General features: G+C 31.7%; 5 protein-coding genes and 1 long non-coding RNA gene across 9 annotated transcripts in view; 3 read left to right on the top strand and 3 right to left on the bottom strand.

The window, feature by feature from the left end:
• LOC111699532 (kinesin-like protein KIF19) overlaps positions 1-5,900 on the bottom strand; it is a 25,955-nt gene extending 20,055 nt beyond the window's left edge. The window contains exon 1 of the mRNA XM_023470225.1: positions 5,853-5,900. The gene's annotated coding sequence lies outside the window, so the exon portion shown is untranslated. The remainder of the gene's footprint in view (positions 1-5,852) is intronic.
• Positions 495-17,864, top strand: LOC111699531 (uncharacterized). 2 transcript variants are annotated; one of them, XM_023470223.1, is made up of 6 exons: positions 495-580; positions 10,358-10,526; positions 11,551-11,652; positions 13,967-14,039; positions 15,196-15,318; positions 17,357-17,864. In XM_023470223.1, the coding sequence occupies exons 1-6, from the start codon at positions 508-510 to the stop codon at positions 17,759-17,761; spliced, it is 945 nt and encodes a 314-aa protein (XP_023325991.1). In that variant the 5' UTR covers positions 495-507; the 3' UTR covers positions 17,762-17,864. The 2 variants fall into 2 exon arrangements, with proteins under 2 accessions (XP_023325991.1, XP_023325992.1); XM_023470224.1 differs by lacking the exon at positions 15,196-15,318 and adding an exon at positions 15,131-15,180 and having other exon boundaries at positions 17,357-17,386.
• A 6,954-nt stretch (positions 17,865-24,818) lies between these two features.
• LOC111699555 (astacin-like metalloendopeptidase) lies at positions 24,819-36,241 on the bottom strand. Of its 2 annotated transcripts, XM_023470254.1 has the most exons (24): positions 36,179-36,241; positions 35,217-35,283; positions 34,451-34,610; positions 34,278-34,391; positions 33,501-33,575; positions 32,427-32,484; positions 32,289-32,359; positions 31,599-31,635; positions 31,079-31,172; positions 30,778-30,880; positions 30,462-30,582; positions 30,301-30,357; positions 29,970-30,050; positions 29,814-29,892; positions 29,069-29,170; positions 28,775-28,900; positions 28,535-28,587; positions 28,379-28,474; positions 27,884-27,935; positions 27,682-27,777; positions 27,150-27,442; positions 26,945-27,016; positions 25,762-25,823; positions 24,819-25,067 (listed from the first exon to the last, which is right to left on the bottom strand). In XM_023470254.1, exons 2-24 carry the CDS (start codon positions 35,281-35,283, stop codon positions 24,986-24,988), a joined length of 2,151 nt encoding a protein of 716 aa, XP_023326022.1. In that variant the 5' UTR covers positions 36,179-36,241; the 3' UTR covers positions 24,819-24,985. The 2 variants fall into 2 exon arrangements, with proteins under 2 accessions (XP_023326022.1, XP_023326023.1); XM_023470255.1 differs by lacking the exons at positions 24,819-25,067; positions 25,762-25,823 and adding an exon at positions 25,915-25,965.
• A 2,505-nt stretch (positions 36,242-38,746) lies between these two features.
• Positions 38,747-43,078, top strand: LOC111699558 (uncharacterized). 2 transcript variants are annotated; one of them, XM_023470257.1, is made up of 4 exons: positions 38,748-38,898; positions 40,284-40,334; positions 41,484-41,705; positions 42,872-43,078. In XM_023470257.1, exons 2-4 carry the CDS (start codon positions 40,289-40,291, stop codon positions 43,060-43,062), a joined length of 459 nt encoding a protein of 152 aa, XP_023326025.1. In that variant the 5' UTR covers positions 38,748-38,898; positions 40,284-40,288; the 3' UTR covers positions 43,063-43,078. The 2 variants fall into 2 exon arrangements, with proteins under 2 accessions (XP_023326026.1, XP_023326025.1); XM_023470258.1 differs by lacking the exon at positions 40,284-40,334 and having other exon boundaries at positions 38,747-38,898.
• Positions 43,079-44,859: 1,781 nt separating this feature from the next.
• Positions 44,860-48,888, top strand: LOC111699557 (uncharacterized). The gene is made up of 3 exons (XR_002764775.1): positions 44,860-44,917; positions 46,282-46,379; positions 48,510-48,888. It is a non-coding gene; the product is annotated as an uncharacterized LOC111699557 (long non-coding RNA).
• Positions 48,889-56,889: 8,001 nt separating this feature from the next.
• On the bottom strand, positions 56,890-70,154 carry LOC111699539 (glutathione hydrolase 1 proenzyme). The gene is made up of 15 exons (XM_023470239.1): positions 70,035-70,154; positions 69,785-69,822; positions 67,365-67,498; positions 66,881-66,946; positions 65,697-65,813; positions 65,207-65,279; positions 65,030-65,124; positions 64,346-64,386; positions 63,216-63,319; positions 62,598-62,698; positions 60,807-60,880; positions 59,582-59,672; positions 58,799-58,870; positions 57,964-58,035; positions 56,890-57,085 (listed from the first exon to the last, which is right to left on the bottom strand). The coding sequence occupies exons 1-15, from the start codon at positions 70,114-70,116 to the stop codon at positions 56,905-56,907; spliced, it is 1,341 nt and encodes a 446-aa protein (XP_023326007.1). The 5' UTR covers positions 70,117-70,154; the 3' UTR covers positions 56,890-56,904.
• Between the last annotated feature and the right edge of the window lie 1,935 nt (positions 70,155-72,089).

Raw genomic sequence — 72,089 nt, 5'->3', positions numbered from 1 at the left:
TCTGTTAGATCAAAGAGTCAAAGTTTAAAATATGAAAGGATTACACCCTTACTCAATAGGTTGTAAAGATATAGGAACTAAAAAATTAGAGTTTGTTGCAAAGACTTAATTCCTTTTTTCTTTTTAGTGACAATTTGAAATGATTATGACTGATCGGTGACCATATTAAACATCCCTGACACTGAAACCTAGACAGAGAAGGTTGAACTTATGATACATCACTGGTACTACTTTGTGACCTCGTAGCACCTCTAGTTTTGATTTTCCGCAGAAGTATATGAGAATAACTTATTTATCTTGTTATATAACAGAAATTCAATATGTTTATGTTCATCTCAAAAGCTCTTCAATAAAAGAAGTAATGATTTAAAACATAGAAGATATCAATCTTACATGCAGTTTACTGTTGTTTGACGTGGAGATTCCGCGAGAAATTGTGTAAAATAAAATTATCAGACAACTTTTTTTTATTAAAATATACTTTTTATAGATATTTAGATAGAAAATATGGAATCTACTGGGGGAGAGGCGAGAAGGAAACAGTTAGTGAGACAGCTTGCTACATCTATAGATATTGAAGGTAATACAGAGCTTGAATTGTGGATACCGAGATCAATTCTTGATCTCGGTCTTTTTTTAATCTGCAGATTAATTTAATCCAGAGATAAGAGAGTTACAGAGATCGATGAACACCTATAATATGCGATATTTTCCACAGCATGTTCTATTGTGTACAAGGACTGTACACGACCAATCAGGAGACATCTGTATTCAGGGATATTTAGCATCCTTTGAATAGGAAATGCAAAAGCTTTAAAAATGGACAATATTCATAAACGTTATTTTTATTGGAGTATTTCTTTAAAAGTTGTAAAACTTAACCCCTCAATGCAACAAATGGCCATGAGATGTAAGTTAAAAAAAACATTACATGGAACTGTAGCATGGCGTGCTGGTACAATAAAGGCCTGCTCAGCCTATCCAGGTATAGTGTATGAGCAGTCTGTGTAGTCCAAAATGAGAATAAAAAATTTTAACTTTTATTTTCAAACTGTGGTATTGGCGGTAGTGAGATTTCAAAATCCAAAATGAGAATATAAAATTTCTAAATTTTATATTCTCATTTTGGAATTTCAAATCTCACTACTGCAAAAACCTCTAGTTTGAAAGTATTTACATTTTCTAATTTCGAAAAAAAGGCATTTAATTATCTGAAAAGTGTAAAGAAAATGTACAAAAACTAGCTTTTAAAACCTTCAATACCATTTTCTTTTTTAAAAAAAACATACAATTTTCGCTCAAAAAGAAGGCATTTCATACAAACACGGTTTGGCATGAGGAAGCCAGTCGCACTGCTTTGCAGAAGAGTTCGTTATCACACACACACACTCTTTTGGTACAGACACACAACATGACTACAGTCAAGGAAATTCCAGAACAATGTTGTCAATTATAATTAATCTTGGATAACGAGTATTTTATTGTAAACTTAAATTATATTCTTTGCATGAAAACTTAGCTTAAAGTGTTGACTTAAATATATAAATGATATTATACATGTATATTAAACTTATTTTAAGTAAACAATTAACAAAAACAAATGTACTTTCCTAGACTGTACAAATACCGAGATTTTCATGTACTGTATATACCTACAGTACACGCCTTCGGTTCGTTATTACTTACACTGTTACAAACACTCTTTAGGTATAGGCACACGTACAAGACGTTTCCACCCCCTGATTTCCACTAGACTAAACAAAACTTTCTCGTAGGAGTTTCTGATGTATAATGCAGTTTAACTTCATTGTGGGATGATTTATTTTTCAGTTCAGTTCTGCGTTTGTTTACTTGTAATAAACTATATACTACTTGAAGTACGGTGTTCGTTCAGCATTCTTATATGAGGAAGGAAAAGTTTCGGTCAAGGGTTATTTGACCGTAGGTTCACGATATACTTATTTTTCTGTTTACGCTTTTTTGAGTTTTGACGCGAATTCTGTAAAGTGTATACAGTTCTCGTTCTGAAACGGCACTGTAAACTGAATTTTATATTTGCATATTTGATTTAAATGTTAAATGAATTTAGATTTGCATCTTCTTTGAATTCAAAGAAATTCTTCTACACAGAGCACATTGTTTGGAAATTGTTTATTTGTTCAAATCTTTTGAAATTTGAAAGCTAATGTTGTTTCTATGAAAGAAAATCGTATAAAACTAATATATGTGTTTTGTAATTTTCAAACTATTGAAACCAATTTTTAAAGTTGATTGAAACTAGTTTTTGTGTTGCGGTTGAGATACTTTTAAAACTAATGTTAGTGTTGCTATTGTGAAACTATCAAAACTAATGAAACTATAATGTAAGTTTTGCTTTTGTGAAACTATTGAAAATAATGATTGTGTTGCTAAAGTTAAATTATTAAAACTAATAATTTTAGTACTATTGTGAAACTATAGAAACTAAAGTTCGTGCATGCTAAATTGAGAAATTAATAAAACTAATATATGTGTTGGTTTTGTGAAACTATTGAAACTAAAGTTCGTGCTGCTATTGTGGAACTATTGAAACTAATGTTTGTGCTGCTATTGTGAAACTATTGAAACTAATGTTCATGCTGTTATTGTGAAACTATTGAAACTAATGTTTGTGCTGTCATTGTGAAACTATTAAAACTAATGTGTTGCTAATATCAAATTATTGAAACTAATGTCTGCTCTAATTGTGAAACTTTTGAAACTAAAGTAACAGTGATTCGGTTATAAAAACTATGGAAACAAAATTTTGTGTTGAATGAAACTAACAAAACTAATATTTGTGTAAGTATTGTGAAAATATTGAAACTAAAGTTTGTGAAACTATTGTAACTCAAGTCTGTGAAACTATTGAAACTCAAGTTTGTGAAACTATTGAAACTGAAGTTTTTAAAACTATTGTAACTCAAGTTTGTGAAAATATTAAAACTCAAGTTTGTAAAACTTTATGAAACTACTGAAACTAAAATTTGTGACATTATTAAAACTAAAGTTTGTGAAACATTGAAACTAAAGTTTGTGAAACTAAAGTTTGTGAAACTATTGAACCTAAAGTTTGTGTAACTATTGAAACTAAAGTTTGTCAAAATATTGAAACCAAAGTATTTGAAACTGTTAAAAATAAATTTTATGAAACTATTGAAACTAAAGTTGTGAAATCTATTTAAATGTGAACATAATAATGTTATGGTTTAATTAGAGGCTGACAGGACACTAAACTATAAGTATGTGATACTGTTGAAAGTAAAATTTGTGAAACTATTGAAACTAAATTTTATGAACCTATTGAAACTAAAGTTGTGAAATCTATTTAAATGTGAACATAATAATGTTATGGTTTAATTAGAGGCTGACAGGACACTAAACTATAAGTATGTGATACTGTTGAAAGTAAATTTTATGAAACTATTGAAACTATAGTGGTTAAACTATTCAAATGTAAATATAATAATGTTATGGTTTAATTAAGAGGCGGAAGACACTAAACAATTCTAACAGTAAACAGAGTATTCATTAAACTTATATTCCTGGCAAGGTTCTTTAATAAGGTTTGTTACTCTGGATGCGCTCCAATGTACGGAAAATGGTGTCTCTTTAGCATAGATAGAAAGATCCGTATATGACGTCACTGATTGTAGAGGCGAGCGTGACGTCATACAATTATAAAACTGTGACGACGTTATATTTATTTAAAGGGATTCAAATGGATTTAAATGGATCTAAAGGGATTTCAAGGGATTTCAAGGGATTTAAAGGGATTTAAAGGGATTTGAAGGGATTTAAAGGAATTTAAAGGGATGTAAAGGGATTTGAAGGGATTTAAGGGTATTATCGACGTGGTTTCAAATGATATCAGAGCTGAAAACTTTAGAATGGAATTCCTTAATCCTGATCGGATAATTAATCTGGAGATTAAAAATGAGAGGAGAACAAGCAATATTTAATCTCGAGATTAAGAAAAAGAGTGGATTAAGCATTAATCCCGATATCCACTATTCTAAAGTTTTCAGCTCTGATTAATTAGTGACATTTCCCATTCACATCAGTACCCCTATCTATATGTGTACTATGCTTGTCTGTCTGTCTGTTTGTATCCAATAAACGTCAAAACGGCAGAATATATCGGGCCCAAATTTTGTGTGGGACCTCACGTAACCCCAGGAAGGTGTATGAATGATCAAAATTTCCAAAATTTGTGTTTGAAAGTTTTATATTTTTTGTAAAATTTTGAAGAGCGCGAAAAAATTCAATAAAATTCGCAATTTTTTGTTTTGTTTTATACTGTACAAAGAGAAGATGCTCTCAGATAAAGCCACAATTAAAGGTTGAAAGGTGGGCGCGAAGCGCCCTAAAAGCCTGGTAACATACATATGAGTAACAATAAAAGAAACAGTCAAATTTGTAAACGGGTGGCACTGTCAATATAAGCTGATTGTTGTTTTTTAAACTAACAATTAATTGTAAGGCCTGGTGAAGATGAATTGGCTCATGTGTTAATAATATATGTGACTGGTTTCATGGATATGTTTTTATTTGTTTTTAAAAAGAAATTGTATACATTTTCATAGAATAGTCCGGTCCATTGTTTTTTAACTTAAAAGACTCAAAATTAATGTCTAAAAACTAAAAAACTAGATTTTTAACTTTTCACACATTATAGTTTATTAAGACAGATATTTTTTCTTGCTTTGCACTAGGGTTTCTTTCCCTTAAGCATGCTTTTGAGAAGCTATTCTGAAAATAGGAACAAAAAATTCGAAATATCAGGGGGGGCGAATGTCCCCCGCCCCCCCTGTATCCGCCCCTGTTTCATTTGGATTTTAAACAACATTCTTGATACATATACGTAAGCAGAGGTTTAGCGAAAAGGGAGACGGGTAAACTAAGTAAATTCAGGTGTTTAAATTTCCTCTAAAGGAACTGCGTTTTCGCCACAAACTACAATATTTTAATCTCTATATCTTTGCGACCTGATGGCGAAGACCTTTGAAATTTCGAACTTAAATCATTTGATGTACCAAAAATTAAAGATGGAATTATATCTAAAGTCTATTACATTGGATTGTAAAAATATAGAGATTGGAAAATCAGAATTTGCGAAAAATAATCAATTCCATATCATTGAACTTTAATTTTTACAACCTGAAAGATGAGACCCAAGGGGTTATAGGCCAGAGTGCATATATATTATATTAATTATTTTTATTTTAACATTAAAAAAAAAATTAAAAATAAAACAATCTTAAACTGGGTTTAGACGCAGCTGGTGCCTATGCTGGACTGTAAAATGAATTAAAGAAAATAACATAAAATAAATGAATTTTCTGGAAAACAAGATTAAGATAATCCTGTTTCATCCTTTAGATTTTAGCTCTTTCTGCGTAGTTTTAGTTTTTACCAAAACATTACAATAAAAATATCTGCAGGTAGTCACATATTAAATTTAAATTAAAAACTTGCCTTTATTTAACATTTGAAATAATTTTTATATTCTAATTCCATGAAACCCATTTTCTTGTGTTGTCTTAAAAAATGGGTCTTGATAAAGAGAAAGCAGGATAAAACGTAATCGAATTAATTTTGAGTATAAAAATAAGAAAAATCTTCATTTAAAAAAAGCTTTTGCAAAATTTTCGTCACGAAAGAAAATTGTCTAATTTACGCTTTTTCTAAAAAATATTATTCAATACATACATGGATATTCGACAACGCTAAACCAGCTCTAATACGTACGTGAACTACCTCTTTAATTTGTTAACTATCGTTCTTCAAGTTAAGTACTGTTTACTGTATGAATTGTACAAAAATTTAATAACCTGCAAATAGTGGAGACTGTCCGGAAATTTTATGAGATTGCTTTTTATCTAAAATACGTTTTTATATTTTTATACCTTTTGAAATTTATGTCACTTGCAAAGAAGATTTATTTTCTTTTTGTATTCAAACATTTATTTCTTAGGTATTTATGACTTTTTTTCAAAGCGCTTTTTGGAAGTTTAAAATTTTTCAAACAAATCAGTCATTTTGAATTTTGATTAAATCAACTATTTTAAGTCTGCAGCCTCATCCTTTGTGATTAACCCTGAACATAGATTTTTCATTAATCTCATAATTCAAACACTAATTTTTAAATATTGCTTATGTGATTTCAAGATTTTATAAAATACGAAATTTGAGAAAAAATTAAAAACCCTTTAAAGACGATACTTTCTTAGAAAACTACCTTTTCTTGGTGCCTGCAATTCCTCCGGATCTAAGGGTTTAATGTCGGTTAAACCTTTTTAGAGGACTTCCCCGAATACATCATTAAACATTTCTGAAATATGTTTTAACAATGTTATTTACAATGTCAGTTTCAATCCATTTATTTGGTCCAGGGGACATAAAATGAAAAAATAGAAAATAGAGAACACATAAAATTGCACTGATATCAATAAAAGACCAGCACTTTAGGAGTTGACATTCTGCGGGGCTGCAATCAGGGTTTCCATTTTTCCGGAACAAAATTTCCATTTTGGAAATGGAATGATCCGGAAATTTGATGCTAAAACCGGAATTCCGGGATAATTTCGGATTATTTGGAAACCGGAATGTTTACGGTTTACGTAACATAATTCGGAAATTTTCCGGTTTACGGAATGAAAGCCATTAAATTTACAGTTTCCATTTCTTAACTCAAAAATTTTTCCGGTTTACGTTATGTAAACCCAGGGCATATTAGTTCCAAAACTAACACTTGGCCCATTTCTAACACTCAGTCTGCAATGTTATCTTTTTCAAGAGTATATATCTTTAAATCCAAGTCGAGTAGAACAATGGATTATGGTTAAAAATATATATTGAAACAATAAATGTCAATTTTTAACTAACAATAAGGCGTGAGAATTAGTTTTTGATGATTCTTGATTTCATTTTTGAACATATCCCTATTTTGAAACAAGTACCGGATTTCAGCTCATGTCGCGTTTTTGGAACATATCCTGGTTTTGAGACAATTACCGGAATTTATAGCAATGTCAATTTTCAAGTATTTACGCACTTATGAAACAAAAAAAGATTTTTTGATAAGGTAAAATATAAACAAAATAGAAAATAGAAACAAACTGTTCTTTTATAATTTAAACATCATTACAGCATTTAGAAATCAAAATATTAATATTATTTATTCTTACAATATAGATTTAACTAGAAATGCGGGAAACTGTTGAAAATAAATCATCCAAATTCTTTAATTTAACAGATAAAATGTAGAAACTTGGATTCTAGAAATAATTCAAAAGTTAATTTAGTCTTCATAAGTTAATTTTGGTTTTCAGTGATTTATTTTGTAAGTTATGAAAGTGAGTTTTGTTTTGAATTGTGGATTATACTCAAAACCGGGAGAGTGTTTTTGTCTCGAAAACGCGACAATGTTTCAAATTTAGGATATGTTCGAAAATGAAAACCTAACATTGTCTTGAAAACGGTCAAGAGATTTAATATAAAAAGAACTCCTATTATAATTTTGATCTAAAAAAAGTTTTAAATAGAGAATTGTTATTCTCGTCATGTTTAATAAAATGTTGGTTATAGTATTTATTATAAACTTTTACTCTGGATATTGGCCGGGATCCCAAAAACCCAGTCTTTCACTTGGTGCCCATTTCTAACACTCAGTGTTAGAAATGGGCCAAGTGTTAGTTTTGGAACTTATGTCCTCTGAAACCGTAAAACTTCCAGTTTCCACCGGAAATTTTAACACAATGTTAAACATTGAAAGCAATGTTAAAACATTAAAAGTGGAAACCCTAGTTGCAATTTATTGGAACCACAGATATATCTGGAAGGTATAGACGCAGGGTTGACGCAACCCAGGCATCTGAAAGTGGCGCAACGTTCATGTAAAATATCACAATGTGCTTAAAGGACTAACATATTTGTATTTCCATAACTACCGAGAATATGCTAAAGCCACGGTACCACTTAGCATATTGTGGAAATATAGACAACCCAAATTCTACACCTGGATTGAATGATTAACTCAAAATATACAGCTATATTCATGCAGCAGCGGGCTATTTAGCAAATATCATTCAGACCAGATAGGCAGGGCGGTCCGCGTCAATAATCCATCTATGACTTCCTGATCTGTGATTAGAACACACTGATTAACCTATTTTAGTCGATCGGCACTTTTGTTAGCTAATTTTTATTCATTTCCTTGAAGTTACAAAATTCAAATCCAAATCTGAAATAACATTTTGCAACTTAGCTAGAAATATACTGAGGTCGTGGAGAGCTTTCAAACAGCTAAATTATTCATCCAATAAAACGTTTCCGTCAAAAATTCAGATCATCCTGCCACAACTAAATTAACAAACAATTCAGATTCGTTAAGGATATATATTTTTTAAATGATGAAAAGAAAGTAAAAACCGGAAAGTGTATTCTATATTATTACTCCCTTTTTCAATTTTATATACAGGGTTACCCACAAAGCATGAGACTGTAAAGAATACCGGATTCTCATCAAATATGACGATTACAGGTTAAATTAAGTCTTCTACTTTGAATATTGTCTCTTGATGGCTTATTTATTGACATGGCAACTCTATAAACTAGTTTATATTTGCAGAGAATTTTAGATATAGGGTAATAGACAGTGTAAATTCTGTACAGTCGTCTCTGAAGTCTCATCCTTTGTGGGTAACCCTTTGTATAAAGTATACATCTTTTAACTTAAAAATGAATTAACAATAAAAGTAAATAATAAAATTAAAAAAGTGACTTTTAGACCCTTAAGTTCAACTTGAAGAAAGTGCAATTAAAATGAGGCAAGTGACGACGTGACGTCATGTCATGCAGTTGGCACAGAAAATTTCACTTAGTAAAAATTAGTAGCGATCGAACTCGTATTCAATTCAGGATCAGTCTATACCCCCTTTAATTTTTCGGGAACACTGCCTTTAAGTTTTTGAGCACCACAAAAGGAAGGGCAACAAAAACTTTATGCCTAGTCTTTTTATGAAGTTCGAGCGCAAATTTCTCCATGCAATTATTCTATAATCATTGAATAATCTCTTGGAATAAGATGAGAAAACCATTAAAATTTTTTCTTTTACTGATCACAATGACAATATCAATATTCCATAAAGCCAAATTTTCAAATACTTAATTTAATTTATATCGATCAAAAATATTCTTTAGATTCGAAAATTGATAATTCCTACAATGTTTAAAAGAGCGTATTCAAGGAACACTATCAATGTTTTCAAAGTTCTTAAATTTTCTTAACAAATACAAATCATCTTAAAAAACTTCAAAATCAAGAATGATAAAAAAGGGATTTTAATCTTAAAAACGATTTAAAAAGTAATGTAAATTAATATAGATTAGCTATTTCTTATTAACGGTGTGCATGGTCTGCAGTGATGGACTGTAGATTGACAGAAAGATGGCCAGATAGATTAGATGATTGATAAATTGCTAAAATAAAATGAAAAGTGGAAATATTATTTCTTTGAGCGGGAGAATGTGAAGTGGTTGATGGAATTTTGGAAACTAGAAACCAAGGGATATTATAAACTAACGCGTCGGTATTGCAACTAATTCTGTATTCGGATATCAAGAGGATTTATATTAATACGTATATCTGGTATAAAATAGTATAGATCAATTCTGACCTCTAAATAAATTTGATGATCGTTTATTTTTTAAATGTTTTTTTTTCATGTAATAAATGCTGTTTGAACATACCTATATATACCTGTATATATATGTATATGCGTTGTACAATGTTTCAGGATCAAACTTAACTAAGTAAAATTTGTGACGCAATTCTATTAGCTACGTATTGTGATTAGATTATATACCTGTGTAATATTGTGAATACATATTGGAACTTACATATAATACAGATTTTATAAAAGCAGGATAGCCATTGCTATAGTATATACTCGTTTTTCTGCAGCATTTGATCTTAAATAGGTTAAGAATACGACATTATGAAAAACTCTTGAATCTACCCCGAATTTTGGGTTGTTGCCCAAGGAAGTTACGTGCACTTGGCGCGTTAAATAAAAAGGAGAGAGATATAAGTTTATATTTTGGGGTTAGGTTAGATTAAAACACTTTCTGGGCCGAGCGCTGCGACTTGGACAGGTTAGGGGGCTTAGCGCCGCGGCTGGAACAGGCTCTCTCTGTTTCTTGTAATACAACACGGCATGCACACGTACCTTCCTTAGGCTTCTGCCAGAATTCTAGGGATTTAATCTTCCCCCAGCCAGGAACCAGTCTACAGGAGAAATTTACGTTTGATAACACAAGTACATTTTTGTTATAGATGACCCCGAACCAGATTTTAGTGATTCAATCATCCCTCTGCCTGGAATCAGTCTACAGGAGAAACGACATCTGATTCAACAACAACAATCTAGTTTACCAACAAAACCTGCAGTACACAGGGTTGTACCAAGACAAGCTTCAGTAGCGTCATACCCATTTCATTCCAGGTACTTTATCTACCGACATGTAAGTAAATAAGGATTTTGCCAAATACACATTGACAACTTCTGATTTAAAATATATTTTTTGTCCAAAAAAACTTTATTTTCTTTAGATGTTTTCTGTTTAGTTGGCACATCATATAAAAAATGCAAATTTTTCCAAATACTTCTTTAATACAAAACATGAAGAAAAAAAACACTTTTTAGCTAACAACCTGTCTGGCAAACCTTCAAAGTTGGCCCTGTCTTATTAGTTGATGCATAAGATTCATAATCACGCTTTAAATTAGTCATTAATAATATATATTGCTCAAATCATCAAATCATATTATTTATTTGGCCACATTTTTAGAACTTATACATTGAAATAAAGTGCAGAACCCTATATTTCTTATTGTGGACGGGAAGCTACAATGTCGTTTATTTTCTATGAGTCAGGTGTTTTTAGAATATTTTGTATTTATAAATATGACCCTGCCTTTCTCACTTTGATATTCAATTTTTTTATAGAATATCAAATCAACATAAAAATAAATATGGGATGAAAACTTTTGTATATAAAGAAATTATAAATAACTAAATTTTTGGGTTTTGTTTATTTTAATTATTAACTAGGCGCCCCTTTTCTAGTGATATTTTAGCTGTTAAAGGTGTTGTTGCCCTTCAAGCTGCCATCACAGACAAACAAGCAAAGTACATATATAGATAGTTTTAATCTGGCTTACAGTGATAACCAGAAGACTCTGAAATAGGAAGACGACTTTTAGATTCAAGTTATACATATAAAAACTCCAATGAGCTGGAAACATTATAGCATTTGTGCAGTTTAAAAAGACCCATTTCACTAAATTAGTGATTAAATAACTATAAACATGGTTAAAAAGTTTTTATTAACTGAAGGGGAGCAATCAGAAAAAAAGTTTTTTAATAAATATGAAAACTGAGAAGCTGCTCTGATTACTGCTTTATAGTTATATATATAAAAAAGAAATGTTTTTTCTTCTTTTTTTTCTTGTATTTATGTTTTTAGAGTTACCTTGATGCGAGAGAACTCCGGTTCCATGCTAGATATCCCTGGTTTTCTAGGAACATCCCTAGATATTGCAACTGTTCCATTTTCTTCAGCCCAGAGGTAATATATTCCGACTTGTCGCACTTATACCACCTTCAGCTTTAATTCTTATGTTGAAAGGGACTGTCATCAAAATAGCAACAAAAAAGGAATGCCCGATTCACAAAGCTACCTATCCTTCGTCTGATGAAAGAATCTAAATGTTGAAAAAGAATAAAATTGATCATTTCAAACTGTTGTATTGTTGGTGGTAACAATTGCGGAATTAAGCAACAGAAGAATATGAAGGTTTGTGTCTGAATAATTTTCTTTTCCAGGTCGAAAAAGGACCAAATTTTCTTTTGGTTGTTCAATGCTCATTATTTCTAAATTAAATGTGTATAGAGTACTGTTGAATATCAGACACGTCTTGCTTCAATTTATGGTTCAATTTCAGTTTTTAATTCAAAAGTAGGATTCTAAAGAGTAATCGACCGGTAATAGCACAGGAGGGAGTAATGTATTTATAAGGGTCTCATGAGTTGTACTGCCTCCACTTTTTTGGGGTTTTCATTTTAAGGGACAAAAATTCAGGTGGTCCTCTATTTAATAATACATTTTTATATTTTTTTCCAAATAGAAAAACGGCAACATCTTCCTTATTGTTGCTCAAATAATTATGTGAAGGGTTCCGTTGTGTTTCAGACATGCCTTGCTTCAAATTGAGGTTTTCTTGAAATTACGTGCACTGTCCCATTAATATAACAGTTTTTAATTTAACAGTAGAATTCCAAATTGTAATGGTAATAAAACACGAAAAAATGAATTGGCTTCACCTGGGGTTTCCAGCGAAAAGGGTAAATCAATTCGCGAAAATTTCGCATTTTTCGCAAAAACAGATTTTCGCCGAAAATTTCGCATTGTTTCGCATTTCGTTCGCTCACAAAAAATGCGAAAATTTTCGCTTTTTTCGCAAAATTTCGCTTAAGTGTGTTTCTCGAAACATGCGAAATTTTAATATAATCAATAAGGTTTTATCTATAGAGAGACTTATTAAACAACCTTGCTTGAAACTTAATGTAATGTTATTTTAAAGTTTTTTTTTTCTTTAATGTTTAATAATAGGGTATACACTCCAATAGCCAAGATTGAGATGTTTTGTGATAAACTAGTCTTAGATATTTCAGGAAAAGGTAGTTCCAAAACATTATCTTTTTCAATCGTATATATCCAAAAATATACCTTTTTCAATCGTATATATCCGAAAATATACTTTTTTCAATCGTATTTATCCTAAAATATACCTTTTTTAATCGTATATATCTTTAAATCCAAGAGTTGAACAAAACTACACCAGAAAAATGCCTCTCAATAAAAGGATCAATTAATCAAATATAATGTTAAAATATATAAATGTAAAAAGGTGATAAAAATATTAATGCTTTAAGTCAGAACTTAAGTTTTTGGAAAAAAGGTTTTAGTAATTTTTATTAGAAACTGAAATAAATGTTCTCAATTGTTATCTTTTTTTCTCTTTATGTATTGTTTATCACAAAAGATTGTATTTTCTCGCATACAAAAGTAATAAATAAAAAAGGCTTTCACCCCCTGGGTAGCGGATTTATATTTCTTGGGATATTATATATACAATTTACATGAAACTTACATTATACAGAAGTAACCCAAAGGATAGATCTTGAAATAGATTTTGTAAGAAAATTTATGTAGAAGTAATCTCTGTTTGTTTGTTTGAATTTCCGATCATAACTCAGGAACCCCTTAACTGCATGATTTGCATCAAATTTTGATTGGGGAACTCGGAAGAACCAGAGGAATGATCTTACCTGTGTTTAAAGATTCTAAGTTCAGTAGGTTCACTTTTTAAGGGAAAGAACAGTTTCCAGTAAAAGCTGGGTTTCAGAATAAAGAACAAAAATGAATTAACTTAAATATTAATTGCTATTTTTTTAGATATATGGAAATCATTTGAGTATACCTTAATGATTAGAAAAAAAATTAAGAAAAACATGAAATACTGCATTAGGGCGCAATAACCTGTACAAAAATTCAAAAAATTTAAAATTGGCAATTGAAAAACGATAAAATTGCCTGAAGTTACATGTTCTGTGGAAAAAGTTCAAAATATTCTTCCAATCTTGAGCTTGGTTGATGCAAAACAAATGAAACATTTTTGTGAAAATTTTGTCGAGAAGTGTTACAAATACTAAGAAACTTGGCAAAATTATATACAGAGTGAGTAACCCTGCTATTATTTTTTCAACCTGTAAGAATATTGAGGAAATTGGGTTTGAAACTAACCTTCAACCGTTGTCGAGTCAAACATTCCTGGATTGGAAAACAATGATTATTTTTAAAAATTCTTGTTTTTGATTAGGTTTGTAGCAACATCTACTCCTGTATCTGCTAATGCAGCTGGACGTCAAAGATTAAGGATTGATTTAACAAAGGTAATAAAAAAATAACGCCCCCACCTACCACTGAGGTAACTGAAGAACATCCCCTTCCATTCTTATCGCAAAACTAAGTGATTAGGTTTTTTTATTAATCTTATTTATTATGTTCTATTACTAATTCTTCTAAATTCTCCTCTTTGCGGCTCAAATTTGCAACTTTCTTCTAAAATATTCTTCAAACATAAGCTTGGAAAAGATTAATGGATTTTGTTTCAATTTTGAATATGCGACATGGTTCACTTTTTTTACTTTACCCAATAAAGTAAGGAATAGTGAGAAGGAGCTCAACTAAATAGTACTAGTTTAACTACTTCCATAATTTTACTCTCAGCTACAGTGGTCGGCGATTATATCAATATAATGAAGACGACTTTTGATAAATCTTTCATCACTAATTAGCCTTTTTTATTTTCTAATTACAAGTTTACAAGTAAATAAAGAAAAGTTGATTATTGATAATTTCTCTTTGCTAAAATGTTTTAGAATTTCTGTTGTTTGAAAGCGTGGTGGAAATAAAAATTGAAATTGAAACTCGTCTTTATTTTATTGATATTTACGACGACGACTGAATAATAATTTACTAAAGTACACAAAGTGTACAAACCAGCAGACAAGAGTACTTTTTAAACTTTTATTAAGAAGTTTTATTTTCTTTACGTTTTAAATACTATTTTATCTAACGTTTACCCTCTGCACAAAAAGACGGGTTGGAACTATGTCAAGTTGAAAACAAAGATGATCTCCATCAAGAATGTAATGCAAGGAAAGTTAATTGCGGTCGTGTATACTCTGCGTACATATTGAAACCAGTTCTCTTTGAGTGGAATTTGTAAACTAGAATTTAGTATCCGAGGAGGTTAAAAGCATTTAGTTTTGAAAATTTTGATAATTCACATAATAGTTTCCTATGACCAGAATATTTCATTGATTTTTTATGGATCCCATGTCAGGCTTTGACATCCGTCTTGTGTTTACATTACCGCCCAGAGACAGTACACTGCAGTACAAAAGATGTGTACACTTCTGAAATAACTTTTTTTGCATTACATTCTTGATCTCCAAAATTTCTTCAATTCCCAGTTTAGGGCTGGACATCGTTTCTGGAGAACGATTTTACAACGAAGGATTAAAAAAGGTATTTGATATTTAGAAGCAGGTGGTAAAGCAGAAAAGTACAGATGACGGGCGGAAGGGAACAATGGTCTGTGTTCTACTTTGCCTCCTTATACTTATCATACTAATCATTGGGATCTTCATATCAATAGACTTTCAGGGAACCTATAGACAGTTTTATTAAACAATTCATAAAGTAAAAAATAGACTATATGCATGGTTGTCTTCAAAGAATGATACTTTAAGTGATCCTCAATATATAGAGTGGCATCAACGATTCAAAGTAGTGTCCGTAAAAGCTTTGCTTGAAAAATAATGAGGGAGATATCCATCATTTACTTTAAAGAAATTGGTTATAAAAGAAACTTTTCGATCTAGAGAATCTAGAAAATCTAGAAAATCTAGAAAATCTAGGAAGTCTAGAAAATTCAGAAAATCTAGGAAATCTAGGAAATCTAGAAAATCTAGAAAATCTAGAAAATCTAGATATCTAGAAAAACAACAATGTTTTCCATATGATCTATGGTATATAAAGGGTACCGTTGTGAATCAGCCATTACCCTCTTTATAAGGAGGGTCACTAACTACAGAACTACAGAGACAGTCCCTTTAAAAGGTTTATCCAGTGTAGACTACTAGACAGACCCCTGTACAATAAATTTCCTTGAATTTAACTTTGAATTTTCTAAATCAAAGATATTCCAAAGATATTCCATTTTAAATTTAAGTTCTTAAACCTTTTTTCAAGAAAAATTAAAAGACTAGAATTAATTTAAAATTTGTATGCCTCCAATATGAGAGTCACTTTCCCAGCTGCAATTTAAGTAAAAAGTAATATTTAAGAAAAGATGTGATCTGTATATTTTGATGAACTGGAAGAAATGAAGGAGGCTATCAAGATAATATGCTTCCAAGATGGGGGAAATAGATAAAAATGGTTCTCTCGCATAAAGAATATAAATAGAGGGACATATTTTATATTAAAGAAAATTTGAAAGAAAACTATAAAACTCAGTTAGGCTTTGAACTATTTCTCTGTTTGCCTAACGGGGATTAAAGCAGAAATAAACTTCACTTCAGACTTATGATTTAGAAAATTAGATTATCTTGAGAACTGAGATTGGAACTTTTGGATCGAATTAATCCCATTGTATAGTTTTTGGCCCAACGGATTAAATTTGCTTCTTTCTGTAAAGATGTTAATGAGAAGATTAAAAAATACGAGTCGGCTGTTTTGTAACCGATTAAGAATATAATCGTTTTAATGGTTTTAGGACATTTCACAGAAAACATTTTTTAGATAGGACATTTCATAGACAGGGCATTTCATAGACAGGGCATTTCATAGACAGGGCATTTCATAGACAGGACATTGCATAGACAGGGCATTTCATAGACAGGACATTTCATAGACAGGGCATTTCATAGACAGGACATTTCATAGACAGGTCATTTCATAGACAGGGCATTTCATAGACAGGGCATTTCATAGACAGGGCATTTCATAGACAGGACATTTCATAGACAGGACATTTCATAGACAGGGCATTTCATAGACAGGGCATTTCATAGACATGGCACTTCATAGACAGGGCATTTCATAGACAGGGCATTTCATAGACAGGGCATTTCATAGACAGGGCATTTCATAGACAGGACATTTCATAGACAGGGCATTTCATAGACAGGACATTTCATAGACAGGGCATTTCATAGACAGGACATTTCATAGATAGGAATTTTCATAGAGATAAATTCTTTTTCATAGAATTTTTCGAATTAATCTTAACTAATAAATCTTACCCTTCTATTTCTACGATATCTTTGATTTTTATTCCACATATTAGTCATGTTTTCGCTTTATACTGATAACATACATCTTGTTGATATCTTTTTAAACAAACGCATTGCATGTGTATTTCAAACTGAGTAATTTTCTAAAATTGTGACACATTGATTGACCAAAAACCTTAAATTGTTCTGAAAAAAAAGTTTACCTATCAATGACAATTATTCTGAAATTACCTGTCTATGTCTATATTCTGCCTGTAAAATGTCCTATCTAAGAATGTCATACATTTTACAAAAGTTCCAACATTTTATTTATATATCGCAACTTTCAAACAAAAGTTTTTCCCGAAACCTTAAAAAGAAAATCTTAAAAAAAATTTATTAAGTTCTAGAGGTTTCTCTTTCAGGACTCAGAGACCCACCAAGATCTAAACAAATCTCCCGTCAACAGATCTTCAATCAATTCTGAAACATTAAAAAAATCCTTGATAAATCATCTGAATTCTGTATCATTCCACCCCTCTTCCACATACTCCAGGCCAGGGTCAGATATCTCATCGCCTTCTTTGGTTCCTTCAACCTCAGAAAGTTCTTCAACACTTGATTCTTCTGATTTGTTTGTTACTAAATCCTTTCCATCAATGTCTCCTTTAATATCTACTACTTCATCCCTTTCCAGTTCTTTGCTTCCCCTCTCCTCCTCCTCTAATCGGTCTCCTTCCACAGTCTCTGCTTCCTCTCCCTCTTATCCAGCAGTCTTTACTACATTTTCAAATATGGCCTCTTCAGTTCAAACAAAGGAACTACACTAAAAACTCCCAGCTCAAATGTACGCAAATTGTGTATAGTACTCTCTGGGAGGAATGTAAACATCAAACCCAGTGCTCCCAAAACCTGTGAAACGAAGCTTTAAAGGGAGTGCTCGGCAATGGTGTTTGAACTGAAAATGTAGTATTGTGGAAATTTGTTTTTAGGAATTATTAAAACCTATAAAACTTTCAACGGCTTAAAAATAGTGAGTTTGAGCGCAAAGTCGACGTTAAAAATCATCAATTTGGGTGGTTAAGTTTTTAGAATCGGTTTTTACAACCATTAAATAAAGTCTACAAAAAAAGTTACACAAATTTTACAGTAAACGAATTAGTTGTCTAGGAACAGGTTAAGAAAATAAAAATTAACTCTTATCATCGAAAATAAGTAATCTTATTCAAGTATTAGTTTCTGTAATCTCCCATTCTTCACAAACATTTTCTGTAGATTTTCCGGAATTTTTATTGAAAAGATGAAATTGGAAGAATTTGTAGAAATCTGCGAACAAATTTGTAAAGAATAAGAAATTTAATATAATAATGAAAACAAAATAATTGATTCTAACATTGATTTATTGACAAATTTCTTTTGATAAATATGTTCCAAAATATCTAAACTAGTGTGCTGTAGAAATTTTGTTTTCATTTAATAATAATAAAAAAATCGATTCTCAAAACGTACCCACATAAATTGATGATTTTGAAATTCGACTTTGCTCTCAAACTCATCGTGGAAACGTTTTATATGTCTTAAATGATTCCTAAAATTTGTTTCAGCAAAACTACATTTTGAGTTCTACTACCATATATTGCTGGTCACTCCCTTTAAGAAACGTACGTAATTTTCTTAAACTTGTGTTGTGACGGTAAATATCGAAGAAATTTTAAATTTTATTTCTTTATTATCATTCCCCTTTACTACCTTCAGAACATAGTTACATGGTTTTACGCCGCAGATATTCATATCCTTTAAACTAACTATTTGCCCATTGATTTTTAGCTTTGACCATTTCACAGATTTTACACAGATATAGCAGTCACCAGTATATATATATTTATGAGTTGAAACATATTTTTAGTCCCTTCATACTGAATAGTCCTTTATTAACCCCACTTCTACTGAATAACCTTTTAGTAGTCCTTTTCCACTGAATAGCTTTTTAGTAGTCCCCTTTCTACTGAAAAGTCCTTTAGTAGTCCCCTTTCTACTGAATAGCTCTTTAGTAGTCTCCCTTCTACTGAATGGAGTAATCTCAAGCTGTCAACATACACCTAAATCTTCTAAAAATACTTTTAAACTGTCATAATTCAACCATATACTCCCCTTTCCCATCATATTTAGATCTGAAATCCAACCATATACTCCCCTTCCCCATAATATTTAGATCTGAAATATCCAACCATATACTCCCCTTCCCCATCATATTTAGATCTGAAATCCAACCATATAATCCCTTCCCCATCATATTTATATATAGATGGTTATCTGTATAATAATACTTTCATTTTGTATAACAAAAACAGTTCTCAATGAGACTATACACGAATTTTTAAGATTTTCATATTTAGATCTGAAATACAACCATATACTTCCCTTCCCCATCATACTTAGATCTAAAATCCAACCATATACTCCCTTCCCCATCATATTTAGATCTAAAATCCAACCATATACTCCCTTCCCCATCATATTTAGATCTGATATCCAACCATATACTCCCTTCCCATCATATTTAGATCTGAAATATCCAACCATATACTCCCCTTCCCCATCATATTTAGATCTGAAATATCCAACCATATACTCCCAATTCCCCATCATATTTAGATCGGATATCCAACCATATACTCCCTTCCCCATCATATTTAGATCTGAAATATCCAACCATATACTCCCTTCCCCATCATATTTAGATCTGAAATATCCAACCATATACTCCCCTTCCCATCATATTTAGATCTGAAATATCCAACCATATACTCCCTTCCCCATCATATTTAGATCTGAAATATCCAACCATATACTCCCTTCCCCATCACATTTAGATCTGAAATATCCAACCATATACTCCCCTTCCCATCATATTTAGATCTGATATCCAACCATATACTCCCTTCCCCATCATATTTAGATCTGATATCCAACCATATACTCCTCTTCCCCATCATATTTAGATCTGAAATATCCAACCATATACTCCCCTTCCCCATCATATTTAGATCTGAAATATCCAACCATATACTCCCAATTCCCCATCATATTTAGATCGGATATCCAACCATATACTCCCTTCCCCATCATATTTAGATCTGAAATATCCAACCATATACTCCCTTCCCCATCATATTTAGATCTGAAATATCCAACCATATACTCCCCAATTCCCATCATATTTAGATCTGATATCCAACCATATACTCCCCAATTCCCATTAATAAAACAACCACATTTATAATCCTACTTTTATTAAGTTAACAACTTTTACATTAAAGGGACTGTTAACGTAATTTAAACTGACTCTGAATCTGCAGAGGGACAGGCAAATAAAGATTCCTTGTTCTTTTATCTAGAAATTAAAATTATTTAATTGTTGTTTATTTATAAAATGGTATTGTGGATGCATACAGCAGAGATAAATAGCTATTAAATACGACAGAGATCTTTCTCAATGAGGCTCAGATAAAGGATTCCTTTGTGATTTAAGCATGTAAGGTCACTTAAAAATTTGTGTATAGTCTCATTGAGAACTGTTTTTGTCATACGAAATGAAAGTATTATTATACAGATAACCATTTATACAAATAATATCAGAATAAAAAAAGATAATAACCTCAAGATATTTAACTATTTAAGCATAGCATTATAAATACTGTATCATTGTAACCTGAATTTTAACCAAAAAACAATCCACTGTATAAATGTTGATAAACCTCTAATTGTGATTTTGTAAATATTACTTGGTACGAGATATAATCAATATATCATATTATACATTTTACAGAATTTATATTAATTCTTTTTATCTTGTCCGCAAAATCTTGGCAATTTAGAACATTTTATCAATACCTCTCACAGAAAATGAGCCTTTGCCACGGACTCAATTTGTCTCATTACGATATTTTGGCAACCTGATGATGTAAACTTTTAATATTTCAATCTCAGATTATTTTATCTTACAAAATTCATAGTTTGAAGTATCTAAGGTCTCTGACATAAGGTTGCAACGATATAGGGATAAGAAAATCAAAGTTTGTGGATAAGAATCAATTTCTTTATATGTTCACATTGTTTGAAATATGCTGCAGACATGTTACTGTTTTTTTGTAATCATTTTTGTAATTCTTGATAGACATGAGTTATGAAATATTTTTCTGTATTCAATTAATAAAATAAACTATGTACCACAATGTAAATGTAGAAATTATACATTTATATCTGTGTGAGCTATGGCTGTATGCTGGAATAGAATTTCTGGTTCGGACAGCTAGATACATTTATATCAGATTAAATATGTTATCTCTTTAGCTCTCCTGCTACCAGGGGAATTATATCTCACATTAAAATCAAACTTGGAATCTAACTTTTAATAAACATTAGCAGCCCTGTAAAAGCACAATATATAGTAGTACCCGATTTAAAATTCGGTGATGGTGATGGACCAAACCTCTGTAAAGTAAAAAAGTAGATATTAGTTCCACATTTATTGAAAATATATTTCTTCTGGGTTAACCCTCGTCAGTTCTAACGATATAAATGAGTGTAAAATGATAAATTGTAAAGATATATTTTTAAATGCAGAAATACAATAAGGCTCGAATGCAGCCATTCCTCTATTTGTCCTGCTTTTCTCCGGGATCCTCCTGGGCATGCGTGACTGCGGGCTAGGTATTTCAGATCGGGTTCCATCAACTAAAAGGTGTTAAAAAAAAACGCTTTACACTTTTTTCTCTCAAAGAATTAATCATTACCTGATCATAATGAAATTGATATTACAAGGACTGGAGAATGTCAGGACTTATTAGTTAAAAAAATTATTGTATTTTGTCAATCCTCCTCGGAATGACGGATCTTTATTTTTTATTTATCCTTGTGTCTAATTAAAAACCAGCCTTTAGACTTAATTATTTTTTGATCGGGTTTTACTAAAAAAAAGTGATCAGAGAGTGTACCAGAAAATTCAAAATATATTTTACAAAGCTGTCAATCTCAGCTGTCAAGAAGAAATTTTCTACTGTGAATTAAGGAGCGTCAAAAGACCATTATGTACCGGCCAATTCAAATTTTCTACTGTGCGTACAGGAGCGTCAAGAGACCATGATGTAGCGGCAAATTCAAATTTTCTACCGTGAGTACAGGAGCGTCAAGATACCATGATGTATAGGCCAATTTAAATTTTCTACTGTGAGTACAGGAGCGTCAATAGACCATCATGTACCGGTCAATTCATATTTTCTACTGTGAGTACAGGAGCGTCAAAAGACCATCATGTACCGCCCAATTCAAATTTTCTACTGTGAGTAGCGGCAGCTAACACATTTAATTTTCTTGCTTGTATCACTGATGTATGTAACATTTTATAATTTTATTGTAAAATTTTGATTTATCTAAACAAAAAGTCTGCATCAAAGAAGTTAATCTTATTTGAATGAAGTATTTACAATTTAAAAATAAAAACTTAACAAAATAGATACAACTGAACTGTATTTAACGTTTTCTATTTAAGCATACAAAAAAAACAATTGTTTTTCAACAAATTATAAAAGGAAATTGTATAAAATATACTATCAACTGCCCTTGGCTTAAAAAAATATTTCGAATTTTTGGTCCAGCCGTTTTGCCAGCTATAGCTATCATATACATAAGCAAAGAGCTTTATTATATGATTTGTTTTGTTTTGTTTCAACGATTTAATGAAAAATTAAATCTGATACAAATTCGTCTAGATGCTATCACATCTGAAATGAATACAGTATTTAAAGATATTAAAATAATGTATTATTTCATTACCACGTGGATTTATCAGTTCGCCCAGTGACTTTTAATCACAGTTTTGTCAAATTAAACATTTATTCTTGGCCCCCTTTCTGGTAAGTTCGGGGTGTTAAAGAATATGGTAAAAGGTAGTGTAGAGTTACGAACATATTTATTAAAAATAGAAGTCTATTTTAAATCAAAATTGGGACTTTCAGCGTAATTCCAAGTTACCCAAACCAAATTAAAAAATTGAGCACAAAACTTTAATTAAATTCGGTGAATTTGATGGACCAGACCTCTGTAGAGTAAAAAAGTAGATGTTAGTTCCACATTTATTGAAAACATATTTCGGTCTGGGTTGACCCTCGTCAGTTCTAACGATATCACCTTTTTTTGAGAAAAAGAAGGAAGATATCATCGTTTTTATCTATGTGAATTATTCTAATTTCCTGTTTCATCTCCTTGGTATAAATTACAAGTCATATAAAGAGATACCAAAATTGATGATAAAAACTTTTCAAAAAAAATCTCTTCAAGGTTTTTGGTCAAACGAAAGTTTTGTTGTGAATCTTACAAACAATTCTTTAAGTTGAGGATCACTTGAAAAATACATTGCCAGTAACCCGTTTCTTTTAGTAAAAATATTTGCTTTAATAAGGCACTAATAACATGAACCTTTTTTAAACTCGAAAATCTTGTATAAATAAATCAGTCTTTGCCACAGACTCAAATTTTCCCACCCCTATATCTTTTAAACTTGATGGCAAACACCTTTGATATTTCAAACTTAGGTTTTTTGATCTAGAAGAAGTCATAGTTTGAAATATCTGAGATCTACGATATTGTGTTGAAAAGATATAGAGATTAGAAAATCAGAGTTTGTGTCAAGACTCATTTCCTTTAATGTTTTGTTTCTTTGATCGAATTCATCCAATTTAACATAAATATTTTACCCAATAGAATTTTAGAATTTTGAATGATTTGAATAAAAATTACGTTTAAGCTTTGTTTATACAAAAGTTAAGTATTAAATACTAGATACTAAATCCTCATTATGCATTAAACAAGATTAGAGAATAACAAATCTGTACTCAAACTTCTCTCAGTCTTTAGGATATATAGTAAACAAACTAACTTTCACAAATTGACAGAGATTAAAAAAGTTATATACTTCTTTTTCGTTTTTCGTTTATAGAAAAGATGTTTTATTTTCGTACACATTCCTTGAGAACATCAAACATAAACTGAATTGTAAATATATGTATAAAATAGAAGTCTAAAATAGTAGTCTCTGTCTGTTTAGATGTCTGATCACAACTCATTAACCCCTGGACCGATTTGCCTCAAACTTTGATTGGGAAGCTCATTAGAAACCCTGAAATTCCAAGTTGAGTGATCGCTTTTATGAACCTAAATCTTAATTCCATTACAACTCTAGTGAAAGTTCTCCTTATTTCTAAATTTATAGCTTTTAATAAAAATCTACAATTGGTAAATTACTATTATAGAGAAACTTAACCTATGCTTAAAAATTCTACTTAATATTATACAAGTTTGATTGGGTTGCTGTTGCTGCTCTCAAACTCCATTTTGTACTTTTAAATCCATTTTGATATATTTGGACCAAAAAAAGTTTGCCTTGTTGAGAGATTTTAGCTTTACAAACTTTTTTCAGCATTCAAAATTTTCCCCATCTTGTCCTGGGGCTTATATAAAGTGACTTGTGAATTGATGGAGCAGTTTTCCTCAGATTAAGTTGTATCCAGGGAGTAAGGAATAGAAAGGAGATATAATTGACGCGGTTCCCCCTACCATATGATTATATGTGCTTTGCTGATGGGTACTCCATTTGTATAAAAAATATTCAGAATAGGTTATTGTATACGCGGTAATTGTACATCAGACAAATATTTCTTATTCAAAAGAAGTACCGTCTGCAAAGTATGTATAATCATATGGTAGGGCGAACCGCGTCAGTTATATCTCCCTTCTATTCCTTACTCCCTGGTTGTGCATGTGGTATGCAATTCTCTAAATCGAGGTTGCTGGCTTTAAATTCAATCTAAATATTTAAAGAAAAAAAAACAATGTTTGATTAAGTTTTATTCCAATTGACCAATTATTTTTCGTGAATAATATTTCCATATTTCCATGGCTTTAAATTCAATCTAAATATTTAAAGAAAAAAAACAATGTTTGATTAAGTTTTATCCCAATTGACCAATTATTTTTCGTGAATAATATTTCCATATCTATGAAACACAACTGATGTTGCACCTGAACCCAGTAGCGTGGAGTCTTTTATTTGCAATAAACCTGAATGTAGTTCTGACCCTAAAATAGTAAAAATAAGTTAAAGATAAGTCTGCTAATCTCTTTAAAAAGTGCAGTTTTTTTCAGTAAAATAGCAATATGTTTGTCTTATATGTATTACAATTATATTAATTCAAAATATATTTTAAAATCTATTAGATCACTTCTCTGTTCTTCATTCAAAGGAAGTGTAAGAAAATATAATAATAGATTCTTTCAAAGTAAGGATTTCTTTAAGCAGCAAACATTTGTATATATTAAGACAAGAGCTGAGAATTTAAATGCTTATGAACCCAAGTAAAACTCGGCCTATTGAGAGTTAAGCGTATGTAACTCTTGAGTTAACATGGATCTGTTTGCTTCTAATTTTCACCAATGAGACTATTTAGAAAGCTTTCTCTGCATATGTAGACAGATCAGCTGTGACAGGTCGAAAATGTCAATTGTGAATTTCGAAAACTTAAACTTTACAACAACAAATCATTTACACAGTGTGTTTAAAATATAAATCTAGCCATCTATAAATCACAGCTGATCCGCCTGCTATGGAGAGAGAGCTTTCTAAGCAGTCACTCATTGGTTGAATCAGAACCAATCAAAAGCAAACCTGCTCGGGTTCTACATACACTACGGGTCCTACGGGTTTTACATACACTTGAGTCTTTACATAGGCTGGTTTTCCTCGGGTTTGGTTTTTTTCTTGTGATGTTTTTACCTTTTAGTGAAGATCTCTCCGTCTGGGCCATCCTCATTACAGTAGGTCTGAACATCGGTTCCCTAGATAATACAAGATTTTGTCTGAACATCAGTTCCTAGATAATACAAGATTTTGTCTAAACATTGGTTCCTAGATAATACAAGATTTTTTCTTAAAATTGGTTCCCTAGATAATACAAGATTTTGTCTGAACATCAGTTCCCTAGATAATACAAGATTTTGTCTGAACATCGGTTCCCTAGATAATACAAGATTTTGTCTGAACGTTGGTTCCTAGATAATACAAGATTTATTCTTAAAATTGGTTCCCTAGATAATACAAGATTCTGTCTAAACATTGGTTCCTATATTTTGCAAGATTTTCTCTAAACATTGCTGGTTCCTAGATAATACAAGATTTTGTCTGAACATCATGGTTCCTAGATAATAAAAGATTTTGTCTTAACATTGGTTCCTAGATATGAAAAGATTTTGTCTGAACGTTGGTTCCTAGATAATAAAAGATTTTTTTCTAAACATTGGTTCCTAGAAAATACAAGACTTTGTCTAAACATTGGTTCCTAGATAATAAAAGATTTTGTCTGAACATTGGTTCCTAGACATGAAAAGATTTCGTCTGAACGTTGGTTACTAAAAAATAATGCAAGATTTTGTCTAAACATTCGTTACTAAAAAATAATGCAAGATTTTGTCTATACATAGGCTCCTAGAAAATAATGCAAGATTTTTTATAAATATTGGTTCCTAGAAAATACAAGATTTTGTCTAAACATAGGTTCCTAGATAATAAAAGATTTTGTCTAAAACTTGGTTCCTAGATAATAAAAGATTTTGTCTGAACATTGATTCGTAGGGCTAAGCAAGATTCTGTTTACAAAAGAAAAGATTTTGAAATATCTTCTATTGTTGCAGTTGATAAAATTGAGTTTGAAAAAGAGCTGAAAATGAGCAGAAAGTGCTTATAATGAATAAAAGTTTCAATTCTTAGCTTATAGAACAAATGTTATTGAACAATGTTAACTAACAGTTATCAAAGGGCTTGCAAAAAGTCGGAAAAAGGCAAGCCCTAGTTGGCGGAGTGCACCATTTTACAAGAAGTGCACCATGAAATGTCCACTGAAATAAAATATACAGTCAAAGATTTTTAATTGCCTCCTAAAAGCAATATTAAAAATAATTACCCTGATAACTTTCAGAAGATCTCCACCAGAGCAATCAGCATTTGATCTTGTACTGAACCCTTCACATGTGACCTGTAAATAGTATTTATCTCAAAATTGCTGTCAAAACCCCATTTGTTTCTTTAGCTGGTCTTCAATATTAGGATTCCTAGTCCCATAGAATTGTATTCATTCTATTTTCTAATTATACAGTTTAATAACTAACCTTAATGTCGCAGCGAGGGTGCTTGATATGCCAGTATGTTCCGCTTCTTCTACCATATTTTGTTACTCCATCCCAGGAACCATGAGACTGTATAACCCGGCAGGTGTTTAGGTTTACTAGGGAGATTCTCTTCCTCCTTGCTGATGGACAGAGAGTAGGAGGAGCAGTAGGAGGGGCTGTAGGAGGAGCAGTTGTAGGTACAGTTGGTGGTGGTTCAGTCCCCCCACAAGCAGGAATAGTAGCAGGTGTCCATTCACCAGCAGTTGAACAGGAGGCATACAAGGTTTGCTCATCTAGATTTGTTGTTTAAAGTGGTGGACTGCCTTTACATGGGGTATTCTAGACTGCTCCGTTCAATTGAATGCATAAATTTACATTACAGAACTACGCCAGGCCAAGGTTGTATAATAAGCATAGATAGTTTGCTAAGAAGACAACATTTTCTGTACATTGGAGGGCATCGACAGTAAGCAACCTTATTATACAACCTTGCACTGGATCGATTAACATTGGAGCCATGTGAATAACTTACCAGAACATTTGTAAGACACAACAGTGTTAACTTTCGTTTCTGAGTTCCAAGTAGTTACCGCACCACTTGGGGCTGCAGGAATAGTAGGAGGGCATTCTGAAATAGTCATTGCAATTCTTTGCATTAGTTTCCATTTAAAGCATTAATGGCATTAAGTTTGTAATCAATCAAATTAATGATTAAAATTTAATTTATAACTTACGAACTGCACATGTAGATGTGAGAGCTGTGTCGGGCACGATACCACCAATAACCTAAATTAAAAAATTTTGTATTAAGGTAGATAAGATTTGATAATGCACATTATTATTTGGCATAGTTGAATAGTTTTGATATTGATTGGAAACTTTGGTTGTTTTTATTTCAACTGCGGAATTGTTGGGCAAAACAAAATAGCAATTCTTTTGGAAAGTTTTGTGTCTTTAGTTTATAGTATTAAAACATCTATCAATTTCTGAAAACTAAGTTCACATATATGTGAAACAAATTTATAATAGATTTTTTACTTCAAATATTTAGAGTCATTGCAATCTATATATTTTGTTTGAACCCAAATCAAATAAGAAGTTTAAATTAAACTTGTTTGGGTTGTTTTGTAAACAATTACTGATCCTCCCATGCACAACAGACAATTCCCCGTTTTCTATACCAAGAAAATTTGCGATAGAATAAAGTCCATCATAACATTTCACTCAACCTGATCATTGAATCTCCATTCTCCTACACCAGTTGGGCACATGGATGTTCCTGATCCAAACATCAATCCACTTCCGGATCCAGGAGATACCCCAAACTTGAAAAGGCAAAGGTTCATCATCTATTTTTATGTTAATATTTAAAAGTTTAGACTTACTGCCGTAGAAGAAACAATCCACTGAGTTCCAGTGCTTGCTAACCATCTGGCCCCTGAATTAAATCAGAAATGATTTCAAATGATCCAGGTTTTTAGATTAATTGCTATTTTTCCCAATGAATTGTTGAATCAATGGATGAAGTGCATTTTCAAGTTTTTTTGAGGACAGAAATAACTGTATAATTGTAATCTTCTGAATTCTGTTTCAGATTTAGACTAGATATCCAGTGATGCCTTTACCATTTCTATAAACAGGTCGTCCATTAACATCATCTCCTGCTACATGAGTATATGTGATCATATAGCTAGGTAGTTGGGCTCCGGAAACTCCAGTGGAAGCCATTTTAACACTGTCACAACATGTAACTGAATTAAAATTTCATGATCTCCCATATCTAGTAAATAAGGTTGTATCCAAGAAAACTAAACAAATTCAATTTTGGCAGTTCATCTGTTTTAACACATATATATGTATATATAATGTCATTCAAACAAACTAAATGACAAGCTAAAATTTAACATCAATAATTTTACCTGCCACCTTCTCCCAAGTAGCTGTAAAAGATTGTCCAGCTCCCACCATGGACCAGGAAATATACATAGATGCATCAGGAGAGATGATCATGGTTGGTACATCTAAATTTATTAGTTCAGTGAACAAATTTTGGGATTTGACCGGGACACAACACTGTCAGGTATGGACAACATCAAAGATGGGAACTTCCAAGGTTCCCACCCTGTAGTTTCCACCTTTACTTGACTGAAACAAGGTTCCCAATCATGTTTTGACTTAGACACAACCCTCAGTGTCAAACATGGGTCTAAAGCACAGTTTGGAACATCGCTAATCCCTATAGTTTACATCTTTACATCTGTATCAGTGTTCCTAATCATGTTGTTACCCAGACACAGCACTCGGGTCAGGTATAGACCAAAAGCAAAGATAGGAACTTCCCAAGTTACCACCTTGTAGTTTTACACCTTTACTTGAATGAATCATGATTTAACCCAGACTCAGTGTCAGGTATGAAGTAAAATTTAGTTGGGAACTTTAATTCTGACACTATAGTTTTGCACCTTTAGTTGGCTGGCGCAATTGAGATTTTGTTATTCAAAACTTTTCTACTATCTTTTCCTAGACATTTTTTGACACTTTTATGCGATAGTAAATATTAATTTGTTTTGTATCCTAACAAGCAATGCACTCTTAAATAACTATTTCTAGGTCATTGCATGCAGTATACTCACATTAGTTTAGGTTGAAAGGTTATTTTTTTACCTGCGCCACAAAATGAATTTATGATTGCTGATGATTTTGTGTTACCATTCCTGATTTCCAATTTTGATGGGCATACTGCCTAAATAGCAAGGATTTAAGTATATAAAAAAGATATATTATCCATAATTGTCAGAATGAAATGAGAGTTGTGTGTACCTGGAAAGAAGTAGTTGAAAGCTTGATTGCATATCCAGGTTCAACCTCAATCAACCAATCACAGCTACTTTGTCCTCCAGTCTATAAGTTGGGTATACTTTCGATAATTTTGGCCAAGAGGTTTTGTAAAAAGAGCTAAACTTTTCTTGCTTAAATCTGAATTTTAAGGGCTTAGATTTTGGATGCCTTTTCAAATTTAAGTCTCATAAAGACTCTTCCACAATTTCAAGAGTTAAGTTCTTTTAGTTTGAGGTTCTCAGTTCAGTCACGCCAGCTAAGAAATATCCCAACCATTATGTTCCCATTTCATGATAGATTTAAATATGCTTACTGTAATTGTGCCACTGTCTCCTCTCACATAGCCTCCACAGCTGTTAACTTCAGCAGCCTAATATCATGTATATTATTTTCTTATATTTATCACAGATAAATTAATATTTTACAGAATTTCTATAATTACAATAAAACACATCCATAAACATAACAACTTACACTGCAGCTGTACCCAGCAGAGAGTTTCTTGATATCTAGAACAGATAGGTCATCCCCACCAACTGTTGTGATGCTAGCATCTTTAGGGGTCATAACATTATTTGCACTGTTCACTGCAAACCTAGTATTTACTTAACTTTTATCATGAACAAAATTGGGAGATTAAAAAGCTAATTTAATGTGTGCATTATGTAAAGGGCAAAATCACAAAAGAAAGTTGAAGAAAAAAAGCTAAAAAACTTTAACACTTTTAAATGAGGCCCAGTAAGCCAGAGCATTGGCATTTTCTTGAAAAGTTTTATAACTAAAAACTTACGATTTGAGACCATACATCATGACAGATGTAAAGTCAAAAGGATATCCATGAGCAGTAACTCTATCACCAGACCAACAGTTAGAGAAGTCCCTGGTTTGGGTACCTTCAAAATTTCAAATTAAAGGAACTGTAAGCATACTTTTAATCGACCCTCCTTGCAAAGATGGCAAAGTCTAAAAACTTGTAATGGGTATCATTGTAAATTGAGCGTTGCCATCTTTGTATGAAGACTCACTTGAAAATCACAATGTTGTAGTAAATAAACTATTTTGAGATGACTGTAATGCTTCTCAAATCTGACCTGATAACCCTGAAGAGCTACAAACAGATGCGGGGAGATTAGCATCAGGAGTAGTGTCCCATTGATCCAACCAGAAGTTATTGGCAGCAGTTCCCTTTACATATTTCATCATGGAGCAGGTTTAATTGAATTTGTGAGACATTGGTAAACAACCACTGGTTCAAATCCTGAACCACCGCTTCAGTCTGAAATTACTTACCTGAATACTCATAAAATTTAACTTTGAATCAATGAATCATGATTTGAACTGGCAGTAGGTTGTTCAGCAACCTCTCCAAGTCATTAAAATCGCTCCCAGCTGTAGTTTTGCTTTATTTGCGTGTATATGCTTGCAGTTGATACTATGATACTCTACACCTGACAGGGAAAAGCTCTGTTAACCAACAAATGTTCATGAAATTTTACAATTTGTTAAGCCTTCAATGCAGTTTTTGGGGCATCATGACAAAATTTAAAAGATAAATTCCAAAAATAAAATTATGAAAAGTTTCCAAGTAGGAAGGATTAATTTCTCACTAACCTTTAGGTTGTTCCAGTGCATAATCAGAAAATCATCTCTAAAGCAATATTCGTAGATGTAAATGTAAATGATCGGACATGCCACTTCATCAATGGAGGGCCACTCCATCTATAGAGTGGCATATCTAATTCAAAATGGTACCCGTAAAATCTTTGTTTGATCAATTAAGTATGAATTGAATATCCATGTATTGTTTTTGAAAAATGTTTATTTTCATTTGAGGCTTCTCTACAAGGATGACGTGTGTATATCTTACTTTAGAAAAAATGGACAATTTTTTGGGATAAAAAAGTTTTGAAGCCAGAAAAAAAAACATTTTACTCTACATTATTATTTGATAAGAGTATCAAGGGCACTGTTGTGAATCAGTGATGTTCCATGGAGGGTCAAGTAAAAGTTACAGTGATAAATCCTAGAAGCAACTTTTAACCATAAAATATTTCTTGGAACTTCAAATTAGTTCCCTCCAATTCTCAGTATAGTTTACCTGTCTGGTCTGCACTGTAAATAATTTACCTATCTGGTCTGCACCGTTCATAATTTACCTATCTGGCCTGCACTGTTCATGATTTACCTATCTGGTCTGCACTGTTCATAATTTACCTAACTGGTCTGCACTGTTCATAATTTACCTATCTGGTCTGCACTTTTCATAATTTACCTATATGGTCTGCACTTTTCATAATTTACCTATCTGGTCTGCACTGTTCGTGATTAACACCAAGAGTATGCAGAAGTTCATGAAGAACAATTTTCTTGTACTAAAATGAAAATATGTTAAAAAACATATTAATTATTTGAAGATAAGATGGTTTAACCAAGACTTACCACACATCCATTCTGTTGAAGATTCACGATATGATATTGGTTTTGCCCATTATAATATCTAAACACCACATCAGTTTTTAAACAGATTCTTATATATATATATATATAATACTAGCCTTAGAGGGCGCTTCGCGGCCATCTTCTAAATTAATTGTGAACATGTTCTCTTTGTGTACATCGTAAAACAAAACAAAAATAATTCGCGGATTTTCACAAAAAATTTCGTGGATTTTCAAAATTTTCAAAAATTTGATGGAGACAAATATTTGAAATTTTGATCATTCATAAACCTTCCCTGGGGTCCCTGGATGTCCAAAAAAAAATTGGGCCCGATTGGTTCAGCCGTTTTGGCGTTTATTGGATACAAACAGACAGACACCCAAACAAACAAACAAACACCCAGACAAGCCAAATTTATATATAGATAGCATAACTATATATATCTTTATTCATATATCTATAAATTAGATAAAAGATAAAGAATATATTAGAATATTTATATTTCTGTATTTTAATTTATTATAGTTTAATTTTGTATTCATATACTAAGAAACCCTATCCGTGCAGGATATAACCATAATCATATAACTTGCTTATATAGGAGTAACCGAGCATGGAGAGACAGGAAGCTTGAGCATACGATCCAATGAGAAGAAAGAAACATACATGCATCCTAAACGTCTTTTTTTTCTTGAGAAATTTTTGAGAAATTTTCTTTCCTGGCTTTAACCAGCAGAATGGTTTAAATTGGTCTAAATATCAATCCTTTACCATCCTCTCCTATCAATGAAGATGGATGAGACGATCAAAGCCGGAATACTTTAGCCGCTCTACTCATATTCCGATTAATTACCGTGGTTAAACGGTAACCAACTTATTTAAATGCTCTAAAGCGGTTTCTGCTTCATGCGATACTCTTTACCATATTACTGAATAATATAATATTTAAATAGTTATATGCGATATTCAAATTTTAATATCCACAGTATGTTTCTCAATATTCTTAAAAAATGTCGTCCTTAATATAAAGTACCTCTAATTATATCTATGCAGCAAGAAAACTTATAATTTTACCCAACATAAGCATAGCATCCTGAATCTCCAGTCTGTATCTTCACAAAGTCTGCCTCAGTAGTCCTCGGAACGAATCTTTACAAAAATAAACAGGTATATGGTGCTTTTTCCTGTGTTTGTATATCTTATTAATTTCCAAATCAAAGGCCTCGAACTTATTAATGTCATAGTGCTAATCTGCATTATCACAATATTTACAATGGAAACTTTTAATTTGAACCGATTAAATGTGTGAATCGTAAAAAACAGTTGACTTAATTGAGCATTTTCTGATTGGTCAAAAGCAGATATTTTTTGGCCTATGATTAGTTGATGCTTTCAGCAAACAGAGATATTGAAAAAATGGCTGAAAAAAGCTTTTTTTTGGTTTTCTGGAGAAGAAACAAAAGTTTTGTTCTCATATTAGTTTTCGAACAATTCTTTCAAGATTGGACGTTTTCCTAATTTTTTAATTCCCTTAAAGAGATCGACTGGTAGTGTAATTTTAAGTCTAGTAAGTCCTCCATACAAAGAGGGCAAAGCCCAATTTACGAAGGAGCAATTGAGAAACTCACAGAAATAAGCACTTTTTGTGTCAGAACAACGAAGATATCTTCCACATTTTGGATCAGATTAAGATTTCGAGGGTACTGTTGTAAATCGGGCATTGTCATTTTTCAATGTTAAGGGTCACTTAAAATTAAGCTAACCATCTCATTTAATGGTCATGTTTAAAACCATGTCTAATGCTTGTCCCACTGAAATTTGTTAATATAAAATCGTCAACCCGTGAATTACCTAATGCAAGTTGTTGCTTGAATATCTGCTATACCAGCAGCTATTACAGCTCTTTCATCAGCAGTAAATGCAGCGTCTAATGTGTAAGGAACCTCAGCGTTTGGCCAACGTCTCCTGCAAGATACAATAGTTCATTTCGATCCCGTCATGATATAAGAAATAAAAATGTTTACTTGATTGGTGCCATAATGTTACGTGTTGGTTTATTCACGTAAGCTTTTTGTTCCCCTTCAGCTACAAGCTGGTGCATTTCTTCATGAGTTATATTAGGCTTAGGTAGCACTGCGGCACGAGCAAAATCATCAGCATTTAGAGGAGGTCCAACATTCGTATCTAAACATATAGGAACATTTAAAAGGGGTCCAACATTTGCATCTGAACATATAGGAACGTTTTGAGGGGGTCCAACATTTTCATCTAAACATATAAACATATAGGAACATTTAAAAGCGGTCCAACATTTGCATATAAACATATAGGAACATTTAAAGGGTGTCCAACATTTGCATATAAACATATAGGAACATTTAAAGGGTGTCCAACATTTGCATATAAACATATAGGATCATTTAAAGGGTGTCCAACATTCGCATCTTAACATATAGGAACATTTAAAGGGAGTCCAACATTCGCATCTTAACATATAGGAACATTTAAAGGGAGTCCAACATTCGCATCTTAACATATAGGATCATTTAAAGGGTGTCCAACATTTGCATATAAACATATTGGAACATTTAAAGGGGGTCCAAACATAGAAAAAAATTAAAGAAGGCTATTTTAAATATTTACATGTATAGAAGCATTCAAAGGGGTTCTAAGATTTTTTATATATACATAGAAACATTAAGATGGGTCTAATATTAAGAAAGATATTTTAGTATTATAATCCCCTTTCAAGCAAAAATCAGTGAATTGCATTGAATTCTCATAGTTTACCGTCAGTAGTTATTTGTTGACAGACAACTGCTTGTATCACCAACACAGTGGTAAAGTATCGCAGCATCTAGAAACATTAGTAGATTCTTAGACCAGGGACGATATATTTGAGCTAGATCACTGAACTACCAACCGCTGACTTAAATCTTAAATCATCGATTCAAAGTTAAAAATTCATCAGAATTTGAATCGGTGATTCAGGATTTGAACCGGAAATAGGTACTGGATGACCATAAAAAAACAGGGATTAGCTTTTCAAAGCCCATATAATCTTTTGAAATTGATCAAAAAAAGCTCAAGTGTTCATTTTTTAATTTTAGAAGGGGTCGTTATATTAACATTTTACCATTCGATGTTTCCGTTTGGCTCAAAATTGAGTCTTTGCCACAAACTCAGATTTTCTAAACCTAGTATCTTTGGAACCGGATGCCCGAAACTTTTGATATTTCAAACTTAGATTATTTCATCTGACAGAAATCATAGTTTGAAAAATCTAAGGTCTACGCCATTGGGTTGCAAAGATATAGTGATTAGAAAATCAGAGTTTGTGGCAAAGACTCAATTTCATTGTTTACATTTTTTGTCGTCGTTATTTATTAAAAATAAAACAATTCTAAAAACGTATCCACCAAAAAGTACGATTTTGAACGTCGACTTTGCGCTCAAACTCGATAGGATTTACAGATCTTTAAAAAGTTTATACATCTCAAATGAATGCTAAAGAATTTGTCCACAAAACTGCATACTCAGTTCAACTACTTCACAATATAGCCGGTCTGTCCCTTTAAATTAAAACAATTCACATTGCATGAGCAAAATAAATGGATTTTTAATTACTTTTGAATTTTTGATAAAAGTCTTTAAAAATATGGTTGTTTTTACCAAATTAATAGAAAAATTTTACGGCAAAAAAAAGATTTTTTGGTTTGGTTAAAAATTTTAGTAGGTTTTTAAACATTTACCTTTTAGTTCAGTCGTTATTGAAGAACTGATTCTTGATAAAATGTCGTGATATATATTTGCAATTTTATTTAAAGTGTTTTATTAAAGACAAGTGTGAAATATTCAATGACTAACTAATTATATATAATTAATCGAGGATTAAAAAATGAAAACTAACAAGTTGTATAACGAACTGTACAGTGTACTTTAACAGTACACGTACACATAGGATTACTGTGCAGTGTACGTGTATCAACCTCAGTGTATGTATATCAACCTTGCAAATTTTTGATATTCATATCTTTGCCACCCTTGATATTAAAATTTTGATTATTTATTCTAGTCTAGTGCAGAAAACCATAGGTCTACAACATCAGGTTGCAAATATTTAAGAATAGAAAGAGAGCAATCAGTTTCTTTGGTCATCGGCGTTGAAAATTTAAATGGTGCTTAGTGATTTTATATAGAAGAAGCGGAGAGTTTTCAGGGGAGGGAGCCAGGAAGAATTTATAAAATAGATTGAATAAATTCCGTGTATACAATCCTCTCCGAATCTTCTTGAAAACTTCATACCTCCCAGCCCTTCCATCTAGAGGGGTAATCGTTATACAATTGGGACATTAACCTCCTTCATCCTTTTCCTTGCCATATTTTCAACATTTAATAAAGTTATCTTCAAAGAAGTTTCAATTTTAAAAAGTAAACGATGAAAAGTTTCCTTGCGCTATCTTTCTTGTCATCACTTTACATGCATTTTTTTACGGTACCCCCGATGTATTTTTTACTGTACCCCTGATATATTTTATACGGTGCCCCTGTTTTTTTACGGTACCCCTGATATATTTTATACGGTACCCTTGCTGTTTTTTTTACTGTACCCCTGATATATTTTTTACGGTACCCCTGATGTATTTTTTACGGTACCCCTGTTTTTTTACGGTACCCCTGATATATTTCTTACGGTACCCCTGATATATTTTTTACTGTACCCCTGATATATTTTTTACGATACCCCTGATGTATTTTTTACGGTACCCCTGATGTATTTTTTACGGTACCCCTGATGTATTGCTCTGAACTCCTGTGCAATGATGCATGTGCAAATTTCACATTCACATTTTTCCTTCTCTCTACTACATTGCATTTAGAGGCAAAAGCTAACTCTTGTAAAACTAAACTTAAGTCTGGTTTTAAAGATCTTGTAAAACTAAACTTAAGTCTGGTGTTAAAGATTTTGTAAAACTAAACTTAAGTCTGGTGTTAAAGATCTTTGTAAAACTAAACTTAAGTCTGGTGTTAAAGATCTTGTAAAACTAAACTTAAGTCTGGTGTTAAAGATCTTGTAAAACTAAACTTAAGTCTGGTGTTAAAGATTTTGTAAAACTAAACTTAAGTCTGGTGTTAAAGATCTTGTAAAACTAAACTTAAGCCTGGTGTTAAAGATTTTGTAAAACTAAACTTAAGTCTGGTGTTAAAGATCTTTGTAAAACTAAACTTAAGTCTGGTGTTAAAGATCTTGTAAAACTAAACTTAAGTCTGGTGTTAAAGATTTTGCAAAACTAAACTTAAGTCTGGTGTTAAAGATCTTGTAAAACTAAACTTAAGTCTGGTGTTAAAGATTTTGTAAAACTAAACTTAAGTCTGGTGTTAAAGATCTTGTAAAACTAAACTTAAGTCTGGTGTTAAAGATTTTGTAAAACTAAACTTAAGTCTGGTGTTAAAGATCTTTGTAAAACTAAACTTAAGTCTGGTGTTAAAGATCTTGTAAAACTAAACTTAAGTATTAAGTATTAAATACTTTTTTTAATTCAAATATTATTATAACATAATATTTAAACGATTTTTGGAATTAATTTGTTCAAATGCAGTTTCTGACGGAATAATCAGTTATGTAAAGGTTTTAATATTTTTTTAAAAATAAGTGAACGAACAAAATCCATATATTTCTTCTTCTACAACTTCTATCAATGTAAGTATTAATAATTCTAAAATATGAAACAGCTTCCAATCAAAGTTATCAACAATTTTATAAACTTTACAAATACGCTGACAGTCCCTTTAAAATGAAAAATAAACAAAACTGTACAATATCTCGCTTGTGCGTAGTGGCTGCTTAATTCGAAACATTTGTTCCTTCACAATTTTCCTTGCATATAGCTAATCCTCAATCTGCGTTCTTATCATTAGTGGTTACTGTACTTATTAAATTCAATATAGAAATAAGATCAAAATCAAACGGAATGACTAGTGCGAGTTTGTGACCTCGTAAACAAAAATACCAAGAAATGCAACGAACGTATACGCATTCTCAAAGTGACCATGTAAATATGAAGTTGTCATAAAGACAAAAATAATAACATGCATAGGAATCAGTAACTATTTTAGGAAAATAATTAATATTTTATTTACATTTGAGACATCTTTCTATAACGTGGATGATTCCTGCGCGCTAAATTTTTATTTTGTTCTCGTGCGCGCAATTATTTCTTCTAGTCATACGACAGTTAGACAATTGCGCGCATCATAAAATGCAACTTAAACTGCAAATAAAGTGAACCTTGTATTTTCATGTATTTAAAATATGTTGAACCATTTAAGATAAGAAAGATGTTGAATATATTAAAGGTGGAGATATTGAAGACCACACCCCTTGGTCTTTTCACGGTTAAACAATATTTGTAAATACTTGTTGTGGAAGTACAGTTCCGTATTACAAGTTTTTCAGATAATCGTGTCAAAGGTAAACAGAACCCCCCCCCCCTCCCCCCTCCCCTCTCTGCTGAAACCATATCTTTCTGGTCTAGTACTGAAGATCGCTGTTGTATGCACTAAAAGGTTGGGGTAGGGTCCCCCCCCCCCCACCAAGTATTTTTATATAGATTTAACTGTGTTTGACCTAAAGCTCCAAGTGTTAATATTTTATAAATATTTAGTGAATACCTAATTAAGTATAATCAAAATAATTAATTACCTGATTTCATGACAGTTATTTTTAACTTGAAATTTGTATCAAAGTAATATTTTTTTTAATATTCATGTTATTTTGGACATTAATTGATTTTTTTTATTTACAGAATTTACAATTTTGACTATTTTCATAATTTTTCCCTTGCAACATTTTTTTCACATTTTCGATAAGTTAATCGAAAAATATAACCTAAAAGAAGAATGAAATTAAATGCAACCCCTATTTTTTTTGCAAAGCTTGAGTTAATTTTGCATAAGAAAATGCATAATGAAAAGGGCGGGGACAAAGTTCAAAATTTTGATCTTTAAAAATTGATTTGCTGTTTACAGTGTTTGAACGTAACAAAGTTAACATTTTTTAAAATAAAAAAGACAACAAAAAATTTATGTATTCAAAATGACCACCCGCTCCTTTTTTTGGCTCCCCTAAAACTCTTTATGACAACGGGTTTTTCTTAGATTTTTAAATCAAAACTATCCCTATGTTTTCAGGATCTTTCTTACATTTAAAGTAAAAATAAAAATTTTAGATATAAAAATGAATATTTTTAAAAGATAGATTTTTTGCAATTTTGTGCCAGGGAGTTTATGCCAGGAACTTATACATCTGTAGAGTGCTCGTTTTAATCAAAAACTTAATGATGTAAAGCCAATTTAAAACAAAACGAGCATAGAAATTAAACTCTCAGAAAATTTTGAATTAGTGTTTGAACGTAACAAAGTTAACATTTTTTAAAATAAAAAAGACAACAAAAAATTTATGTATTCAAAGTGACCACCCGCTCCTTTTTTTGGCTCCCCTAAAACTCTTTATGACAACGGGTTTTTCTTAGATTTTTAAATCAAAACTATCCCTATGTTTTCAGGATCTTTCTTACATTTAAAGTAAAAATAAAAATTTTGGATATAAAAATGAATATTTCTAAAAGATAGATTTTTTGCAATTTTGTGCCAGGGAGTTTATGCCAGGAACTTATACATCTGTAGAGTGCTCGTTTTAATCAAAAACTTAATGATGTAAAGCCAATTTAAAACAAAACGAGCATTGAAATTAAACTCTCAGAAAATTTTGAATTCTTTTGATTAAACATGCAACTGCATAAATTAGCTTTTGTATTTGGGGTTTTATAATTTCTTTTATTAATATTTGAATTTCAGGTAGAATGATTCTTTATATTTTTCAATATTTCCTTCTTCAACAAGTTTCAGGTAATTTCGGAGTTGAAGGGACTAAGGCGTAATTCTAAGTGACCCTCTTTTGCATCTTAAAATGTGTTGATTCTGAAAATGTCCTCAATTGTCTCTGAAACATAAACTGCAAATCACTCCAACAGAAAATCTAAAGGAATTGAGTCTTTGCCACTAACTTTGATTTTCTAATTCCAATATCTTTGCAACCCAATGTTGTTTTTTAAAGTCATAAATTCTGTTAGATCAAACAAGCAAAGTTTGAAATATAAAAAGTTTACACCATATGGTTATTAAAATATACATATAAGGGTTAGAATATTTAAGCTTGTGATAAAGACTCAAAACCTTTAAAGGGCACTATAGTGTGATTGTGATTCGTAAAAGAGGAAAATTGTGAAAAGTACAGTTTAAACTTTTTACTGGAATAATATAATTCTAATTAAATCCTATATGTTTTTACCATGGACCTCGTTAAAAAAAGGTTATTCCCCTTTCTGAATGGGGGCAATGCCCCCTGCATTCTTAATGCACAACCCCCCCCCCGCACCCTAAAAAATGTCAAATTAATTTACTATCTTCTATATTTCACGAAGTTCTTTTAAGTAAATTAAATGAAACAATAAATGTTAATGTGTACTCAAGAGAATGTAATAAAATTACAACTATGAAGAAATATAATTCTTCATCTTTTCGATCAAACTGAACATTTTATTTTTTCTTAATAATCTCACGATTTATGATAACTTTATTTTACACAAAACTCGATGCAATCGGAACAAAACAAGATTAATAGAAAGTTTACGTTAGCAGAAAGAACAGTTAAATTTTTGTAAAAAACTAACAATTACTTGATAGGCCATCCACAGATGCAGTCACATTAATTCATATAACTTGATGAGAGAAATTTTTTTGAGAAAATTAATGAAAAACATTGTTAACGAAAGGACAGAGTCGTTAATACATTATTAAAAAAACAAATAGTTACACTAATGTAACTAACCATCCATGAACGAATGTTTTTTTTTAAATTAACGGAAATTTTTTTAATGAACGTCGAAAGACCTGTTAAGTTATTGGTTAAAACAAAATGTTTCTTTTAGACCTAAACTTAACTAACTAACAACCGTTTTTTTTTTGAATAAACGGAAATAAATATGTCCTGTTTAGTTTTAGGATCCATGAAAATGTCAGCTAAGTCTAATATGGTAGACTGGGATCCATACTATCCTGGAGAAGTAAATGAACAGGACAAAACCAAACCCCCTTCTCCTCTTCAATATCAACACAATCTCGTCAAGGAGGACCATCTCCAGATTGTTGATGACCTTCTCCCCCTGGGTAGAAGGGATGAGAAGACTAGTAAACAAGATGAACAGAATATAAATACAGGTTCATAAAATAACTTCTATTTTTGTAATTAAGAGATACCTATATTATGCATTTATCTTTATTCTCTTTATAGTGGCATATAAATGTTTGGTCATGTCCTCGGAATGTTTGGTCATGTCCTCGGAATGTTTGGTCATGTCCTCGGAATGGTCCTCGAAATGTTTGATCATGCCCTCGGAATGTTTGGTCATGTCCTCGGAATGTTTAGTCATGATGTCCTTGGAATGTTTGGCCATGTCCTCAGAATGTTTGGTCATGTCTTCGGAATGTTTTGTCATGTCCTCGGAATGTTTGATCATGTCCTCGGAATGTTTGGTCATGTCCTCAGAATGTTTGGTCATGTTCTCAGAATGTTTGGTCATGTCCTCGGAATGAAAAAATGAAAATTAACGGCCAATGTTGTGAACGAACGGAAGGAACCGTCAAATAAAATATATTAAACAATGTCGATAACGAACGGAAAAAATCGTTTTGTTACTATTTTTAACGAAGGGTCAGATGTTTACCTATAGGACATGTTGATTGTCGGAACATTAATTTAGCTAATCATGTCCGCACTAACGTACACATATTGATCCAAAGGTTGCAAGCTCTTCGCAAAAGAATTTGGACAATTACTTCTTTGGCTACAAAAAAAGTATGTATGCAAACTGCACAGCCCTAGCCTGAGAATATTTGTAGCGGGAAGAGGGGGGTGGGCGCGAAGTAAAATAAAAAGTATACTTTTTATTTTATTGAATTTTATGAATTCTACGAAAAAATAAGAATGGTCAATTTTGCGATATTATGATTAACGATAGTTCAAAGCAGTTGAATATATTGAATACAAATGTGGTTTTACCTTCGACGATACGTTTGATTCAGCTAATTATTTATCTGTATATAAATAAAGTTGTAAACTCTGTTTGTCTATTTGTTTGTATGTCCGATCATAACTCAGCAACCACTTGCCCAATTTATCTCAAACTTTGACCGGAGAACCCGAGAAAAAAGCGGGAATGTTCTTAGCTTGGTTTTGAGATTTTAAATTGAGTGGGTCCACTTTTATAGGGAAAAATAGCCAAAATCGTAATTTATGAAAGAGCGGGGAAACGGTGGTTATAGTAACTTTGAGTACCCTGGCTGAACGACGCTATTTTAAAATAAAACTTTAAGATTACTTCTAGATGAGCTGGGTCAAGATGAGAAACAGTTTGCTGGTATCACAGTTAGCCCTAGTCTCCTTTATGTTGGATTGTATCAACCTGAGAATATTATTATCCATGTTACTCAGAACCTTATTAACTTCGTATCATCCACACTCTTCTGGTTCTTCCTTCTCTTCCTTACCAGGGTAATTATCAAAATGGGGGCCTAGGGTAATATTTAAGACCTCTAAGGACCTTCAGGGGGGGGCCAACAGTGATATATAGGGCCTTCAGGAGAACCTAGGGTAATATTTGGACTTTTAGGACCTTCAGGGGGGCCTAGGGTAATATTTAGAACCTTCAGGGGGACCATGGTTAATCATTAAGAACTTCAGGGGGAGCTAGAGTAATATTTAGGACCTTCAGGGGGACCTAGGGTAATATTTAGGACCTTCAGGGGTACCTAGGGTAATATTTAGAACCTTCAGGGGGACCTAGGGTAATATTTAGAACCTTCAGGGGCACCAAGGTTAATCATTAAGAACTTTAGGGGGACCTAGAGTAATATTTAGAACCTTCAGGGGGACCTAGGTTAATCATTAGGAACTTCAGAAGGACCTAGAGTAATATTTAGGACCTTAAGGGGGACCTAGGCTAGTATAAAGGACCTTTTAGGACCTTCATGGGGACCTCTGGTAATATTTAGGACCTTCAGGAGGACCAAGGTCAATCATTAGGAACTTCAGTGGGACGTAAAGTAATGTTTAGGAGCTTCAGGGGGACCTAGGGTAATATTTAGGACCTTTTAAGACCTTCAGTGGGACCTAGGGTAACATTCTAGGTCTTCAGGTGCCCTTGATAATATTTAAAATCTTCATTGTTTCTAATTGGGTAAATTCCAAAGGCTTGTTTTAAGCATTTTTTAACCAGATCATCAAATTGTGCATCTCTATACCACAGATATAACCTGTACCACAAACCTTCAAGGACTCTCATGCAGCAAATGCATTCTAATCAATTGAAAATACACATGATGTCAGGAAAACCCGTTTGTTTATTTTACCAACGTCCTAATTTTAATTTTATTTGCATTTTTAAAGAAATTTAGAACATTTACTAACATTTATTTTCTGTTAAAAAATAATGTAGCTTGTATCATTCGCCACAGACTCTAATTTTATAATCCCTATCTACATAGTTCTATGCAATCCAAAGGGACTCTAAGTGTTGAGATGGTAATGCTCGATTCACAACGGTATCCTAGAAACCTTTATCTGATCAATAATGTGGAAGATATTGTTGTTTTTCTGCAGTAGAACTTTTGTGACACCCTTTACTTTCGTAGAACTTTTCCGTTTCGAAGTATGAATTTTGCAAGATCAAAAAGTCAAGTATAGATTAAGATTAGAAAATTAGAGTGTGCAGCAAGTGTTCAGTTTCTTTTATTTACGTTTGATGGGCCATAGTTTTTTTAGTTTAGGAATAAGAAATAAATGAAGAGTAGGACTCATAAAACTGTGGAGTAGGAAGACGACATTTAATAAATCCTCTGTGCATTTTATTTTGATTTGAAGCAAATAGTTTTACCAATCACAATGACAGAATAAGAAGGTCGAATCAATGCAAGATCACTGACACGACTTTTTGACATCGTAGCTCCTATAGTTTTGATTTTGGCACAAATATGAGCAAAACAAATCTATTCAGCTACATTTTATAAATTATAAACTAGTTGTTCTTCTCAATAGCTCTTCTATAAGAGGAATTATAATATATATATATATATATATATATATATATATATAATTTCCTACGTGCAATTTACTTTTGATTGACGTGAAATAGCTTCAAAATCAACTGCAATGGGTCTGTGTACAATGCAGCACACTGTGCACTGCAAATATGTTGTGGTTCATTTTTATAAAATATTTAAAACCATAACTATATTCTAACAGTCGTCTTCATATTCTACAGTTTTATGACTCCCACTGCATATTTACATAATATCTGTGAATTGTCTATGTTTAGGGAACTACCAAAAGGAAACGTAGATCTTTAGAAGATGAAGAATTAGAAGAAACAACTGTAAATCATTTTTATTATTACAACTTTTACAATTATCCGCACGCTAAACTAAAAATGTTTCAAAACCAGCTTATGTTTTCTGCAAACAAAAATGAAATCTGTAATAGAATAAAAAGTATTTTTCGTTCAAACAAAAAAAATCGAAGTCGAGATACAAAAAATCTAAACCAATTGGAAAATAGTAATTGCTCTTTTTCTTCATCATTTTGAAATTGCTTTAATCCATAACCAGCTTGGGAATCCATGGTTATTCCCACCGTTCACTCGCGCTAATTACGATTTTAGCTATTTTTCCCTATAAAAAATGACCCACTAAGCTTAGAATCTCAAACCAAGAAAATTTTTGTGGTTCTCCCGAGTTCCCCAATAAAACGGCAAATCGGTCCCGGGGTTTATGAGTTATGATCGGACATACAAACAGGGAATACAACTTTACATATATAGATGCATCAGTTCATAGCTGTAAATACTCTTATAGCTGTAATTCAAATGCATATTTGCATATATAAATATAATATATACTTTTAAAACACTACTTTTGATTCTAAAAAAAGTTTGTTTTAATAATAATTACTTTATTGAAGGAAATCATGTTATTTGATTTGATTAGAAATCATTTGACACATCCATAAGATTTAAAGTTATCGTAATAATATTCTTCATATGTATTGTTAATTTTAAGCTAAAATATGTTTTACAATATAAATCATATCATTTAGCAAATTTCGTTATTTTAAACAGTCTTAGGCGTATGCTTTCATAATTTATTTCAAGTCAGAATATTTTATTATTATTTTTCTATTCTAATTTTTTCTAATCATTTGGTTGTGTTGCATGTTGCAAAGATATTACAGTATGATCAAGTACTACTGCAGCAAAGTTTGACTAAAATTAAGAAATACATTATTTGTATTCAGTACAAAATAGAAGAAGAAAAACTAAACATTAACTTTATCTGATCTCTATTCCTGCAGGTTCCATCTTGATGAGCTGATCGTTACTGATGTGCTTGGCAAATTCCTCAGAGCTGAAAACTTTAGAATAGGATATTTTTAATCCCATTCCCAATCGGTTAATTAATCTGGAGATTAAGAACAAGAGGAAAACAAGCATTATTTAATCTTGAGATTAAGAAAAAGAAGAGATCAAGCATTGATTTCGATATCCACCATTCTAAAGTTGTTAGCTCTGATGAATTTTGCATTGTAAAATAATGTTTTTTTTACATAAATCAAAAAGCTGAACTTGCGAATTTTTACAACATTTTAGTGGATTTCTGAAGGCAAACCTTGCTGCAGTAATACTTGTTCATACTATAGGATTAAAATTAGAATTGGAGTTTCCTGTATCTTCTTATTTTACAGGCTTCGGAGTCAGAATTTCCCTTATCTTCTGTTCTTGACGGAGACAATGTTGCCAGGGTTCTCCGTCAGCTGGCTAGCACTGCGGAGCATTATAAAAGGTAAATAAACTGTCAACTTTTCATCTAAAAATGAGTTGGAGCAACGGAGCTTGATTCAGTATAGCTCGATTCTTTGTATGGTGTTGATCAAACACATTTGTTAGGTATAATGTCAGGAAAGTTAATTGCGGTCGCGTATTCTCTGCGAAGACAACTATCGATTTTAGTTTTTACTTAAAACAGCATGATACAAATTAACATAGAAGTCTAGAGAAGCTTTCATTAAAAAAGCTTCTCTTTGATTAATTGTAAACCTGTAATTCGATACAAGCTTGTAAATAATCAAAACTAAAATAAAAAAGTCGTCTTTATTGTATTGATATATAATCACCTACCACTGCAGAAAAATGTAGGGAAGCATAGCATGATTTTTAGTAGCATAAAAGGAATTAGAGTAGCATAAATATGTATTACTAGGCTTTTAGAGCGCTTCGCGCCCATCTTCTATTTCATCTTTTAGTAGTGCCTTTTTCTGTGAGCATCTTCTCTTTGTTCAGTATAAAAAAAGTTTGCGGATTTCAAATATTTTTTCGCACATTTTCAAAATATTACAAAAATGAAAAACTTTTAAACACACGTTTTTTAATTTTGATCGTTCATAAACTTTCCCTGGGGTCACCAAAGGTCGCACGCAAAATTTGGGCCCGATCAGTTCAACCGATTTGACGTTTATTGGATACAAACAAACAAACACCCAGACAGACAGAAACAAGCAAAGTATCTTTATAGACTAGGCTTTTAGGCTGCTTCGCGTCCATCTTCTATTTCAATTGTGAACATGTTCTCTTTGTGTGCATGGAAAAAAGAGAGTTCATTAATTAAAAAGAAACTTTGTGGATTTTCAAAATTTTCGAAAAATTAATGAACATTAAATTTTGTTGGAGGCAAATCATTGAAAATTCAATCATCCATAAATCTTCCCTAGGCTCACGTGAGGTCCCACAAAAAATTTGGGCCCGATCGGTGCTGCCGTTTTGACGTTTATTGGATACAAAAAAAAAACAGACATGGACATTGGACAAACATAGTATATATAGATAGTAGCTTAAATGGCATACAGGGTGTCCCACGAAACATGACAATAGGAAGACGACTTGAAAGTCGTCTTTGGTATTTGAATTTATTTTTGACATTTAGTCTTCTATCTACTTTAACATGCATGATTCTGGAAACAATTATCACATAATTCTCCTAGCCCTGGCATTTCCAAAAAGTGGTCTGCGTTTTTTGTGCTTTCAATATTACCGGAGATATAAAGTGTTTGGTTCAGATTTCAATTTTGTTAAATAAAAGCAAAATTGTCGAAATCTGAACGAAATTCTTCATATCTCGGGCAATATTGAAAGCACACAAAAGGCAGACCACATTTTGGAAATGGCAGGACAAGGGAAATTTTGTGATTATTATCTCTAGAAATTTACTTCTAAAATTAAGTTGACAAATAAACGCAGCAAATTATATCAAAAATCAAGACGACATTCAAGTCGTCCTGCATACTGTCATGTTTCGTGGGACACCCTGTATCATAATTTAAAGAATAAACAGTTGGTGAATAGTTTAGAATGTCTTCTTCCATAATTTGTTTAGTTGTTTGATACCATATGGGAGTCATGTTGAAGTAAAATTGGGTTGAAAGTAAAATATGTTTTAGAAAATTTTTTTTAACAAAATAAAACCACAAAAGTTTATGAAAGACGACTTTCATAAGTATTTACCAACTGGCATGATTTGTGAGACACCCTGTCGAATAATGAAGAGAAGCAAAAATATGTATAATATGTACTAGTAAAGATTAATTAAAAGAATCATACAATATTTTAGAGATGCATACATATTAAATATATACAATTAGGTTCAAACATAAAGAGAAGACATTGGAAAAATTTATAAAATGTCGTATTCTGACAATGGAATGCTGCATATATTTAGTTTTTTAAATAAATAATCATATGGAGCTCCTTAAAACACTGTTTCTGCATATTCATGGCTATTTATTTATTTATTTAATTACTGAGATTTACGTAAAATAGTATATAACCCATGGACAAATTGTCAAGACGACATTTCATAAATTCTTTTAATGACTAAAAATCTCTGGGGTAAACTGTATTATAGTCTATTTTTGTTCAGGTTAACTGATGAGCTTTAAAGAAAACTTTTTTATATAAAAATAATTTTATAAATGTGAGCAGTGTGACAGTGCCAATAATTAGTCAAAAAAATGGAGGAAGATGGGAGAAACTAAAATCTGGAAACATTATGAATGACTGAAATCTTTATTATTTTATGCACGATTACGTTAAATATTATTAATATTGTCAGAGGTCAGGAAAAGGCCTAATCCAAAGACTTAGGGTCATACAAATCGTTGAGATAAAACAATTGTTTCGATTTCCATGATTTCAGGTAGATATAAAGCGATTATAATTTTATACTACAGAGCTGAAAACTTTTGAATGGGATATCCTTAATCCTGATCGGATAATTAATCTGGAGATTAAAAATGAGAGGAGAACAAGCAATATTTAATCTGGAGATTAAGAAAAAGAGTGGATTAAGCATTAATCCCGATATCCACCATTCTAAAGTTTTCAGCTCAGTATGCATAGACAACATTTTTCAAACCCCTCAAAAGACTTGGGGGGTCGTTATTTGGGGCCCGGCCTCTTCCCCTGTTTTTAGTAATTCAACTTTTTTTATAATTTTCAAATACATCCCACCCCCCTCCTTTTAAAAATATGATAATTTGCAAGTTATAAGAAGAAAAGCTATAATTATGCTACTTGATCAGCTTTCTAACATCTAATGTAATGTTTTGATACAAAAAGTTCAACCTACGATCTCAGATAATAAAGTTTATATTGTTACTGTATTTTTTTGTGTAAGTCTATTTAGATTTTTATTATTTTGTAAAATTCTTATCTTATTTAGTTTTTTACATGTTTATCTTATTTTTACATGTTTATCTTATTTTGTTTATTTGTGAGATCTTAATTTGTGCAAATGAATTTTTCTTATTTTTTAACACATTTAAGAGATATCGTTTATATGTTTATCTTATTTTGTAAAATATTTCTTTATTTTCTGTAATGTTTATCTTAATTTTAGAATGTTTCTTACATTTTTGAGAATTTTTGTCTTATTTTGTTAAATGTTTCTTCATTTGTGTTTATGTTTATCTTAATTTGTGAACATTTTTTAATCATATTTTTAAACATTTTTTAATCATTTTGTGAACATTTTTTAATCATATTTGTGAACATTTTTGAATCATATTTGTGAACATTTTTGAATCATATTTGTGAACATTTTTAATCATATCTTTGAACATTTTTTAATCATACTGTTTAAATGTATGGGTTTCTTTAGCATACAACGTGTAATTCTTGAATCATTACAAAACACCCCTATCTATGTGTCTTTTTTCAGCTCTATTACAAATTCATTTTTTTAATTTCAATTTCATTTTCTCTCGTTGTATTTATTTGTCATGCTATTTACAAATCTGGTGAGCATGAAAATGAATCCTTTTTATCAAGTTTAAATTATTAGTTTTCACTCCGTTACTTTCATTCATTCAACCCCCCACCCCCTCCACTAACACGATAAATTTGACCGTATTAATCTGATTGGTAAACCATAGCATCCCCCCCCCCCCCCCTCATTTGCAAATATGAAGCCATATTACCCCACCTCCCCCCCTGTGCAAATTTCAAACCATGGTATTCATTGTATGGTTCCAATTGACTGAGTAAGTCCTTTGCATGGATTTTTGAAATGCATAGAGAATAGAATATATATTGGAGGGGAATTTACTAGAAAAAAGTGTAAAACGGCCATTTTGTTGTACTGTTTCCATACTGCAGGTGTACTTCACATATTTATGTTATATAACCTTTTGGGCCCTGGAATATCATTTTATAGAAAATCTAAAATTATTGTTAAAAGAAAACCAAATTATGAAATAGGCTGGTTTCATAATTGACCAATGATCATTTCACATAGACTCTATGCCTTCCACTTTACAAACGATGATTTTCCGTTATAACTATAAATCAAATGATGTTTTTTATTCACCTAATTGATTATAAAGTTTATTTAACAGTTTAAAAAATTCGAAATTGAAATGAATAGTCTAGGGAACATACTGCATTAATGTACTCTACTGCATATAATTTGTGAACATTTACATGATTTGTACACTTTGAACTCCCTTTCAGGCTGAAAGGGACTGAAAAACTTCATACCGAGAGATTCTTTAAATTCCACTCTAATATGTATTCTATTCTCTATGTTGAAATGTCGTCTTTCTACTTATTATCAATTTGTACAAATATCATGCTTTGGTATATCTTTAATATATTTTGGACCAAATTACGTCCGACACAATATCTGAGTCACAATTCAAAGTCACAACTATGTCTAAGACTCATTCTAAGTCACAATGCTAAGAAAAAATTCTTAATTTGGAGACATGCTTATGCCTGAGACACATGCTAAGTCACAATTAAGACAAAACCATACTTTTTAGACCAAATTATGTCTGAGAAGCTTTCCAAGTCACAATTTTGTCAAAGACTTATTCCAATGCACAACTATATGGCTAAGACTCATTCTAAGTCACCATTTAAAGATAAACCCATAAGACATGATTATGTCTAAGATACAATGCATGTTTGAATGTGTGAAAAACCAAAGCCACAGTTGACCCGGAATTCTATTTTAAATTCAAGCCAATAGTTTACCTTTATCATCTAAATTTAGACCTACTTACAGACAGTCATTGACTTTCAACATTTTATAGCCTTTTGGAAAGCCTTTAACAAAAGAAGGCAAAAACAAAAGATATTTTGCGTAGATTTTTGCACAGAATCCTTTAGAGGGAATTTTCACAATTTTAGTTTTTCTTTAATACACATTTAGGTTTTGCAAATTTTGCAATTATTTTTGCATATTTGAACTCGCTGCAGGTCAAGGGCTTTTCAAAAATGTATAATTTTTCATATTTCACGAAATTTTTGTTTTTTGCACACTTTTTGCTAACTAACTAGTTTTCGCAAAAAATAGTTTTTTCAAATTTGCAATTTTTTCTTCAAATAATTCAAGCAAAACCCAAGGGCTTACCAAAAATGTATCAAATGTTTTGATTTGTATCATAAAGAAGGTCACCAAGGGGGGGCAGTCTATTTTGGATAAACCAGACGTAAGTCGGAATAGGGTTAAAAAGCCGCATTAAAATAATATATGACAGTTTTAATTAATTGAGACCTATACTGGGCGTGTAGGTGAAAGTGTCTCGCAATCAGATAGCTTTATCAAGCCAAGTGTACGAGGGAGGAGGTTTAGTGCTGCAATGAGCCCCGCAAAATGACCATTGTAGCCTTATAATACCTAGAATGTCCTCCAAGCCCCACAAGACCATATCCGTGCCTCTGCTATTCTGTGTTAGGAGGCTCCAGAGGTCATTTCGCGGGGCTCATGGCGAATTTGTACCCCCCTTCCTCAGTGTGCACATTCTAAATTAAAAATATTGATATAATGTTGTATCAGGAAAAACTAAAAATAAAATCTTTAACCTTCATCGTTAAGAAGAAATTCTAACGTTGGGTTCGCCCTTTCGAAATATCACAGCATCAGGTTGCAAAGATTTAGGGATTAGAATATCGAGTAATCAGTTCTTTTAACCAACCTTCCAATTTGTGCGGCAATATATGGATAAGAGAAATATCAAATTTATGAGAACCAAGTGTAGCAAACTGCACGCAAGTAAATAATGAAATATTTAACTATCTAAGAGAGTCACTGACTCCTCACCACAATCTAAAATTTTCTAATTCTTATATTTTAATAACCTGATGCCGTTGACCTTTGATAATCCGATTAAACAGAGCCAAAGTTTGAAAGTGGAAATTGATTATCTTTAAAGCTTGGTATCTCAATATCTAATGTGGGCATTTTTACATTTGAGGATACATGCTTTATCCATCAAGTAAAGTTCTTTCTCCAGGGTATGATCATCACAGGATATCAAAGAGAAGTTAAAATAATCTGTAGATCAGCAGAAGATGGAATTAAATCACTATTAAAGGGGGTGTTCGTGAAAAATGAAAGGGGGTATAGGCTTTCGGCGAATAATAATCGCTTTTGATCGCTACTAATCTTACTTCTATCTATTGCGTCTATAAGGAGAAAATTGTTAAAAAAGGCTTATACTAAAGAACGTAGCGTCCATACAAATTCAGAAAATTGAAATAGACGACTCGGATCGTAAAAAAAATCAATTTAATTTCAAACAAATCATTCAGATATTTAAGCCTATAGTAATCGATTATTTTTCGACGCATTCATATATAGTTAATATTTCATAATATTTTTTATTCGTTATGTATAAGATACACTTAAAACGCCGAAATAGTTGGCCGCTAGATGTCTCTGCTCTCGATGCTTTGAATGATTTCACGTGTACCTTGAGTCGTACTATTATAAAGGCGTTTGTTTTTAAAAACCATCTTATCAAGGTCAGACTAGAAAACAAACAAGATAAGAAAAACCGGGCGGAGGACTTTTTCTTTACAGGGTATCCAATAAATATTAGATTTTATAATTTCTTCTTTTTTTGGTCGCGAATGCAGGGTAAAAGTTATAAGGCGTATTCTGACCTTTTGTTATGTATGATGATGTACGTGTGAGTATTCAGAACCAAGCAATAGAGATTACGATGGCGGCAGAATCCATCTATATATCTATTGATTCAAATCTTAGGGATCCATTTGTAAATTAGTGGTAAATACTGTAAACCGCAATTCTTTTTCCTAAACTAAAACAAGGGTGTCTGAATCTATGTAAAGACAAGTATACACCCCATTTGTACATTTGTACATCGGAATGTCTGTTATGCACTGAAATCTAGACTACTCTGAAACTTAATCATCAAATTTTTTAGACATCCTCGATTACAAAAATCTTCTTTCTTTAATTTTCAGATAAAGAATGGGGTGGGGGGAAACTTTATAATTTTTAAATGACAGGAAAATGTTTCTTCATGAATTGAAGATCACCTGAAATTACGACTACAGTCCCTTTAATGTTACCTTAATTATGAAGTAATAATAATAGAAAACAACTTTTACAAATCACAAGAAACGGAATATATTCGAAGGAACTGAACACGTGTCACTAACTCTAATATTTTGATTCTCATCTTATTGCAACCTGCTGCCATTCAAGCTTAAGTTGTATTTAGAAATATAATCAAAGTTTGCAAAGATATAAGTTCTTTTCATAATTGAATAAGTATTTATATTTTAGCTATTTACAAAATAAAGCGAGTTCTCTGTGAATATTGATTATTTAGACATAATAACTGTGCTTGGTTTTTATCAGGCTTATACATAAACATAAACATAAACATAAACATAACATAAACATAAACATAAACATAAACATAAACATAAACATAAACATAAACATAAACATAAACATAAACATAACATAAACATAACATAAACATAAACACAAAAAATTCGTGAACATACACATAAAACTAATCATATCTCTTAAATCTTTTATCAACAGTTAAATAAGGAAAATCTGTGAGGTAATTGTTGTTGTTGTAAAGAAACATTAAAAAGCTAAAATACATGAGAAGGAGAAGTGCGAAGCTCCCGGAAGCCTAGTAATTAATGTATTATGCAGAATTTGGAAGAAAAAAATACAGCTGACCGAACATAATAAATTCAACAAATCCTCATGAATATTTGTCTCAGTGATTTAGGATTTGAACCATTGGTAAGGAGTTCAGCGACCTCTCTCCAAATAATTAAATTTGGTTATTCTTTGCAAAATTATCGCTTTAAATTTAAAAACTCCGTGTAAATTCAAATTCGATACAACCGTATTTACTATTTTCAAATATTTTTTGGTGAAAAAAGTAATTTACAATTGTGGAATATTCCTGGAGAATAAAGCTCTAGATGCATTGTTCTTAAAGCCCTTGAATTATTGGGCTTAGAGGAGTAGCAGAAATAAACAGGTTTATAAAGAGAGGAGGTGGTGGGGGGGGGGGAATCTGACAGTTTGTCTTCGTCTTTCAACTACTCTACACTGACCACATCCTTTGGTTTTTTCAAAACTTGAAATTCATTGAAAAAATTTAATCTAGTTTTCTGTCGAGAAAATGATTCGTTAGTTTCAGTTTCTAAAGATATCCTTGTGTTTAGAGTTGTTATTACAAACTAGAACAAGTAGTTAAAAAGATGTCGGGTACCCTCCGACCATTTTTTAATTATCTGATTAAATATCTCAGATCAATGTAAAAGTCATCTGATAAATATTCGATATCTCCGATGTATATATCTTAACCCTATCTCTGCTGGGGTACTTGAAAACCAGGATATATATACTCTAAATCCCATGTTTGATGTCTCCAAATATGACAAATGATACATCATTGGAAAGCTCTTGTGCTCTACTTTTAGAATCTGCAAAAAAAATTGCAAATTTGCAAAAAAAAAATTTTATCGCAAAATCAAGTTTATAGTAAAAATGTTTGCAAAAAAAATTTGTCCAAAAAATGAAAAATTATACATTTTTAAAAATCCTTGACCATACCATTTTAAATATGCAAAAATATTTGCAAAATTTAAAATAACCTAATTTTTAATCAAGAAAAACTAAAAATGTGCAAATTTCCTTTGACAGATTGTTTGTAAAAAATTTGCAAAAGTCAGAAAATTTCAACAGCCTCAGACCAATTTCTCTTTGAGTTATGTAAAAAAAACTACAGCAGGAATAAGGTTAATTTTTCCAATAGATTCAGCTATTTGATAGTTACAGATTACTCATGTCAAGGATGAAACTCCAGAGATGACTGTTAGAATTGTGTTCAGTCTTATTTCTATAATATCTATAATCTGCGCTCTAACAATTTGTCTTCAAAAAAATATTCCATTAAAATATGTATATTATACGCGTGGTAAAACTCTAAATAATTTTACCTTTACACGTCATATTTACAGATTTTCAGGTCTTAAAAGGCCTGATCCTTGGTAAGTAACCTTCAGCTAAGTTCTCCCATTAGTATCTAACTTATTCGATGATTATCTAAAATATTCGATGATTATCTAACATATTCGATGATTATCTAACATATTCGATGATTATCTAACATATTCGATGATTATCTAACATATTCGATGATTATCTAACATATTCGATGATTATCTAACATATTCGATGATTATCTAACATATTCGATGATTATCTAACATATTCGATGATTATCTAACATATTCGATGATTATCTAACATATTCGATGATTATCTAACATATTTGATGATTATCTATCATATTCGATGATTATCTAACATCTAATGATTATCGTCCAGGTTTTTAAGGTATTCTAAAAAAGCTTTCTTTTGATGATGCAAGGGTGTAATGCAAGGACAGTTAATTGCGGCCGTGTATACTCTGCGTACACATTGAAACCAGTTCTCTTTGGGCGGAATTTGTAAACAAGAATAGATGCATCAGTGTTTGTTTAGCATCCGAGGAGGTTAAAAGCATTACATTTTGATAATTTTGATAATTAACATAATAGTTTCCTATGACCAGAATATTTCATTATTATTAATGTGAAAGATGGATCCCATGTCAGGCTTTGACATCCGTCTTGTGTTTACATTACCGCCCAGATACAGTACACTGCAGTACACAGTGTTACTCACAAGAGATGAGAGTTCAGCGACGATTGTACGAGATTTATTCTGTCTGTTTCCTTACATTTATGATTCTCTAGAACTTGAAATTTTTTTCTTTCTTTTCCAAATTATTAAATAAGCCATAAAAAGACTTTCTTTGGAGACAGAAGACTTAATCTAACCTTGGATTTATTAAATTTAAAGAATTTTAGGTCGTCTTTAGAGTCTCATGCATTGGAATCATCAAATTTATTAGAATTTTATGTCGTCTTTACAGTCTCATTTATTGGAATCATCAAATTTAAAGAATTTTAGGTCATCTTTAGAGTTTCATCCATTGGAATCATCAAATTTAAAGAATTTTAGGTCGTCTTTGAAGTCTCATCCATTGGAATCATCAAATTTAAAGAATTTTAGGTCGTATTTACAGTCTCATCCATTGGAATCATCAAATTTAAAGAATTTTAGGTCGTCTTTACAGTCTCATCCATTGGAATCATCAAATTTAAAGAATTTTAGGTCGTCTTTACAGTCTCATCCATTGGAATCATCAAATTTAAAGAATTTTAGGTCGTCTTTACAGTCTAATCCATTGTGGGAAGCCCTGTATGTAACCAAGCTTTTAATAAATATATATAGTCAAAATGAAGCGGATTAACTTTAAAGTAAAAAGAAGACTTGAATATCGACTTTCATTTGCGGTATTATTTTGTCATTCTCATAGTAGAAATATAAACACGTAATTCTTAATTTCTGTAGAATTTTAAAGGCATAAAAGGGCTGACCACATTTATTTTATGTCAGAGAACTAGGGGCCAAACAAAATTTACAACTTATCATGTTTTTGCATTAATATGCAAATATCTATTCTTATCGTACCATGCTGTGTTCCCTTGATTTTTACAAAATTGTTTTCTTTGGCAAATTCCGAATAAAAATAACAGTTTACCTCAACATTATAGAAATCTGCTCCATAGTGTTCAGGGCTGTCAAACGTTTTCTCATCACTTTAATTCAACATAAATATTCTTCTTAAAATATTAAGAACTAAATGTTTTCTTGCTTTGTAATAACAACCCATTCTGTACGTTTTTATAATCGTTCAAATAAAAATTGATTTCGTTTGTTTTCAAAATTTTTCTTCCTTTTCCATCTATTTCGTTCTTTTTCTCAGTGAACAATAGTTTAGTAAAATCGTTCGTTTAGTAAAAAATTATAGTTTTTTTCAGAACTCACAAATTTCGTTCGTTCACAAATTTTGCCCATCTCTACTAACATAAACGTTATACAATGTGTATATTTAAAAAAGTCTGTCATAGCATACAGAGATATTTTAATGTATCTCTTCGTTAATGCCTCTTCTCTTCCACAGACTACTTGACAATCCCCTACCTCCCAATCAACTCCCTACCTGTATTGTACCATCCCCAACCATAATTTGATGTGCGTATCCAATTACATCAATTATCGTTAACTTACAAACTGTAACGTAAATTGTGATTGCTTATTTATGCTTTCTAGTTGAATAAAAATATGAAATATTAAACCAGAAAGTTCTGGAATAGGTACACGGCTTTCAGACTCAAGTTTGGACTTTAAATAACCAAGACACATCAATTAATTGTGCAGTGCAAACAGGCTCATTTCATAAGCTAGTAGTAAAACGTTTTCACAGTTTTCTTAAGGACGAAATTTAAACAAGATAACGTTTTTTGATTTTGTTATAAAGCAAATCGTTTTATCGGTGTAGTTTGAAATCAAATTATTTAGTACAATTTGTCTAATGTACACTGCAGAATTGCCATGTTTTATCTTATTTTCACTTTTTGAAATTACACCTTGGTCAGACAGTCGTCTTTATTTTCCACCGTTAAGAAGAAAGTCCCTAATTTTGTTCACTGTATCTATAATCCAGGATTCAGAAGTCAGGTTTGAAACCACACCTTGCACTAAATCTCTAAACAAAACAAATATATGCGATAATCAAATTAAATCAAATCAAATCAGGCTTTTAACCCTATTACTGCTGGGGGAGGGGGGGGGTCAATTTGAAAGAAAAAGCGTAAAAATGATGTCTATTATGTCAAATTGTCTTTGAAAGTCATCGTTTTCTGGGATAAAGACCAAACCAGCCCCCCCTCACAAGTCCTGGGCAGGGCATTGCCCCCCCTCCCCCTGCTTATCTACTTTTAGGTTAAGTTTAATAGTTTTCAAAGTAATAAATAAGATGATATTGAAAAAAACATCATAACTCTTTTTTTTATTTGTTTACGTTACAAGCATTTTTAGATTGTAAAAACTTTTATGTAATATCCAATCGTTTTCTATCAATACTTATTTCTTTCCTTTGCAGGTAAGGTAAAATATAAACAAAATAGAAAATAAAAACAAACTGTTCTTTTATAATTAAAACATCATTTCAGCATTGAGAAATAAAAATATTAATATCCTTTGTTCTTACAATATGGATTTAAATTAATTTTAATTTCGTCTAAAATAAACCACAGTTTCTTGGTTACCCATGAAGACTAAGATTGTAAGTACAACCTAAAAATCTTTAAATCTGGAATTCCAAGGTAAAATTAAGTATTCCTACATCAAATACAATCTTTTAATAACTTATATGTTGATTATAACGAAACAAGTTTACGATTGCAGATTGTGTCTCTAAAGTCTCATACATTGTGGATAAACAATATGCTTCCTTTGAACAATCTAACCTGACATCAGCGGACTGCCAATCTCCGAGCATTGTACGCTTGGCGTACGCAAACTTGCATGCCTCAACAAACCTGGCAAAATACGCATTTTTAAATTAATTTTTTCATTTTAGAAATGTGACTCAGTGGGAAAAAAACGTTCTATGAACTTAAATCACATTAAATTAAGCTGGGTAGGTCACACAGACGTACAGGGTGTCACATTAAACATAGGAATTCAGTGACGACTTTCTTATCGTGTTTGATCCAAGCGGGTTTTTTCATTTATTTACAATTATTGCAGTATTTCAGCTTAAACATCTGATATCGAAAACAACTGGTCATGACATTTTCAAAGTGTAGTCTGCCATTTTTGTATTTTCAAAATTGACGGAGATATTGCAAAATTTGTACGAATTTCAATTTATTTAACAAAATCAAAATTTTCTTAAAATCTAATATCTAATATCTACTAATATCTAATCTAATATCTAATATCTTCGTCAAAGACGACTTTCAAGTCGTCTCTGAATTCCCATGTTTATTGGGATATGATAGGTCAGGACTGAAACAAGTCTTATCAGGTAATCAAAGTTTAAAGTTGGCCGACATAGGATAAGGTCGGGCGGGTACATGCCACACTTACTAAGACTGGCGCAAGGGAGTCGGTCACAGTTGTCACAGTCAAAATGAAGTTTAGTTTAGTCGCTGAACCTGAAGTTTCCCCCTCCGGTATCATAAGTGAAACATATATTTTGAGAATTCAAATATATAAATTAAATTAAGTAAAAAGATACTAATTACCTATGCCAAAGAAGAGGATCTCCTCTATCTAATGGGTTTGGTTTGTATGCCCCAGCTATGCCCAAAATAGCCGCCATTACCGAACCGCTTCCTAAACAAGACGATAAATTCAAAATGGCTACCAATATTTGAACATGCTACTTCAATCACAAAAACAAATTCAAAATGGCCGCCAATATTTGACCATGGTACTTCAATAACAAAAACAAATTGAAAATACTCGCTATTATTGGACCATACTACTTCACTCACAAACAAAAAAAATCAAAATATCAAGTATCGGACCATATGCTTTTTCAATTACAAAAACAAATTTAAATTGCCTGCCATTTCTAGAACATGCCTTTTTTATGGATCCATGCTTCCTTTTAAATACAACAACAAATTTAATGTATCCAAATTCATCATGGCGCAGGTTCGAAGGGTAACAAAACAAGGAAACAACTTTTGGTTAGCTAAATAAACAATACAATACAAAACAAGAATCGTTTTTTTTTTCTATATCTCTATATAAGTCAGCTTATATAAAGATGGGCATTGATTTATTGTTAGTTTTAAACATAAAAAGGAATTTCACATTTAAAAAGGTCCACAAATCTGAAATTCGTTTTAAAAATTGTTTTTTCTCTTAGTTTGCTTTTATTACATCGTCCAAAATTTTGGTTTTTCATAAAGACACTGTCAGAATGATCTATTAAAATAATTCTACCAATCGCGTTCATCTTTCCTTTAAGCCTTAATGATAAAAATGATAAACAAAAGTTTAAGACATTTTGTAATGTGCAATAATTGCAATAAGTGCATAAGCTTTCAGTGGTAATAACACGCCAACTTTCAGTTTATAAGATGCATTTTGAGTTGAACAATGTTCCAATTGTTCCCAAATGCAAATTGTAAAAGCTTAAAAAATACTGCATTTAAAAGGAAGAGAATGGCGGGTTTCCTCCACCCCCCCCCCCATAAAGATTTAGAGTGATCTACACGTACATATATAAAAAGTTATCAGACTAATAATGTGTTAGAAATAATGACCACTTTTTTAACCTGGAGGGGGGGGGAGTTATTTTACCTGGAGAGGGGAAAGTTTATTTTACCTGGAGATGGGGAAGTTTTGTTTACCTGGAGAGGGGAAAGTTTATTTTACCTGGAGAGGGGAAAGTTTATTTTACCTGGAGATGGGGAAGTTTTGTTTACCTGGAGGGAGGGGGGGGAGAGTTTTTTTTACCTGGAGGGGGGGAAGATAAAATTGTAAACTCTGTCCCTGGTATTTTTGCTGTAACAGGTGCTTCCCAGGATACTCTAACAAATATAAAGTACAAGAAAAAATGTCTTTGTTCACAAAACATGGGTATAAGGGGTCAAACAGCAATTTACAGCAATTTTCGTTTGATAACGGAACCAGGAAATACGAATAAAGAGAAGGGAAATGGCACTGGTCTGGTATTAGAAAGCCAGTCGCAATGCTTTGCAGCCGAGTTCCTTATCACACACGCACACTTTTTGGTACAGACACACAACATGACTACAGTCAAGGAAATTGCAGAACAATGTCGTCAATTATAATTAAGCTTGAAAAATGAATCAAATTATATTCTTCGCATGAAAACTTATTTTTAAGTAAACAATTAACAATAAACATATGTCTCTCCAAGACTGGACAAATTTCCACAGGGTGGGCTACGTAGGCCTTAATTGACCCAGCACGACATGCTACGTTTTTACGATAGGTTTTTAGTGTGCCATCTCACGGCCACTTGTTGAATATAATACCCATTCAGGGGTTAAGTTTTACAACTTTTAAAGAATTACTCCAATTTTAAACATGAAACATAACATTTATGAATTCAGTCTTGTTTTGAAGATTTTGTGTTTCGTATCCAAAGGATATCCTTAAATATCTCTGAATACAAATATTTGCTGCTTGATCGTGTACGGTACTTGTACACAATAGAACATGCTGTGGAAAATGTTGCATATTAGCTGATAATCGATCTCTGTAGTCTGTAACTCTCTTATCTCAGCCCTGAACGGAACGTTTACCATACTATATACTTAAACAAATCACTACTTTGGTGCGTACTGCAGATCACTGAAGTAGCCACCGAACGTTTTGGATGACCAGAGCCCGAAATTTGAAAGAGTATGGTTGAAGGAAACTACCGAGTTTCATTTTTGGGGGGGCCTTAATATTTGTGTAGATTTTGATTTAAGAGATTCGAAAAAAGATTGAGAATATGAAGAAACTAAATAAAATAATAGTTTATCACACAAATATTGATATCCACAAAACTGCCTAACCTCATTCGTGAAACCCGAATTTAAAAACTGGTTTTCATAACGATACCCTGTCTTGGACTCAGAGACCTGGGTTTCACGAAAAGGGTTTGGTAGTTTTGTGGGTATCAATATTTTTGTTATGAAATATCATTTCATTTAGTTTCTTCATATTCTCCATTTTTTCAAATCTCTTAATTCTTAATTCTTAATAATATGCACTGTACACATTACTCTGATCGCCAGCGTTTTGTGGCCGGCTCAATGATAGTCTTACAGTGGTAGGGTAACGCCAGGTCATTTTAAGCACTCATCTGCGAATACGGGGGCTTGGAGACCATTTTTAGGGGCTCATGACGGCCCTGCACCCCCTCCCTCATCATAACCAGGCCGAAGTGAACCCATTGTATCAAATATTTTAAACAAGTTGTAAATGCAGAGAACAATAGCTTAATAAATATTAATATGTCAAACCTTCTTTAAACTTTTAAGAGGAATTCAAAGGAACATAATTATAGGTTTAAAGGGTACCGTTGTAAATCCTGCATTTTCTGTTAATGTATGAAACTATGGATGGGTAACAGAACTTTCTTAAATCCTAATTATATTGCATATAGTGGTCGACGTTCATATTAATATTACAATGATGAAAACGTTCCTTTCAACCTTTGATTTCTAGTTCAAAAATGAAATAGAAAGTCGTCCTCATTGTATTGACATAAACGCCGACGACTGTACTAACCTGTAATTTTTCATATCCTCCATTGTAATGATTCCTCCTGATTTCTGAATATCATCAACTAGTTTCTTTGCAATATCTCCTTTATAGAACTCATCACCACCCTTAATTAGTCGGTTTAAAGGGACTGTTAATTCATAGAGACCATTCATGTAAAGATAGAAATGTCCATTTTACAACTGTATCCACCTAACTATGACCCAGAATGTGGAAGATAACGTCGTTTTTCTGACTCGAAAATAAATAGTTTAAATTAACAAAAATATTTATATCTAACTGATACTTTATCAGACAAAAATATTAATATCTAACTGATACTTTATCAGACAAAAATATTTATATCTAACTGATACTTTATCAGACAAAAATATTTATATCTAACTGATTTTACGTTTTTGATCAAACCTTTAAATTATAAATATTGTTTTCTTTGTTTTGTTTTCGAAGTATGAAGACAATAACGAAGAATGATTTTTGGGCTTGCAAAATTTATTTTAAAAGTAACAACTTTGATTTAAGCATTGAAACTTTAGGTTATTTTTAACAAATTCTTAACAAAGACGATTTAGAATTCGTCTCTTAATTTCCATGCTTATCGGGACACCCTGTATACCCCTGTACCTTCTGTGCAATTTGTTCCAGTGTGTGCGCAAGTAATGGATGTTTATAAACGTCTCCTTCTTGAAGAATATTCCCATCTGAATTTAGAAAGACCGATCTCATTCCTGGGTAAGCATCATCAATATTGGAAATGAGCCCACCCTAGGTTTGTGCATTACACAGATTTACACAAGCTACGATCACTAAAACTACAAGTTTAAAGATTGCAGGGAACCCTAGCTGAATGTAATAAAAAAGGCAGATGAAATTTCTCACAGTCGTTTTTAAATTCAAAGTCCATTCTTTGAGAGTAGCGTTGTTCAAGGTTATAATGCAAGAAAAGTTAATTGCAGTTGCGTATTTTCTGCGTACATATTGAAACCATGTTCTCTCTGGGTGATATTTGTAAAAAAGAATGAGTGAATCAGTGTTCGTTCAGTATCCAAGGAGGTTAAAAGCATTAAATTTTGTTCATTTTGATAATGCACTTAATAGTTTCCTAGTACCAGAATATTTCATTAATGTTTTATGTGAGATTCGTCTTGTGTTTACATTACCGCCCAGATACAGTACACTGCAGTACAGAAGATGCGTTAATATGTTAAAACAAATTGTTAAATATAAATCTACCTTATTTCATGAATATGTTAAAACAAATTTTTATATATCAATCTACCACCTTATTTCATGAATATGTTAAAACAAAATGTTATAAATCAATCTACCTTATTTCATGAATATGTTAAAACAAAATTGTTATAAATCAATCTACCTTATTTCATGAATATGTTAAAACGAAATTGTTATAAATCTATCTACCTTTTTTCATGTATATGTTAAAACAAAATCTTTTTAAATCAAGCTACCTTATTTCATGAATATGTTAAAACAAAATTGTTATATATCAATCTACCTTATTTTCACGAATATGTTGAAGCACAAATTAAAAAATCAAGGTCATTAATAACATATTTATTTAAGTTTTTTCGGTGAGTTTTAGAAGTCAAACACATTCAATTTTTTAATTGATTACAGTTAAACATGTGAGTTTTTAATTTTCTTTTTTAAAAATCATAATTTGTTTAAATTTTGCACAAACTTTGGTGGGCTGGGTTATGAAGAAAAAAAATAAAAATTAATAAAGCTTATTCCTGGGTCTTCCTTCCAGCTTGATTTCGTTATATTCATTGCACTAAATAATACAAAGGAATTGAGTTTAAGCGACAACTCCACAACTCAAATTTGGTATTCCTAAATATTTGAAACCTGATGGTGTAAACTATTTTTGTTCTTACAGAATTAATAGTTTGAGAAATATCAAAGGTCAACGACTTTGGGTTGCAAACATATATGGATTAGAAATCAGAGTTTGTGGCAAAAACTCAATTCCTTTATCAGAAGTTAGAATTTATACGATGTGAATCTGAGGATTAAGCATTGATCCCCCATCTTCTGAAGAATTTTATTTTAATCCTCTGTTCGATATCACACAGTTTTTATACCCTGCAAGGATAACTTGGATTGTGAGCTCAGGCATTGATCATCAAATTTCAAATTGCCCATATCAAGATAAAGTGTTAAATATTAACGACATTCAACACAAAACTAATACATATCAAACGGTTAATAAGTGCAAAAAAAGCGTTTTAATGTCAGTCCTAAAATATTTTTATGTATTCACAATATGCAAATCAGGGAAATCTGGAATTTTGATCTTGGTATTTTTCAAAATAAACGAATAAAAAACGCTTGGACAGATAAATGATAAAAATGATGACAAGCTCATTCAGAAAATATGCTATTTGCCTGAAAAAGTGAAATGTTTTTAAACATACTTAGCTGCATGAGCACTAATGGTGATCCCGTTCCTGCAAAGATTTATGGACGGCTGAATCAAATCAGACCAAGGAATGTTAGGGTTGCCAAGCCTCTTAAAAATAATGCAAAATTATAGAATTTTTCAAAATGATGAAAATTATTTGCAAAATTGATTTAAAAAAATGTTGTAACACCTGTTTTGCTTCCCATAGACCCATAACCTCCCCCGGTACCCCAGCTGCAAGAGGACCCAGCAAACTACTCGTTCTAGAAAAAGATTTTTCAGGAACAATGTCTACCAGTTACAGACATCTCTAGTTAAAAGATGAAACAAAAACAATATTTATCCATATTATAATTCTAGATACTCAAATCAAAGGAACGGGCTCCTTACCCACGGAAAGAAAGATTAAGCCCCNAGATAGATAGATAGATAGATAGATAGATAGATAGATAGATAGATAGATAGATAGATAGATAGATAGATAGATAGATAGATAGATAGATAGATAGATAGATAGATAGATAGATAGATAGATAGATAGATAGATAGATAGATAGATAGATAGATAGATAGATAGATAGATAGAAAGATAGATAGGTAGATAGATAGATAGATAGATAGATAGATAGATAGATAGATAGATAGATAGATAGATAGATAGATATTACCCAAAATGATACCTAATGGTCATAATGAACCCTCCTCCAATGCCCATACTCTGTGAAGTTACAACTCCGTTGCAAAAAAGAGTAGCTACGGCTGCATCAACTGCATTCCCCCCTCGTTCCAATATATTCCTGAACAAAAACATAATTAATTCATTAATGAAATATTACCCCTTTTTATGAAAATACTCTCATTGTTTTCAGAAATGTAAAGGAATTAGGCTATTGTGAGCATTTAATTCTGTATACTAAAATAAAACAAACAAAAAATTCATAAATTAAAAAGAATAATTTTGTGGATGTTAAAAATTTACTGACAAACGAGTTTTGTTGGAGGCTAGTTTTTAAAAATTTTTGTCATTCATAAATCTTCCTTTGAGTCAGTTGAGGTCCAATACAAAATTTTGGCCCGATCGGTTCTGCAGTTTTGACGTTTATTGGATACAAAAAACAAAACAAAAAAAAACAAGACAAGAAATATATAAAGATTGAACAAACTATGATTTTATATCCCCCATATATCTGCCCAACAAAAATTGACCGATCAGAACAGGGTTAAATTTCATTTCAAACTATGTTTTCTGTGAGCTCAAATAATCATAGTTAAAAATTCATGGGTTTCCTCCATTAGGTTACAAAGATATAGGGATTATAAATTTTGAGTTTGAGGCAAAGACTTAAGTCCTTTACGAAGATTTTTGTAAAACAAAAATTCTTGCAAAGGTTATGGTGGTAAAATAAAACTAATTTTGGCCACAAGTTATTCTGCTGCGCTAACTTACGTTGTTGATAATAATTGTGAAATAATTGAGTATTTTTGTCAATACATATATATAAATATACTTGGTATATTTGTCTGTCTTGTTCGTGTGTTTGTAACCAAAACACGTTAAAACGGATGAACCATAGGGCCATCTTTTGTTGTAACATACATGACCCCATGAAAAGGGTTATGGACATGGTTAAAGAAAAATCTGCGAAATACAATTATTAAAAATAAAAATGTCAGCATGAGGGCAATGGGAACTATGTACACGTTGACTAAACAGATCTTTTAGTAATTTAAAAGGTTATGATCAAAAATGATTTTGAATTTTTAGCATTAAAAATTATATCTTAAAGTACATTTTAAAAAAATTAACTTTAAGACCAAGATTTATTTTTGAGCTAACAATAGACATTTTGAAATGATTACATACCTTCCAACTGTTGAACATTCTAATGAGTCAACTGCAACAGCTGCCAACTTATATTTTTTCATTAAACTAAACGATCACATTTTCCAGTATAAATATTTAGACTGTCACTAGCTTTACTTTTAATCTGTGTTTCAAATATTTGTTTTTACAGAATCAAATTTTTAAAGAAAATTCCAAGGGAATGATTCATTATAAAGACATTATTGGAAAGGTACTTTACCAAGCAACATCTTCCCAAGTCAGTCCTAGGCTTACCATATGGCCCCCTCCCCTAACAGCATGCGCCTCACCATTGCATCCTGCAACATCTCAGCAGGCATAACCTTACTATGGGAAGATCAGTTTGAAAATCGAAAATTTGAAAATTTGCCACTTGGGAAATTGTCCCAATGGAACACCATTTCTGCCTAATAACTTTGCAATGATGTAAAAATTAGGAAAAGCAATCAGGTTCCCTCTCAGAATACTTGAAAAATGCTAGTTCCTGGACGAAGGAGCTGGGAGAACAGCAGGATCTATACTATGCTCATCAATAGTAGCATCACCAGCATCAGTTGAAAGCTGTATGGGATGAGGGATGGAATAGTCATCACAGTTTCCTGATAGTTCACAACCGACCTAACAACTCACAGCGGTCAAAACGGCATATGAATAGAGGCCATTTAGAACTAATCTGCTCAGAATCCAGAATTGCTGTAAATGCTAAAACTACTCAGTCTAGCATAATTCTTTTAAAATTAAATATTTTTTATTTTCGTAAGGATAATCATTCTAACAAAAATTTAAGAATCACAATAGTTTATGTTCACGAAATTTTTTTTCATTATTTATATTGAGCTATATTACATAGAAATTTGTACAGTTAGCAAGGCTCGAGAATTAGAGAATAGACAATGAGGAGCAGAGACTTGTAAAATATAAGCTTAAGAATTAAAGGCAACGTATTCCACGTTTCAAAATAAAATTATTCTCAATTATCAACACCATTGTTGGAGTAATTCAATTGACCAAAAGAGATCATACTAATACTTGATCTGTATTGACAACGATCTGTAGTAAATAGTTTGACGGAAAGTAAAAAGTAGCATACTTCTAGTGCTCGAATATTGTATGTTATGCAATTGCTGAATGCCAGTACTAACAGGTCTGGTGTAATTGTACTACATTTATTTTATATAAATAATTGCTGAATGTTGTAACTATACAGGTCCAAACTACAATAGGTCGCAACGAAGATTTTTAGACTCTCTGTACAGCTTTATTCTTACGTCACAAGTGTCAACAGTTTTATGTGTCCAACAAGAATATTAATAATTGTGATATTAAAGTGCGTTTTTTACAATGAAATAAGTACAATTTTGCATTCTCTATTTTTTGTTTTTAAATTTTTTTTTTTAAATCTTGGAAAACATATGTTTTCTTCAAGGAGTATAGAATAGAAGTGAGATACAACTGACACGGCCTGCCCTAACATGATTATATATGCTTTGCAGACAGTACTACATTTTAATAAGACATTGTGGCGGAAGACGATCTGAGTCTGAGCCGGATACAGAGACGCGGCAAGAGGATCTAGAAAATTCTGCCACGTGATCTCGATATTTATGTATTTCAATATTTTAAAGTTAAAATTTAGTTTTGTCAGTTAAATAAAGTACTCTATATTAAACCAGGCGTTGTTAAAACGAGCGTAACTAAAACATATGCTTTCCCTAATTGTCTGATTTAAAAATACTGCGTACATTATTAAGAATAGGTTATTGTATACATTACACAGGGAAAAATGTAGGCTGAATAAAGCAAAATAAACATATTTATTGGGGATGCAAAAATATTGGCAATACAAACATATTATTTAATCATATAATAAATCTGTTTTATTTGACATGGTATAGTATAAAAAAAGATTTAAGAATTAAGATATTTGAAAACAATTTTAAGTACATTTATTGCTTCTAGGTAATGATAATTAACAAGTGTAATAAAGGAGAGGAAGATGAGTAGGTTTTCACTGGTTCTAGGATCCGACGCTACTGATTTGCGAATTTTATAATCCTCTTTCAGGGATTTTATCCTCTATAGACGACCTTTAAAAATATTTTTCAATTGGAGTTCTATCTGGAAAGCATGTATAAATCATATGGTAGGGCGGGCCGGGTCGATCCCTTCTCCATCATATTCCATACTCCTTGGTTGTCTTCCTTGTTATATTTGACACTTGTGATGTCATGTTTAATTGGTCCAATTCTCTGTTGCTTCCTATTGTGTACTTGATAATCTATTTGAACAGGTCTAAGGTAATTGTGCTACACATGTATCTATTGGATGCTCTCTAGAGTGTAAATAAATGTAACCAATACTACACGTTACTAAACTTCAGTAGGACTTAAATGCTGACTTGATCAGTGTAAAGTGGATAAACCAAGAAAAGGGTGCAATGCAAGGAAAGTTAATTGGGGTTGTGTATACTCTGCGTACACATTGAAACCAGTTCTCTTTGGGCGGAATTTGTAAACAAGAAAAGATGCATCAGTGTTCGTTTAGTATCCGAGGAGGTTAAAAGCATTAAATTTTGATAATTTTGATAATTCACATAATAGTTTCCTATAACCAGAATATTTCATAGGTTTTTTTTTTAATGTGAAAGATGGGTCCCATGTCAGACTGTAACATCCGTCTTGTGTTTACATTACCGCCCAGAGACAGTACACTGCAGTACAAAAGATGTGTACACTTCTGAAATAACTTTCCTTGCATTACATCCTTGGCTTGTGCAAAGCTAGAGATATTATTTTATTGATAACATTCAAGCGGTAGTTAAACTTGCATTCCTCTTAAACTTAATCTTTACAAATGAGCTTTTTTAAACTGCTCTCAACTATGAGTTTGACCCGGTGAGCTTTCCTGACTTATCTTCTGTGAAAAGACTCCAACACAAATTCCTGAAACATTAAACTGATTCCGAACTACAAATCTCTGTAAAGGGAAAGGGAGAAATTATGCTCAGCATGAAAAATCGGTTTTCTCCCCCCTAGAAGAGTTAAGAAGGGGGCGCAATTGTTAAATATGTCAGATTCAAGGGGAATCAAATTAGTTTCAATGGAAGAGGGGGGCACTTCCCCTTTGCCCCCTCTTTGTACTTGTATTTCTTTACCTGCAACAATGCCTGCTGCGCATACTGCCGCAATCAACGAGATAAGTAGAGTTCGCGCCCATTTTGGAACTCCACTCTCCATCTTGTACCAAGCAGATCTGAAACCATGTACACTGTACAGGATTCAAACCAGTACACAGACTGACATAAAATTTGTACCAACCGTTAAAATTAAATTATAACTTAATAACGTAATATTTCTAACTGAAACTATTCCCTTGTTTAGACTGATTCAGAGATTTTAGTTTACTTTATAATATGACTGAAGACATGTGACTACATTATTATAATAATAATATTACGATGTAATATTACGTTTTGTTGTTTTTGCATGTACAATTTAAATCTAATATGTTTTCAATGATAACTCATATATATTGTTTTACAGCTATTAAGAAGAACAAATATGTTTTGAATTTTGTATGTGTAACCGGAGAATAATCTCATATTTATAAACAAGATAAGAAGTAAAGAAGGGACGAGGTCACAAAGTCAGACCTGTAATATCACATAAATTTGACCTTATTCTCTGATCTAGTACTTTATGTAAAGCGTTGTCACTTTATTTTTGCAGATCGGCAACATTAAACGTATTAATGGGAATGAGTTGATTTATTTAGTGTACCATTCCGTTTTACTGGACATGGCTTGTATATGTGAAGATATATAAACTTTGTCTTCTGTCTTTATCTTTTACTAGACATTGCAATTTTAAATAATGAAATAGATAATCCACAGAATAGAGTGTTTGTTTTTAATCTTTGTGAAGAAATAATCTCAAGAACTGACGAGGGTCAACCCAGACCGAAATATTTTCCATAAATGTGGAACTAACATCTACTTTTTTACTCTGCAGAGGTTTGTTCCATCACCATCACCGAGTTTTTAAATGTACAAAACATGTTATACACTTATACAGGTAAACAAGAAGACAATATATTTGACAAAAAAAGAGTGCTGAGCATTTTTTCAATAAAAATATTATAAGAAATGAAGAAAAAAAGTAAATTTTCCAAATCAAAGTTAGATGGAAACATCATATATGGCAGCAAGGACGGATCCTGCTCTCTAAAAAGGGGGGGCTCAAACTCTTAATAAAGGAATTAACATTCATTGGGAGTGCAAGTATTTCTAGTTCTCAAAATTACAAATATATTGCCACATTGCCACCTTAGAAATCAAAAATAGCTTTCTAAAATTAGGTTTAAAAATAAAAAATCTAAAAAAATCACTAGTTTAAGTGAAAATTAAATTATTAAAAGAATAATGATATGGGTATCAAAAAAATCTGTGTGAAAACAATATTATTAGGCAATATTATATAATAATATGTAATGTTCCTTAGTAAATTTACAACCTTTTTGCAAATTGATAATTCATGGGTAAATATTGTTACGTTTTAAAAAAAACGTTGAAATCAAGGAAATCTAAAGCCTGAAAACTGATGTGAGTAAATCTACAGAGTATAGAAATGTATTTACAAGTAAGAAATGAACAAAAAAAATGTTACTAATGATCCATGAAAAGCCGGAGGTTTCTGACGGATTCTCCGCCTTTCATTTGTCTCGTCCCACGAATTACTCTTCCGTCTCCAGATTCTTCTTGCATACTAACTCGAGTTTCCTTCATGCTATTTCCTCCTACCTCGTTGTGAGATGTCTAACAACTGCTTATTTTTTAGTTTCATGAGCTGTGAATGTCCAAATAAAAGCTAAAATTAAAAATAATTTAAATCGGCTAAAACCTATTTGAAAGGACAGTTAGCGTATTTTAATGTAACCAGTAATCCACCATACAAATTTTAAAAAAACTTTGTGGCATCTCTACAAAATAGACTTGCGCATTTTCATTAAGGAAAATTAACAGAATTAAACATTTTAAAGGGACAGTAAAGGGAAAATGAAAGGGGGTATAGGCTGAAAGCTAATCACTTTAGCTCTTGATCGCGACCCGTGAAAGTTATATCTGATGTTTCTGTTTCGAGAAACTGATATAAAACTGTGTTAAAATTATACGAAAATTCATATATGTAAAATTTTGAAAATCTGAAACTTA

Source organism: Eurytemora carolleeae, unplaced genomic scaffold (genome assembly GCF_000591075.1).
Source record: "Eurytemora carolleeae unplaced genomic scaffold, Eaff_2.0 scaffold27, whole genome shotgun sequence".
Classification (NCBI taxonomy): Eukaryota; Metazoa; Arthropoda; class Copepoda; order Calanoida; family Temoridae; genus Eurytemora; species Eurytemora carolleeae.
This window is presented reverse-complemented; position numbering and strand designations above follow the sequence as displayed.

Excerpts from the sequence above, each read along its gene's own strand:
- LOC111699531 (XM_023470223.1), top strand. The coding sequence starts at position 508 with ATGGAATCTACTGGGGGAGAGGCGAGAAGGAAACAGTTAGTGAGACAG. Across the intron at positions 10,527-11,550 it reads TCATACCCATTTCATTCCAG|AGTTACCTTGATGCGAGAGA; the intron begins GTACTTTATCTA and ends TTATGTTTTTAG. Across the intron at positions 11,653-13,966 it reads CCATTTTCTTCAGCCCAGAG|GTTTGTAGCAACATCTACTC; the intron begins GTAATATATTCC and ends GTTTTTGATTAG.
- LOC111699555 (XM_023470254.1), bottom strand. The coding sequence starts at position 35,283 with ATGCTGCGATACTTTACCACTGTGTTGGTGATACAAGCAGTTGTCTGT. Across the intron at positions 34,611-35,216 it reads TCAACAAATAACTACTGACG|ATACGAATGTTGGACCTCCT; the intron begins GTAAACTATGAG and ends CTATATGTTTAG. Across the intron at positions 31,173-31,598 it reads TGCACTGGAACAACCTAAAG|GGAACTGCTGCCAATAACTT; the intron begins GTTAGTGAGAAA and ends AAATATGTAAAG.
- LOC111699558 (XM_023470257.1), top strand. The coding sequence starts at position 40,289 with ATGATTCTTTATATTTTTCAATATTTCCTTCTTCAACAAGTTTCAG. Across the intron at positions 40,335-41,483 it reads CCTTCTTCAACAAGTTTCAG|TTTTAGGATCCATGAAAATG; the intron begins GTAATTTCGGAG and ends TGTCCTGTTTAG. Across the intron at positions 41,706-42,871 it reads TGAACAGAATATAAATACAG|ATGAGCTGGGTCAAGATGAG; the intron begins GTTCATAAAATA and ends GATTACTTCTAG.
- LOC111699539 (XM_023470239.1), bottom strand. The coding sequence starts at position 70,116 with ATGGAGAGTGGAGTTCCAAAATGGGCGCGAACTCTACTTATCTCGTTG. Across the intron at positions 65,814-66,880 it reads GAATGTTCAACAGTTGGAAG|GAATATATTGGAACGAGGGG; the intron begins GTATGTAATCAT and ends GTTTTTGTTCAG. Across the intron at positions 58,871-59,581 it reads GATCCTCTTCTTTGGCATAG|GTTTGTTGAGGCATGCAAGT; the intron begins GTAATTAGTATC and ends GTATTTTGCCAG.